Source organism: Biomphalaria glabrata, chromosome 12 (assembly GCF_947242115.1).
Source record: "Biomphalaria glabrata chromosome 12, xgBioGlab47.1, whole genome shotgun sequence".
NCBI classification, from domain to species: Eukaryota; Metazoa; Mollusca; class Gastropoda; family Planorbidae; genus Biomphalaria; species Biomphalaria glabrata.
In genome coordinates, this window is record NC_074722.1 from 38,988,565 (window position 1) to 39,060,653 (window position 72,089).

General features: G+C 33.6%; 1 protein-coding gene, 1 long non-coding RNA gene and 1 pseudogene across 2 annotated transcripts in view; all 3 read left to right on the forward strand.

The window, feature by feature from the left end:
- Positions 1-18,719: 18,719 nt before the first annotated feature.
- Positions 18,720-46,514, forward strand: LOC129922010 (Fanconi anemia group I protein homolog; annotated as a pseudogene).
- Positions 46,515-58,094: 11,580 nt separating this feature from the next.
- On the forward strand, positions 58,095-67,541 carry LOC129922020 (uncharacterized). The gene is made up of 7 exons (XR_008773991.1): positions 58,095-58,978; positions 60,371-60,454; positions 62,894-63,040; positions 65,535-65,693; positions 66,805-66,877; positions 67,118-67,258; positions 67,436-67,541. It is a non-coding gene; the product is annotated as an uncharacterized LOC129922020 (long non-coding RNA).
- A 336-nt stretch (positions 67,542-67,877) lies between these two features.
- The window catches only part of LOC129921958 (uncharacterized), a 4,815-nt gene continuing 603 nt past the window's right edge, over positions 67,878-72,089 (forward strand). Inside the window, exons 1-5 of the mRNA XM_056005339.1 lie at positions 67,878-67,889; positions 68,008-68,145; positions 68,337-68,469; positions 68,982-69,118; positions 69,446-72,089. The exon at positions 69,446-72,089 is cut by the window's right edge and continues 603 nt beyond it. Coding sequence (XP_055861314.1) covers positions 67,878-67,889; positions 68,008-68,145; positions 68,337-68,469; positions 68,982-69,118; positions 69,446-69,580 — 555 coding nt within the window. The 3' untranslated portion in view covers positions 69,581-72,089. The remainder of the gene's footprint in view (positions 67,890-68,007; positions 68,146-68,336; positions 68,470-68,981; positions 69,119-69,445) is intronic.

Here is a 72,089-nt window from a genome sequence, read left to right on the forward strand (position 1 = left end):
TTTTTTTACTTTTTCTTTTTTACTTTTATTTATTTTTTTTTTACTTTTTTTTTTAAATTATTTTTTACTTTTTTTTTTTTGAACTTTTTTTTTAATACTTTTTTTTATACCTTTTTTTTATACCTTTTTTTTTATTTTTTAATTTATTTTTTTTTTTTTTAACATTTTTTTTTACATTAGTAGTGATATACCATTTTCATGTAAGTCATCTTCTTTTTCCTTTCCAGAGAAGAGAAGGGTTTCTCCTGATTGCAGTCTTGTTTCACCGAATGTGAACCATTGAACTTCACTCATTCCCAGGATCTGTAGTTTGTAGTTGGCCATTTCCTTGGCAATTTGTGCACACCTACCTGGTTCTAGTAAAGTACAGACATTCCATGTTCTCAAGTTAAATGCTGCCTTCTGAATAAGGAATTGGTTCGACTTTCCCTGCATAGCTTCATAAGTCTCCTTTGTGGAGCTCTACTTTTGCCTCTGACAATGTTTAGTGTTTGTGTTTTTGTTCTGGTTTTTATAACACTATTTTTTCAATGGACAGGTTGTAAGCCTGGTTGCACAACCCCTGTGTCCCTGGGAGGAGGATGCACTTTTTGTCTGGCCTCTTTCCTAGCAGACCTGTTTCCTAGTACCTGCTAGGAATGATGAGCTCCCGCTGGTATAGCTCTGAGGGTCATTGAGGCACTCAAGCTGTCACACCATGGCAATGTATGTGCATCAGATGTGCATCTAGTGCGTCAGACATTTACACAGCTAAAACCAACCTGGAAATCTCCTCACATCTCAAACAAGACTAAACTAAGAAACTTTAAGTCTAATGTCAAGGTTGTCCTACTGTATGGTTCTGAAACATGGAGAACAACTGAAGCCACAACAAAAAAAAAATACTGACCTTCATCAACAGATGCCTGATAAATATCCTAAAAATACACTGGTATGACAAAGTAAAAAGCACCAAACTGTGGGAGATGAGTGGACAGAAAAATATAGAAGTGCAGATCTTAGAGAGGAAGTGGAGATGGATTGGTCGCAGAGGAAGACCAAAAAGAACATGGCGACGCAGTGTACTTGAAGAAGCAGAGAAGACCGGGAAGAGCTGGGAAACCATAAAAAAACTAGCAAGAGACTGTGGAGAGTGGCATGTTTTTGTCGAGGCCCTATGTTCTATGAGGAACTCAAAGGAGTGATGATGATGGAAACTGAGCATCACTAGTCTCTGGCAAACTCACAACAAACATTTTTCATAGACATGAAACAGCTGGGACTAAGGGTTAGATTATGTCAGGGTAGACAAAATCATAGGCAAATACAATAAGTTCTTAGCAACTTGAAATATGGTGTTTAAATGTAGCCTTCTTTATTTCATTGTTGTAATGACCAAATGATGACAGACAATTAATGCGTGTATATTCCGCTTTCCACATTTTTCATTCCAACAAGGACATCTGTACAATAAAGTCTCTATTTTCATATTTATATATAAATATTTTTAATATTTCTTTTCAGATTAAGAATTGACATCTCCTCATGACAATGTCATCAGGTTTTGGCAAAACAAACTTTCACATCAGGCTAGAACCAAGATCTTTGTGCTGCTTAGAATGGGGAAATTGGGAAAGGTAAAGTTAAATCTTAGTTGTTATTATGTAAAATTCAATTTTTCTTAGCACTCTCATAATATAACATACCCTTGGTGAAGCAAAATCAAACTTGCTGCCTTGCTGGAAGTGGAGGTATCTACAAAGGGTTAGAGCAGCTTACACAAAAATAAAAGGCAGCTATTGATAGAGGCAAAAGGCTCACTCCCCCAGACGGTTGTGCGCAGGGCTAACAACTCTGTCATATAAAATGAATACTCTGACGAAAGTTTCAATTTTTCTAAGCACACTTATAATATAACCTTATGTCTCTCATAACATACTTTATGGCCAAGATAATTAGGATATATTAGAATGCATACTCCAACAAACCTCAGTCTAATAAAGATAGAGAAATTCTGGATTTTGTAGGGCATAAGATAGTACAATAAGAATAGAGGTGCAAATAAATAATATGTCAAATAATAGTAGGTATAAAAAAATACTGTAAAATAACAAAAAATGTTTTTCCTGCTAACAATGTGTCATATACTGGTTCATTTATCTCTGTGATGTTTCCAAAAATATTTGTAAAAATTTGGATAACAATGTTGAATTTATGATTGAAAAAAAAAATTGAACTTATCAAAGGGCAGTAACTTTGGTCTACACTACATATAAAGTTCAGTTTCTGAACAACTTACACATCAATGTTATAATGTATTTTTGTTATCCAGTCATTGTGTTTCATTTATCTGTGGCATAGGCTACCAACCAGCTTCCCCTGGGAGTCTCAGTTCTGGGCGAGTCTCTCCAACTGCTCTCATGTCTTAAAAAAAAATAGATAAAGTTCCCATTTCAGACCTTGCGATCTATAGGGCATATGATGTTAAGGTCATCTGTTTCTTTGACCAACAATTAATCAGAAAGGTGTCATGTGGCTAGCACAATGACCAACCACCTTTACTTTCCCCAACTAAATTCAGGTACCCATTAGAGTTGGGTGGACTCCAGGGCGCCCTAAAAATCCTGAAATAGAAATCCTAGTCTTCTCTGAGTTTCAAACCCAGGATCCCCAGGTTTCGAAGCTAAGCACTTAACTATTCAGCCACTGCCTCCCCCTCCCATGTCTTGCCCATCTTAAACCTTCCAGCTGGAGGTCCATCTTCTTCCAGGTCTGTGACCTCTGTTGATTTGCCATTTGTTATTACTGAAGCTAAAGGTTTTTCCCTATGCCCAAGCTTCCTCCTTTCTCAGCTGGGCTTGGGATCCTCCTATGGCATAGTTTTCTGCACAAAATATAGTAGTTTTTTTTCGTGTCACATCTTTTCATTTTTAGTTGTTGATCTAGTATGGGTTTATAAAGAAATATCTTGAATTAGTATTGTCTATCAAAATTTTTTAGCATTTTTTAAATAAAATTATTTTAATAATAGCCTTTTGTTTTTTTAAATGTTTCAGGCCTGACGCTTTGTTTGTTCCTGGATACATTAGCTCATTTCCCATTGGTCTATTACATGACTGGAAGTATTTGGAGGTACAGTGTCTAAAGTATTATCAGTAACTGATCCTGTTTCTTGTTATTTATAGACATATTGGTAGTTACTATTAATGTGTTAATCTAGTTGTTTATTTGTTCTATTTATGCTTTAATCTAGTCATTATTTTTTCCCATCACTTCATTTCATTTGTCCCTTGACTTTTGGTCTAGGAGTACTGTGACAGTTCACATAACCAAATCTCTCCACTTTACCTCATCAGCAGGTGTTATTAGCAGGATATTAAGATCCATTATTTTATGTTATCCAGCCAGATTGACCCTTTCTTCATGTTCCCTCCACTGTACCTTGAAGAATGATTTTAGGCAATGAGTTATGTCTTACAATATGACCAAACCAGCTCATCAGCTTTCATCTCTTCACAGTATTGAGGAGCTCCTCCTTTTTGCCAGCCATTCTTTTCCTGGTATTTGATACCCTGCATTTTTCTGTTCTATTCTCTCAAAGACTTGGATTTTTCTTTCAGTCAATCTCAGCATTAAATGTCAACTTTAACAACCTTATAGAAGCACATAGACCACTAGCCAAGAATAAAGTTTTGTGTATTTAAATTTTAAAAAAAAGTAAAGAGCCCATGTTAGACCTTGCTAGTTTGAGGTATTGACATTTTTAAGAGTTTACACAAACATGTAGTCAGTATAATATGAGATGAAATGAAGACTAGCCCAAACCTTCTTGTGAAGGCAGCATTGGTGTGGGAAGCATTGAGATCACTCTGAAGTACATATCACACAACCAGGCAGACATCCTCACCATTTAATTGCATTTATATGTAAGGTCTAGTTACATGTGATTTACATTTTGTCAGTATGTCACAATGGAGTAGATCAATCTTAATGTTGTGTCTGTTCCAGTGTGGATGATCTCCTAGTGGCTAAAATCACTCAAGACAGTTACCCTGGTTGTCAAAAGAAATCCTGATTCTAATTACAAAGGGGAAGAGTTTCTAGAGGATTCCTCCACCATTGTTGCCATTCAGAAAATTGTTAGGTAATGCATTTCTTAATTGCATTACAGTAAAAAATTGAATTTGTTTACTATGCAAAATAAGAACATAACAATTGGTAGTAAGCCTGAATAATAGTTAATCATTTTGGTTTTTTATTCTACACAAATTTCATTATGAGTTTGTATTATCAAATAATGGCAATATCTTAGATTCTAAAGATTAAGAATAAGGGCAATAAAATTAGATTGTTCACACACATGCATGCATCCGTTACTTTATTAGTAAGGACAGGGGACAAGTTCAATTCTGCTATATGAATAATAAATAAACAAAATCTATATCAGAACTTTCAGAGTCATGGATAAAAACTAAATAGTTTCATTACTTTCTAATTAACAAATTATTTTTGTGCATTTCTTTTTTTTTTTATGTACATATTTAGGTAAAGAATTACCTTTTGACTGCAAAAAACTCATTTAGTTTTAGTTTTGTTCCTTAATTATTGAATTCATACATGCAGACACTATGCAAATAATGTATTGAATTTTGAACATTTATTGTAGATCATTATTTGGGACAAAAATGTTGAAAACATTTTGCTAGCTCCAGAGTTTAGACTTAGTTTAACTTCAAAATCTTTATCAATAGTTAATCAGTACGCTAGTCATCAACATTTAGTTTGTTCCATTCTGCTAGACATAGACCACTGTCTTTTAGGTCTTGTTGCTTAGTTTAGCTTGAATTTTCCATTGTCCTCTCTCTATGTCTGTCTTGTTTTTTCCCTCTGTCCCTCTTTCTTTCACTATTCTTGTCTAGGTCAGTGTATTGTTCTCATTCTAAGTATGCAAGTAACATAAAAAAAATTTAAAAAAAAAGACAATTCCTTCTTTATGAAGCTGACAACTCTTTGTAAGAGGGATTACTTTGCTCATAACTCTTAATAACTTATGAGTTATATATTTTTACCCCCCCCCCCCCCTGCACATCACCAAAACTTCTTCTTCCTTGTTCTCATTATTATGTTGGAGCATTCAGATGACTAGACCAATATGTAAGATGAACTGCGCAATGGTTTCAAAATCAGGGAGCTCTCTGTATAGTTTTCTTTCTATAGGGGTGTTTTGGGGCTAGTGTCTTAATTGGGCCTTTTGATAAAGTATGCAATTTTGAAGGACATGATCAGCATTCTCTGGTGATACTCCACATGGGCAGATTTTGCTTGTTCCATTTTTCAGCTTCCTCAACATATGTTGTCTCATTCTGTTGTGTCTGATTCTGAGGTGAAAGATTAGGCGTTGATATTTTTGGAATAGGCATTGTCTTTCTTGTGACTCACATGAGTCTATTTCTTGTTTAATCTATTCACTATTACTTAAACAAATCCTGGTTAAGCCCAAAACATCAAAAGACAGTAGTCTTGACTACAGTACTGTGATATATGTTATGCGCTTCCACGGTGATGAGTAATTGAACTATAAACAAACTCAAAGGAGGTAATGCCGAACTCAATGCTGGAACAGCAACTCAGACGAAAGGCCAACAATCGATAAAAGGAGTCGACTCAATGCGGGAACCGTCGGATGTCCTCTATTACTAGCTGTCTATAGAATTCTTCTTATTCCTACTGTAAATGAGAAAGTGTCTAGATTCTAGCGTCTCTTAGAGCATTCTTAATTTTCAAAGATCTATCACTTCATTTGTCACTAAATAAAACTTTCCCCTTATTCCGGAAACAATAACCTAATTCCTAATCATGTCTTAACAATAAATGCTCTGAGTTTGATTTAGTGATAAGTACAAATTATTTACTTACTTCTATTTATTAATAGTTTTACTTAATAATAATGTATTAATGAGCTGTCCCAATATGAAGAAAAATTTCTAACAAACTAAAAACTGACAGCTTTGAAATATTTTGTTTTTCTCAAATGAAGGCTGTTCCCAAGTGTGACTGTATTGACGGAGTTGACTCAGGTGTCTTACATAAAGTTCATGGACATCTCAGGGCTGACTTTGGCTTCTAAAAATCTGGTCATTTACAAATGTGTACTTGTTTTTTAAATAGAACTGTTATATAAAAGAGGACTTTTGTTGAGTATAAGCTTATATAATTTGCATTGAGAAAGTAGAATGAGAACTTTTATTGAGAGCTTAGATTGAAAACTTAGATTGAGAGCTTAGATTTACAACTTAGATTGAGATGAGAAAGAACTTATCAGCTGTATTTACTTTGGTATCCTCATCAAAATGATCCCAAGTTTAGCTCTGCTTTCTGCCATCCCTTGCAGGTCATCTGTTTCTGTTGCCCACAGTTAACAAGGTGGTCATGTGGCCAGCACATTGACCAATGTCCCTTATCCCCAATTAATGTAAGGTACCCATTTGAGCTGGGTGGACTAAGAGGTGCCCTAAAGATAATGAAAGTTAATATCCCAGTCTTCATTGGGATTTGAACCCAAACTCCCCACTTTGCCTCTGTTGTTGAATTGTAATAAGTTGATTGAGTTTCTCATTTTATAGATTGCAGTGAATAAGACAGACAGTGTTAAAAATGTTAATGCTCAATAAAAACAAATTTGTCACTTCAAGTTAATATTTGCCTACATTAAAGTGTATAGGATATACAGTGAACATTATATAGTTAGGTAAGAAGTGAGGAGAATGTTGTTGAATTTGAGTTATTTCAATGTATAAATTCTTTTTTTCAGAGGCACAAATCCACATCTGGGTCACATTTGGGTGAAATTTTCTGCTTACCATTTGCTGCAGGTCATTTCTTTTCATCCAGCATGTTGGACAACTCTGTTATATCAGACATTCACCAAAGGTTAACTCATTTCTTTTATTTGACTTTTGCTGGGCATTAATGGAGAACAAGGTTCTGGACATTTGTCAAGTGTAAGTTTTTTATTTTCAAAATCTAAATAGAACTTTGAAAAATTTAAAATCTACTTAGTTTTTAGAGACAGCCAAGAAAGTCAATGTTTCAGCTTGTTTGTTGTGTATGTTTTCAATGTTCCTGCAGAATTGAAGATTATTACATCATAGCCAAAACCTCTAACAGGATAGCAGGGAATGGCAGTGTTCAGGGTTTGAGCCTGAGAGGATCTAGGCAATGTCAAGTGCAAACCACACTACCAGGATTGTAATTGGTAATCCCTTACCACACTTGCAATATTGTCAATGCATGATGTCAATGTTTTCTTTCAGCTATTTAACTAAAATAGACAAAAAATGACTACAACTAGATGACTGATACATCTACCAATTTATGAAGATGAACAGTCTTGAGAAGAAAAATGATGTATATTTAGGCTGCATACATTTTGAAATAAAATTCAAGTTTGAATTCAACCAATGAAATATTTTCAAACCTACATTATATACAAATTAGCTTAACTAATATTCTTCATGACTATTCAAAGTCAAATTTACTATATATAGCATTAGTCATTTATTAATTGAAAGGGAAACTTATTTTTCCTTCTAAATTCCTTATTTTTGTAGTTTTAATATAATTAACTCTCTATGGATGTGGCATTAAGGATGTGCTACTGGAGATGGGATGACTGTTATTTATTGTTCCCCCCTTTTAGACCTTGTGATCTATAGGGCAGATGATGGTTAAAGAGCAGGATGTCATGTGGCCAGCACAATGACCAACCGCCTTTACTTTTCCTAACTGAAGTCAGGTACCCATCAGAGTTGTGTGGACTCGGGGTTGCCCGAAATTCTAAATCCCAGTCTTCACTGGGATTCAAACCCAGGACCCTAGGTTCGGAAGCCAAGTGCTTATCCACTCAACCACTGTGCGTCATCAATTCTTCTGTGCTTGTGGTTATGCAAATCATTTATATCGATGTTTCATTAATTTGACTAACTATGCTTACAGTTTCCCTAGCTAGCTATTTAACCTGTTACTGATGAAGGTGACATTTGATCAACATAATGATCCGTCTTTAATTTCTTCAACAAAAAATACTCAAAGGGTAGATTAGTAAATTTTCAGATTCAAATTTAAAAAACAACAACTCTAGGTCCATGGCTGCTATCTGTCATGCCTGAATAGATTTTATAAAATCCCTGAACTTTTTTTCCCCATATTCTAGTGAAGAAAGCTACTGTCAGGAAGTACCAGATGTATGGTCACCTGTACGAAGACTTTTTTCGACAGGTAGGCAAGTACCATTTGCTATCTACAGAACCCAGTCAGTGGACAACCTTAAGGTACATGCTTCAAGTTCTTCTGGACATAAAGCTGACCACAACACTTAAACACCGGTAAATATCAAATTAATAATTATAAATTATTGTCATCAGATTTAAAGATTGCTAAAAGAATCAACACATAGAAGAAAATAAAAAAGAACTGGATCAATTTCAAAGCTTGTTTTCTTAGAAGAGTCTGAAATAATTGATCTAAAAGTATGTCAAGTTGATTAAGTTAGGATAAATCCAGAGACTGTCTCTTGGGCTCATAAAATGTCCTAAGTTAATTAACCTTCTTATTTAGTAATACTCTTAATCTCTGCTTGACATTTACAGACTGTAGTCATTGTTTGTAAAAAATGTTTGTTTGTAAAATGTTTTACATAATTCGGATGTTCCTTCAGAGTTGAAGATAGTTTACTTCCTAGTCCAAACCTCCTGCAGGACGACGGGGGATGGGAGCAGGCAGGGTTTGAACCCTCGACCGTCAATAAATCTGAACGACAGTCCAGCACGCAAACCGCATGACCAGGCAGCCATCCTTATCTTCTTCTTATAAACATTAACAACCATCAGGGTTGGCCTAAGGCAAAGGCAAACTAGACAACCACCTAGGGTCTCCAATTAGTGGGGTTCTCACACAGGACTCTGAAAAATTGTTTTTTAATGAAGATATGGCGATAATTGTCCTCACTATTATTAATGAGGACATCATTAACATTTACATCATATTCTATAGATTACAGAGATATTACCTCAAAAAAGAAGATAATTACATTCATCACATTTCTAGTCATTTATGTTAATCTGTGACTTAAACTCTGCTAAGTGGTTGGGTTTCCTGTACTGGCTGATTCAAGCCATTCCATTCTCTACTGGCACTAGGGAAGAAGAAGCACTTGTAGGACCTAGCCTATGGAGTAAGAAATGGGCCTCTATCATTGTGGATCTAAGTATTTGAGTAGGTTTGGCTGATCTAGTGGAAGGCATGAATTTTTTTAGAACAAAAAAATAATGAAGACCAAATTATTTAATAACAAAAACAAAAATATGTCCAGAATTATTTAGCATCATACCCATAAATTAACATTTATTATTGCTTTTATTTAAAGTCTTTAAATTTGGTCCTGTTCTTTCACTACCTTCTTTTCATGTAAAAAACTGTTTTATCTTGTGTTATGTCCTCCACAAGTAGTGGACTTCAACAAAATGACTCTGAAACGAGATTAGTCTCTTTCCTGGCATTTCACAATAAACAGTAAGTGGGTTCTGGATCTTAAAGTAGAGTTCCTTTTATTTCTGGATCTGAGAGTAGAGTGCCTTTTATTTCTGGATCTGAGTGTAGTGTAACTTTTATTTTTATTTCTGGATCTGAATGTGGTGTACCTTTTATTTGTGGAGCTGAGTGTGGTGTACCTTTTAATTTTCTTCTTTGATAGTATCTTGGTGTTCTATTTGGCTAATAGTCAAGTTTCTGTATCAGATGGTAGAAGCTACCAATGCTCAATTTTGCCCACCAGCATTACCCATTATATTTATCCCGGTTAACTGTTTACATTAACTCCCATTATCTCTTCCACCTCAGTTAATAAAGAATTGTGTTAAAGTCTTTTTTCATCTTCTTATATTTCTTGAAATGTAAAAGCTGTATTGATATATTTTTTTGTTATTGTATCTATGCCTCATAAATATAAAGTCTGCAAAATTAACCTGTTTGCACATCTTATGGAGTCATACAAAAAGTTTAAAAATAAGCCAAGTTTTTGCTTCTTTCTTTTTTAATGAAAACTAGTCATTTATAATAGCAAGCATGAGACAATTGGAGACCTTAGGCATAGGGATATGTTGGCCCAAATAAAACAAAAAAATAATAAGTGAAAAAAAAATTATGCAGTTTATTAAAACATTAATAACATTCAGGACAATTATCGACATATCTTCATTAAAAAAAATAATTTTTTCAGAGTCCTATGTGAGAACCCCACCAATTGGAGACCCTAGGCGGTTGTCTAGTTTGCCTTTGCCTTAGGCCAACCCTGATGGTTGTTAATGTTAAGATAAGAAGATAAGATGTTAAATCTCTTTTGTAAAAATAAAATATCCCCTAAGCTCATGAACTAGACATGGTTCAAATTTGTTTCATTTTTCTTTTTTTTTAATGTATTATTCTAATTAAAATGTGTTTTTGCTGAGAACTACAATGATGGATAACAAAATCAGAAACAATGAGTTAAAGACCAAAATACTTCTGTTAATAATTTTGATCAAATCAGAGCTTAAAATATAATATTGGTTAAAAATTCATTTTTTCTTCGTTGGCTGCCTTCAGTCATAAATTGATTTTGGCTCATTTTTAGGAGCAGTTCTTGCGGTGGTTATTAAGCCCTATTCTTGAGAGGCATTCTTGCCACATACATCACACATGAAAGTAGAATCTGACTATGTGTCAAAGCAATCATTATCAACTGTCTTTTTTTTTCAACAAAAAGAGAATTATTAAGTCAGAGGACTTTTAGATATTGTTTGTAAGTTCAGTTTATATATATTTCAGGTCTGAAGGCTACTCCATGATGGGCAGCCTATGTCATCACCAAGCCAGCATCTAACTGTTAACTCCTTGTTGGGGACATTGTGTGAGTAATTGTTTAGCATTCATGTCACCAAGGTTACATTTGTTTATTGGGACATAAATTAAAAGTTGTTTTTTTTAGATATATAAAACCTAAACATAGAATGAAAAGAATAAAGAAAAATGAAGTATTTCTGAGAATTTTAAGCCAAACAAATTTAAAATAAAAACATTGAAAATCCTTTTTTTTAAAGACAATACCTCCTTTATACAACTTATAGAGTGATTGTTTTTCTCTTATTTAGCTATGAATGCTAGATTAAAAAAAACCAATGGAACTTATTTTTTTTTTTACTCCTTTTGAAAACATGTAAAACAAATCAAAGAAGACAGGTCTTCTAAAATAAGTTTTGTTTTCTTATTATGAACATTCCTTTTTGATTGAAAGTAATTATTACTTATTGATTTAATGAAAACATTCCCAATTTACTTAATGCTAACAATCTCTATTTACTGACTGAAAGAGTTAACTATAATAAACTTATTTGAATTACAAACTCATACAATTCTATTGATGATGAATAGAAAATGTTTAACAAACAATTCATTATTGGTTGACTATTTCAGCTCTGTCCTTCAACCAGCATCAATGTGTGTGACTCCCAAGTGGTCTCTCCAGTGTGTACAAGCATTGGAGCAGAAAACAAGGTGACAAGATGGAGAAGGGTCAGTCCACTCCTAAAAGAAGCACACTATAATGAATACACAGGTGTTTGTGTACAACTTGTTGAATTTTTCACTCACATCTACTTTAGTCTCTTGATGGGTAGCAAAGACATAAGCCTTTAACTGACTGAGCCAAGGCTTAGGCCCTGAATAGTTACATGTAGTCTGGGCGTCATCATCAAGTTCAAGGTTAAAATATGGACAGCTTTCAGTAAACTCTCACCAGAGGTCATTTCTGGCTGGAGAGATTTTTTATAGAGTGTAAGTACTTAGGAACTGGCAATATCCTAATGAAAAATATTAATATTTATAATTTGATTGCTAAAGCACAGTTCTATTAACTGATGCCAATGTAATGTTGATTGTTTGGTAATGCTCTTGTGGTTAAAGCTTTAGCAAATATGAGTTTATCTTTTTGACATTTTTTAAATTGCATTTACAAGTGTTGTATTTTAAAAGTTCTACAGTGTTATTATAGTTGTTTTTTTTTAACATTTGACTTTTTTAATATTGTGTATTATCACTTACATTGTAACACCATATTGTGTTCAAAACATAAATTTGATGCCACATTCATTGAAAGGCATTTTTTGTTATACACTAAACATTGAAAGGCATTTTTTGTTATACAAGTCCTACAAAAAAAAATATTTTTTTTATTCAAACATTGTAGTATTCAGTACTGTGGAAATCATTCTGTATGTTGAAGTACTTTCACATAGACTTTGACTGTTTTTTATCAAAATTATTAATGTTTTGTTATTTGTATGCATATCTACTTCCTCTTATATGTTTTGGCAATAACCCATTTATGCCAAGTGATCCATTATTGGAACACTGATCCCCTTGGTACTTATTTATATCCTACTGTTCTAGTCCACCACGGGAATGTGCTTTTTTTATTCAAATAAGCTTTCATGGAATACCCCTTACACACAGTGGTAGTCACAGCATTGCAGAGATAGGTATTCTGCAGCCTTGTAAAAAAGTAATGAACATTTTCTGAACATTTTTGAAACCTATGAAGGTTAATGAAAATAACTTTCATGAACTTATGTCAAGTACTAACAATTTTTTTGATCTATTATTTCTGTAATACTGATGCTGTGAAATGTTATGATTGTTGGATTAGTTATAGGCTTCTAATTTTGTATGTTCCAGTATCCAGGCAAATCCAGTATCACTAATAATAGCTATTCCTTTTAAACCTGTAGAATCTCTCTGGGGATGAAAAACAGAAGCACATAATGTTTAAGTGTTGCAATGAGACCTGATCGCTTTGTAACCATAGTTTCAAACTTGTATGACACTGAAAATGCAAATTTTCTAATCTGTGACCTCCCATAAAAGAACTTAATGAACTCAATACAGAAAATTTAATTCAAGTAAAATATAGATCTATTATATTTCAGCCTTGATTAAATTATCCATGGTACATTAACATGATTGTCATGGGTGCAAACAATTTATTTGTATAAGACCATTCATTTTAGCTTCAAGTTGGTCTGGTTTAACCAGTCTAGGAGTCTATTTTTCTTTTTTTGGTCTCAGCAATATTTGTAAAAATGCCCAGATAATAATTATGAAGATTACAATGTCAGTGCGATTCTTGTTCTGCAGTTTATTGGATAATACTATTTTGTGTTTAATACCTTTTTCACTAGCATTTCACTTTTGGTTTTGCCCAATTCAATGAAGCAACAGGTATAGTTAGAAGTATCGCATTGACAAATTGCCATATGTTGTGCTCAAGAAAGTAGAAAGAGCCACATTATTTGATCTTATAAAATACAGATGTTACTTCAAAAAGAAAATGATTATGTCCTATGCGTGTCCCTAGTCAATCTAGTCATGCATATTAACCAATGACCTAAATTCTGCCAAGTCACTGGTTTTCCTGGCTAGCTCAGGCAACCCATTCCATGCTCTAATAGCATTAGGGAAGAAGGCGTATTTGTATAAATTTGTCATAGCATATGGAACAAGGAATGTGTCTTTATCTTTGTGCCTCTGAGTATTTTATTAGGGTTTGTTTTTGTATTTGAAGATTATGATTCATTGTTTTATGTATAATTACTTCTTTACAATTAATTATAAAATCTAATTGATGGCAAGGGCAACATTGTTTGCAGATGCTATAAGTGTTGTCCATGAAGGTGTTGTTTATCCCCAGTGTTCTATCAATGATTTAAAAAAAAAACAAACTAAAAAAGAAAATCCAAGTACAGCAGCTAAACATTATTAGAGTCTAAAAGCATTTCATTGGAGATGTAGACAGAGCTGATAAAAACATTGATGAAAATATTAGGCATCATTCCTTGGAAATGATAATCAAGTTCTTCATTGTTATGTTTTGAACTTGTTTCTCAAAATAAATGGCATTTACATAAAACACATTATAAAAAGCTTATGGATCTTCTGGAGTTGGTGACTTATTGCATGTTATTGTTTAAAGAACCATGGCCAGCCTTCTGACCTAGGCGGAAAAGAAAGACATTCTCAACAGCACAACAATGAATCATGTTATGATAACCTGAATGTCAAACAGGAAAAGCACAGTGTGCGCAATGTTATAAAAACAAAACATTTTGTTATGAATAATATGTTACCTTATTTGTGAAATCACACTCAGCAGCAGGTAATACTTTTATTTATTGTTGTAGTGAATTGCTTAGAATTCTAATTTTGGAGCAACTCATAACTCAAAAATGGAAGAGGATACAGCTTTTTTGTTCTCTTCCAATTCATGTTTCTTAAATTTTTTTCTACAAAACATATGTGAATTTCATGCAGAAAAATACTCAACACATTGCAACCTTTGGCATAAATGGGTTAATATTTAGTCCTAGAACAGTTCAGTAACACTTACCTATATACTTAAGTCTTTTATTTTTACTTTGAGTTTTAAAATTTAAAAAATCGACAAGTCTGGTTTATGTCTTCTTCTGTTTATGTTGTTATTTTAACTGTGTGCATGCATTTTGTGTTCCATTTCCTTGCACTATGTGTCTTTAAGTCTAGAGAGTTTCTAGTGTAGACTTAGTCAAAATGATTAACAACAAAACTGGACGAACAATTTAGTAGTATACAGATCTCATCTCAACATCTACTGTGGTCGTCTAAATGTGATCACGGTTCTCGCAAAACATTAATGAACATTGAAGCTTTGAGTGCTAAAACAAATTATAAATAAACATAACCTGTAACACTGTAACATATAATGATAGCAGCACTAAGGTAGCTCATTTGTGTCATTAATCTAATTACTAGCACTTCAAAAAAGTTATCTGTATGCAAATGCTTTTTTTTTTTGGAGTGCGGGACAGAGAGTGTTAGAATGATACCTGGTCACGGCGAGACGATGGTGCCGTGTCAGTTTAGTGGTTTGAGTTCTACAAGGGACATGTCTATATTTCTTCATATTTTCTTCTCTGTGATTTTTTATTTCAGTATCTTTGGGCACCTCTTGAGTCCACCCAACTCTAATGGATACCTGACATTAGTTGGTGAAAGTAAAGGCGATTAGTCATAGTGCTGGCCACATGACACCCTTGTTAACCGTGGGCCACATGACACCCTTGTTAACCGTGGGCCACATACATAGACCACATATATGATATAAAGGTCATCTGTCCTATAGATTGCAAGGTCTGAAAGGAGAACTTTTTTACTCTTCTCTCAATAACCTTGGTAGCTTAGTGCTGCTTTTATCATAGGTTATGTGTCGTGATTCTTTAAATAAGTCATTCTACATTCATATAAATAATAGTATAACCAAATACAGTTGGTACAGGTGCAGGTAAATGGTAAAAACTTATGAAGCAATAATACACAGAGCACAAATTTTAAACTAAATATGTAAGGAATATTTTTTGTAACTGAAGAACTACTGGTCTTTAAATACTTAACAATTTTCTATTTACAGCTATTATTGAATATATAAACATACAAGCAGACAATTTAATGTTGTAGTTAATTCTGTTCATGTTTAGTTACATATTCTACTAATATATGCATGACTAAATGCATGACGCGTAGGACGTAATCATCTTCTTTTTTGAAGTAACGTCTGTATTATATAAGATAAGATATATAAAAGGTGCACAGTAGATTAAATAGTTATAAAATATTGACTATAAATATTGAATTAAAAATCCCTCCTCTGTTTCTCCAATTGAAATTGACCATTCTTTCTGAAGCTATGTGTATGCTGCCAAAGACATAATATAAAGTATTCAAGCACTTGCTATTATAAAGTGGAAATATTTTACCGCTATAATAAAGTTTGAATGCTTTACTACTATTTAGCCTGATTCCGCCTAATTCTTATAGAAGTACCTGACAATAGTTGGGGAAAAGTCGTTTCAGTTGGTTGTTGTGCTGCCCACATGACACCCTTATTGTTAACCATGGGCCAGAGAAACAGATTACCTTTACATCATCTGCTCAATAGATTGCAAGATCTAAAAGGGAACTTTATTTTTATTTTTTTTTTACTTTAGACCACCATATTAAGCTACAATAGTTAAGTCCCACCTACTACTAATCAAGTAAATTTCTAATTGTTCTAGAATTGTAGACCAAGAAATAGAATATAGACCTGCTAAAATGTAACATTCGCATCTCGCATTGGCCTCTTTTAATTATATTAAGTTTTGAAAGCGAAATATCAACTCTTGAAACATATTACTCTGCTCTTTGGAAGAGGGGAGGGGAGGATGTGACGGCCAAACGGTCATGGGCTTGACTTTCGAATCGAGGTCCCAGGTTCAAATACCAGAAAAGAATGAAAGACTATTTGAATTTTTTTTATTTTTAGGACGCCCCTGAGTCCAGCCATCTCAAAATGGGTACCTGACTTAAGTAGGAAAACGTAAAGGCAGTTTGCCCATTGATTTTGTTCACCTGCAATAGCTATGTATGTATGTAGACATCCTCGTTGTGAAATAACACTTGCACTGTTACGGATTTGTCTTCTCTTTACACATCTCGAACCGTTTGTAGCGTGTAACATGGCAGAACTATTCTAGAGTTGTCCCCTCGAGGGCATTACATGAAGCGTGTAATATGGCAGAATATTCTAGAGTTGTCCCCTCGAGGGTATTACATGTAGCGTGTAACATGGCAGAACTATTCTAGAGGTGTCCCCTCGAGGGCATTACATGTAGCGTGTAACATGGCAGAACTATTCTGGAGTTGTCCCCTCGAGTGCATTACATGAAGCGTGTAACATGGCAGAACATTCTAGAGTTGTCCCCTCGAGGGCATTACATGTAGCGTGTAACATCGCAGAACTATTCTAGAGGTGTCCCCTCGAGGGCATTACATGTAGCGTGTAACATGGCAGAACTATTCTGGAGGTGTCCCCTCGATGGCATTACATGTAGCGTGTAACATGGCAGAACTATTCTGGAGGTGTCCCCTCGATGGCATTACATGTAGCGTGTAACATGGCAGAACTATTCTAGAGGTGTCCCCTCGAGGGCATTACATGTAGCGTGTAACATGGCAGAACTATTCTGGAGTTGTCCCCTCAAGGGCATTACATGTAGCGTGTAACATGGCAGAACTATTCTGGAGTTGTCCCCTCGAGGGCATTACATGTAGCGTGTAACATGGCAGAACTATTCTAGAGGTGTCCCCTCGAGGCCATGACATGTAGCGTGTAACATGGCAGAACTATTCTAGAGTTGTCCCCTCGAGGGCATTACATGTAGCGTGTAACATGGCAGAACTTGATCGTTGTGCTGGCCACATGACATGCTAGTTAACCGTCGGCCATAGAAACATATAACCTTTTCAACATTAGCCCAAAATAGACCACAAGGTCTGATAGGATTACTTAACTACTCTGCTCATTTCAATATTTCTCAAAATTTCTTTCATAATGTTATGTTGACGGAACATGATAAATTGATAAAAAAAATATAAAAAGACGAGTTTTTTTTAAGGCCTATAGCTTAATTCAAATTTAATCAAGAAACAATCTATGATTTTACAATGTAGAATTTTAATTGTGACATCATTGACAGATCTTGATAGATCTACAAAGAGCGGCGAAAACTTTATTCAATTTGACTTGCGTGTCCAAATGGTGTGGGTATAGAAAATAAAATCTAGATCCTTGTGAAGCCTGCTTGAACAAACCGTTCTGTCTGAAAGAGGTCCAAGTCAATGCTTATGTAAGACATTGCTGTTTCCGATCGCATGGACTAGAATACATGGCCGAAGGCCGAGCAAACCGGAAACACCCCGCCATTTCCCTATGTTTTACCAAGCTAACCGTGCAGGACTCGCCATTATTGTAACGGTCCCTTGAGGAACGGCACATTGATTATCGACAGGGACGTGGAAACTTTCAACTCCGCACCGTGCAATGGGAAAGCTCTCGCATTCCCTTGGACACTCCCACAGGAGTTTTGTTTTGCTATTCATTTAGCCTAATTACTTCCTTCCACCCATTGTGCCACTTTGAGGCAGAATAGCGTAACCGGGGAAATCTAGATCTACTTGTTTTATAGCGCTCGTCATTCTTTATATTGACCTAGGTCAGATAGTAGTCTAGATTATGCTGACAATAAATGCGTATTATAGCCACGGGAAATATGCATTCCTCGTTAATCTTCGGACTCGAAGAGAAGCCTTATTATTGTAGAAGAAACAATTAATTGACTAGATCTAGGTTTGTCATTTATTTTTATGCTACAGGTTTAGTGAGTTTAAGTTATCAGAAGTAGATATAGTCTATATTCTCACTCTAGATCAGCGGTTCTTAACCTTTTTAGCTCCACGACCCCCTAACACAACTTTTCACTAGGAGGCGACCCCCAACCATAACAAAAAAATTTGTCATGGATGCAAGATCGCCAGCTATCCGGCATGCCGGCAAAATCGAAGTAAAAAAAAAAAGCTTGCCGGCAAATGCCAGTACGACTGATTGCCGGCTTGGTAAAGGACTTTTTTTTTTTTTTCACATTCACGTTTTGATCTTTTAAACTAAAACTTAATAAGTCGAATTCAAAGAAAGACAGGAAGTTACAATTCTTAAGTTACGGCGCATGCGCTTTTTTTCCGAACTTTCGCTTTTTATCAAAAACGTAAACAAAATTTAGAAACAAATCAGTAAGGCCCCGGCTTGAGACGCCTAATTTAGTAAGATCTAATTCTAATAAGTTTGATCTGCCGGCATAAAAATTGAAACCAGGAAACCAGACCTAGAGGCTAAATCTAGATCTATTTCCACATTTTAAAATGATTTTAGAAGTTGAACGTATTTATCCGAAAATGAAAATGCGAAATTACCGTAATAACCGTATCATCGTCGTATGAATAATCATGATGATGATAGTTAGATCTATATTTAGTATATATTATTATATAGTCTAAGTCTAGTCTAGATCATCTCAGTAGATGATAATGATAGATCGATGTCAATGATTATTAACTATAAGATCTAGATAATTTGAATATTTAGTTAGAATCTTACAGTAGTTACAATCAACCACTAGCCGACTAGGTAGATCTAGTCACTACTAACTAGTAGAGTTACTAGAGTCTAGTCACTCTAGTGACTAGTCCCTGGGCAGAAGCAGCGTAGATCAAAAGTAGATTATCTATTATAATCTTTTATCAGATATAGATCTAAAAAAAATAAATAATATTCTACTTTTAAAGTCTAGATCTAATTAAATCTAGATTTTAGATCTAATTATAAAAAACGTATTTTAAAAAATGCAAGACTCTACTCTAGATTAAGTAGATGATTCTAGCTAGGGCCTAGGGCTAGTCTTCTATCATTACTAAATTAGTGTCTAGATCAAATTTCAAGATCTAGATCTAGAACTAAATCTAGAGTAATTTGGATTTAGGTTTAGGCTAGACTGCCGCTAGACCTAACTAAATCTAGAGAAAATATAATATCTAGTTAACTAGTAGCTCTAGCTGTACTCTAGTGACACTCTATTTGACTCTATAAACTCTATTCCTAGACAAGTTAAAGTCTAGACTTAGACTCAGAGACTATTGTGAGTATGTCTAGATCTCTAATACTTAATACTTACTAGATTCTAGATCTAGTTTGTTTATTAGACCTAGATATAGATAGGTGTAAATTGAAGGATCTACTCTTTTACTATTATAGAATTAAAATGACATCTTGATTAGATCTAGACATTCTTGATTATCTAGTTCTAGTATAAAAATCAGTCTAAGTACTCAAAGAGTTAGAAGATCCAGTTAATTAGCTCTATATTTGATAAGATCTACTGACTACTCTGTCAGCCAATAAATATTTATAGATCTATTAGATCTTTTATTTAAAATAGAGTTAACTTTTAACATAGGTGCTACAAAGTTTGATTTATACTAATATAGTAATATAGACTATAGTAGTAGTAGGTAGGCCTATCTATGTGAATATTATATATAAAAAAATGAAATGTTCAAACATACATGTTTTAGTAATTAAAGTAAAAGCTTAGAATTTATAGTTTGTATTTAAAGATATATATATATGTGTGTGTGTATATATGTTATTTATGTTGTGAAGATATGACTGCAAACAATTGATCCAGAATTTTGTAATTGACATTGAAGAGAAATATTTAGATGCATTGCTAGATGCATTGCTATTGACATTGCTAATATATGTCGATAAATCATACAATGAATTAGGATGAATTCTTATGAGGACTCATTCTATATCAAAGATAGAACCTCTAGACCGACATCCAAGCATACTTAGAGCACCATCTGTTCAGATGCCACAATTATTTTTCCAAGAAGTCTTTTGCTTTTTCAAATTTAACCAACTTTGTCAATTACATCAGGCGCTGTAGTGGTCGTTTATATATAGAGTTTTGCATTGAAACTAATCTTTTAAAATCTCCTTTGTGTATACTGGTATATCTTACCGGAACTAGTAATTGTGAACAATTTACAACGCCAGTGGATTCATCAAGCTGGATGCTAAATATTGTAAAAGAAGCAGATATCATTTCCTTAATATCAGAAGACATGTCAACTAATCTCCTGTAAATAGTGTCATTATTTATGCAAATTACACTAAATTTATTAATAAATTTGGCTCCAATCATATCTTTAGCCACTGACAATAACTGCTTGGTAGTGGTGTGAGGTTTCAGAACTCTGGCGATTCTGACAGCTACCAAACAAGAAGATTCATAGGCTGATATGTTTCAATTATGGTACTTGCCATATGAGTCTAAACCATCTAAACTAAACCACTGTATGTCATAATCGGCAAATTTCGGATGTTTGTTCGACCTCAATACATATGGCAGAGAGAACTTCATTACAAATGTTGCATCGGGTTTCTGCTAAAACTATACCGCAAAAAAAATATTTAAAAATTGTCATTCTCTTTTCTTTTATTAACCTTCTTTTGTTACAAGACCGTAGATATGAGTTATTAAATCACAAAAGTAATTGCTTTTTTTTTTATCAAGACTAGATTTTTTTCTAAATGTTTGATTAAAATGTATTGTACTTTATTAACAGTACAGTCACTGAACTGTAGTACAGTACAATACCGAAAATAATAGGCCTACTATGCCCTGCACCTTGCCGTAGGATGCACTACAGTCCTTATATGCAACTAATATTTTGAATTTAGGCCATATATTATATCATATAATCCATTCTATCATTATCAAAAATGTGTATAAGGCTAGTATACACTGTACATTTTATAAAAAGATCTTTAAAAAGGTAAAAGGACACCTTTTACAAAAAATATTAAAAACTTAAACAGGCCTTAATATCATTCAAAGGGCCTATTCAGTGGTCCACTGGTCCAGTTGTAGTGTCTACCCATCAGGCATTTAAACATTTGCCAGAATGCCCATTAAGCCAGTCCATCTTTGCTTTGATAGTACTAATGACCTCTCTTGTAGAAATAGCTATATGAAGAGTGTTGTTAAGAATAGTATAGTTTAAATGAGCGTGTAGTTCGTTTCATGAATCAGCTGGGAAAAACAATTACTGAGCAGAGTTTAAGTCACTGATTAACATGCATGACTAGACTGACACATGAAATTCATAATTAGAAAGACATAATTATCTATTTTTTGAATAAATGTAACCTATATAATTAAATAAGAGGGACACTTGGTTTACTGTGTTCTATTATACAGGAATTGAGGTACCATTTTTAAGAGCCTTGCTGTTTTCTGTATCTAATCTTTTGTATAGTTTAGACTTTATTACTGTCACTTCAATGTATTTTGTGTATGACTAGATATAAATTGTATTTATTTAATCTGCCTTTATACAGTTTGATTGGGAAGCTTCATTTCAGAATGTTAATATTCTACAATCTATCATTAATATAATACTGGAATTGCTTTATAAAGTGTGATCTTCACCGTTTAGAAGTTAATAGAACTAAGCACCTTAACACACTGCAGCTAGTTCTAATTAACCCATTCATAAGTTTTCAATTAACCAGTAATTGTAAGTTGCTTGCTTGACATAGAGCTCTAAAAAGGAAGTAAACATTAAGTAATTTTTTAATTGTATACTTCAAATTAGTTTTTAAAATAGCCCAAGAAAGCTAACTTTAGGTCAAAAAATATTTATTGTCCTCAACTTGTATAATTTTTTTTTCCTGTGGTTGCAAAGCATTGGCAAATATTTCTATTTTCTATTCTATATTTCTAGCCTGTAATGGTTTGATCAGCTAGCCCATAAACATTATAGAAAACTTATGGCTTGAAACTTTGATTTCATCTTAAGAAATTTATGCTACATGAGATCTTACAACTTTGTGTTTTAGGAATTCCTTTGTTAGTTGAAAGGAAAGATGAACAATTAGAATTAATATATCATTAAATTAACTAAAAAATTACAATTATTAAAACGTGTGTGCACACTAGAACAACTCTAAGTACTTTTAGGCTATACATTATTAACATTATTAGGATTTGCTACTTTACAATATGGAATTAGGCCTGTAAAAAAAATGTTAAGATTCATTTTGTTTTGCATATTAGGTTTTTTATAGTGACAATAACATCATCATAAAAACAAAGACTAGAGTTAGACATGAAATAAAGACAGTTCATTTGTTAGCTTCTTTGGATTCTTTTAACAGAATTTAGGACTTTTTTTAAAGCTTAGCTCACTTCGTCTGTGTCTGTCTCCCATTTCCTTTTCACGGATCAAGTTGAAATTTTAAACATATATTCCTTGTCAATGACAATACATGAATTAATGAATCCAAATATAAAATATAGAAATGATGATTACATCCTATGCATCATGCATCTAGTCATGCATGTTAACCAATGACTTAAATTCTGACAAGTCATTGGTTTTCTTGGTTGGCTCAGGCAACCCATTCCATGCTCAGTCACCACCATCTTTGTGAATGGTACTATTAGTCACCACCATCTATATGAATGGTGATTTAAGTCACCACCATCTGTTTGAATGGTACTATTAGTCACCACCATCTGTGTGAATGGTACTATTAGTCACCACCATCTATATGAATGGTGATTTAAGTCACCACCATCTGTATGAATGATACTATCAGTCAACAACATCTGTATGAATGGTACTATCAGTCACCACCATCTGTATGGTTCAGTGTTTAATGTATAATTGCTAAGAATGGTACTGTCAGTCACCACCATATGCATGAATGGTGCTATAAGTCACCACCATCTGTTTGAATGGAGTTGTCAGTCACAGCCATCTGCATTATGATACTATTAGTCACCACCATCTGCATGTCACTATCAGTCACCACATTGTCAATGAATGGTACTATCAGTCACCACCATATGCATGAATGGTGCTATAAGTCACCACCATCTGTTTGAATGGAGTTGTCAGTCACCACCATCTGCATTAATGGTACTATCAGTCACCACCATCTATATGAATGGTACTATCAGTCACCACCATATGCATGAATGGTGCTATAGGTCACCACCATCTGTTTGAATGGAGTTGTCAGTCACCACCATCTGCATTAATGGTACTATCAGTCACCACCATCTGCATGTCACTATCAGTCACCACATTCTGAATGAATGGTACTATCAGTCACCACCATTTGAATGAATGGTAATATCAGTCACCACCATCTGTATGAATGATACTATCAGTCACCACCATCTGTTTGAATAGTACTATCAGTCACCACCATCTATATGAATGGTACTATCAGTCACCACCATATGCATGAATGGTGCTATAGGTCACCACCATCTGTTTGAATGGAGTTGTCAGTCACCACCATCTGCATTAATGGTACTATCAGTCACCACCATTTAAATGAATGGTAATATCAGTCACCACCATGTGCATGAATAATACTATATGAATGGTACTATCAGTCACCACCATATGCATGAATGGTGCTATAAGTCACCACCATCTGTTTGAATGGAGTTGTCAGTCACCACCATCTGCATTAATGGTACTATCAGTCACCACCATCTATATGAATGGTACTATCAGTCACCACCATATGCATGAATGGTGCTATAGGTCACCACCATCTGTTTGAATGGAGTTGTCAGTCACCACCATCTGCATTAATGGTACTATCAGTCACCACCATTTGAATGAATTTTAATATCAGTCACCAACATGTCCATAAATAATACTATATGAATGGTACTATCAGTTACCACCATATGCATGAATGGTGCTATAAGTCACCACCATCTGTTTGAATGGAGTTGTCAGTCACCACCATCTGCATTAATGGTACTATCAGTCACCACCATCTGAATGTCACTATCAGTCACCACATTCTGAATGAATGGTACTATCAGTCACCACCATTTGAATGAATGGTAATATCAGTCACCACCATCTATATGAATGGTACTATCAGTCACCACCATATGCATGAATGGTGCTATAGGTCACCACCATCTGTTTGAATGGAGTTGTCAGTCACCACCATCTGCATTAATGGTACTATCAGTCACCACCATTTGAATGAATGTTAATATCAGTCACCACCATCTGCATGAATAATACTATATGAATGGTACTTTCAGTCACCACCATATGCATGAATAGTGCTATAAGTCACCACCATCTGTTTGAATGGAATTGTCAGTCACCACCATCTGCATTAATGGTACTGTCAGTCACGACCATCTATATGAATGGTACTATCAGTCACCACCATATCCATGAATGGTGCTATAGGTCACCACCATCTGTTTGAATGGAGTTGTCAGTCACCACCATCTGCATTAATGGTACTATCAGTCACCACCATTTGAATGAATGGTAATATCAGTCACCACCATGTCCATGAATAATACTATATGAATGGTACTATCAGTCACCACCATATGCATGAATGGTGCTATAAGTCACCACCATCTGTTTGAATGGAGTTGTCAGTCCCCACCATCAGCATTAATGGTACTATCAGTCACCACCATCTGCATGTCACTATCAGTCACCACATTCTGAATGAATGGTACTATCAGTCACCACCATTTGAATGAATGGTAATATAAGTCACCACCATCTGTATGAATGATACTATCAGTCACCACCATCAGTTTGAATGGTACTATCAGTCACCACCATCTATATGAATGGTACTATCAGTCACCACCATATGCATGAATGGTGCTATAGTTCACCACCATCTGTTTGAATGGAGTTGTCAGTCACCACCATCTGCATTAATGGTACTATCAGTCACCACCATTTAAATGAATGGTAATATCAGTCACCACCATCTGCATGAATAATACTATATGAATGGTACTATCAGTCACCACCATATGCATGAATGGTGTTATAAGTCACCACCATCTGTTTGAATGGAGTTGTCAGTCACCACCATCTGCATTAATGGTACTATCAGTCACCACCATCTGCATGTCACTATCAGTCACCACCATTTGAATGAATGGTAATATCAGTCACCACCATCTGTATGAATGATACTATCAGTCACCACCATCTGTTTGAATGGTACTATCAGTCACCACCATCTATATGAATGGTACTATCAGTCACCACCATATGCATGAATGGTGCTATAGGTCACCACCATCTGTTTGAATGGAGTTGTCAGTCACCACCATCTGCATTAATGGTACTATCAGTCACCACCATTTGAATGAATGGTAATATCAGTCACCACCATGTGCATGAATAATACTATATGAATGGTACTATCAGTCACCACCATATGCATGAATGGTGCTATAAGTCACCACCATCTGTTTGAATGGAGTTGTCAGTCACCACCATCTGCATTAATGGTACTATCAGTCACCACCATCTGCATGTCACTATCAGTCACCACATTCTGAATGAATGGTACTATCAGTCACCACCATCTGCATGTCACTATCAGTCACCACATTCTGAATGAATGGTACTATCAGTCACCACCATTTGAATGAATGGTAATATCAGTCACCACCATCTGTATGAATGATACTATCAGTCACCACCATCTGTTTGAATGGTACTATCAGTCACCACCATCTATATGAATGGTACTATCAGTCACCACCATATGCATGAATGGTGTTATAAGTCACCACCATCTGTTTGAATGGAGTTGTCAGTCACCACCATCTGCATTAATGGTACTATCAGTCACCACCATCTGCATGTCACTATCAGTCACCACCATTTGAATGAATGGTAATATCAGTCACCACCATCTGTATGAATGATACTATCAGTCACCACCATCTGTTTGAATGGTACTATCAGTCACCACCATCTATGTGAATGGTACTATCAGTCACCACCATATGCATGAATGGTGCTATAGGTCACCACCATCTGTTTGAATGGAGTTGTCAGTCACCACCATCTGCATTAATGGTACTATCAGTCACCACCATTTGAATGAATGGTAATATCAGTCACCACCATGTGCATGAATAATACTATATGAATGGTACTATCAGTCACCACCATGTGCATGAATGGTGCTATAAGTCACCACCATCTGTTTGAATGGAGTTGTCAGTCACCACCATCTGCATTAATGGTACTATCAGTCACCACCATCTGCATGTCACTATCAGTCACCACATTCTGAATGAATGGTACTATCAGTCACCACCATCTGCATGTCACTATCAGTCACCACATTCTGAATGAATGGTACTATCAGTCACCACCATTTGAATGAATGGTAATATCAGTCACCACCATCTGTATGAATGATACTATCAGTCACCACCATCTGTTTGAATGGTACTATCAGTCACCACCATCTATATGAATGGTACTATCAGTCACCACCATATGCATGAATGGTGCTATAAGTCACCACCATCTGTTTGAATGGAGTTGTCAGTCACCACCATCTGCATTAATGGTACTATCAGTCACCACCATCTGCATGTCACTATCAGTCACCACATTCTGAAAAATCTAAAGTGGAACCCATTCAGGTCTATAATTCAAGTTGTCATTGAACGCTCTTGCATCTAAACAAAAATTATTATCAAAGAATAAAAGTTACACTGACATAAAAATAGAATGCCGACCAATGAGTGGTTCTATTTTATTCTCGTTAAGATTGATTTCGATCAATTCATATTTTTTTCGCCTTATAACTATTTTGAAAATGTCTTGACCTTAGGCAAGCTTTGGATTTCTTTCATAGAGCAAGGGACAACACTCTCAATACCTTTTGATATCATTCCAACACCTATAGCTGTGGTGAGACTATTTCGAGGTCTCAGGAATGTATTTCTTATCAATCGGTAAGTTTGTTTATTACTGTTACTAAAATAGCTCTGTTGGTAAATAAAATTTTAATTGAACATGGACACTATGTCAAATAAACATTAAGTGGTTAAAGCATCCACTCACTACATAGAAACTTAACTTTATTTGAATATTTTTTGTATTTTGTCTAAATATTGTTTATAGAAATTAACACCATAATATTTTTTAAGATGAATGTTTGCTGTTGTATTTAGAAATGGTAAATATTCACAGACATTGCAATGTTATCTTTTGAATTTATTCTCTAATCAGGTAATCATGCATCACGTGCCCTCAGATATGTACGAAAAATGAAGTTTGAGAAGAAAGAGAAAGGATCAAGATGGTATACTTGGAATTCTACAAATTAAATCCTACTTTACTCAGTTAAAAAATCGAGTTTATGTGTAACTACTATGATTCTACAAATATGTTTTGTTTGTTTGCTATGCACAGATTTACAAGACACTAAAGAAGTTATCTATCAACTATACTCAATGTATGGACGACTTGCAGCCAGACTAGAATTATAGAGTAAGATGTTTTTCTGCTGGCTAAACATGTATGGGTATGTTTGTCTGTCTTTCATTATGTCCATCTAAAAACTAATTGTTTTATAAATGCAAAATGTTTGCCTAAGAAATAGGAATGTATGTATAGAAACCAAAATAATTTGTATCTTTTTAAAACAATAATGATAGTAAGATGGGTAAACAAAAGCTACTTAGTTATGTGAGTAAATGTGTGTGAATCAGTGATTATATTACAAAAAAGCATCATTTCAATTTTGGAGAAAATTTGAAGAGATCAATGGCTTGATGCTCAAAGTATTGAGTTGTGTGTTCTCTTCATCACCTATCCCTTAGTCTGTTCAACCATTTTGACACCTAACAAGATCTCTCAAATGTCTTTCTCCATTCCTCTCTGTCCTTTGCTTTGGATAGAATTTCATTCAATGACAGGCCTGTCCATTCTTTGATGTCTTCCCATCGCTTCCTCTGTCTTCCGTTTTCTTCTTTTTCTGGTATTTTTTTCCTGAAGGAAAGTCTTTGCGGGCCTGAAAGACCTGGCCATAGAGTTTGAGTATACTTTTTTTTTGACAGTGGTTAGCTGGTCATCAGAGAGTCCAACTGCTGTATTAATCCTGTTTCTAATCTCTTCATTCATGATGCAATCTTTGTAAAAACAAGTTAATTAATTAATTCCACTTATCTTATTCATAGTAAACCAGTAACACTGACTAAAAATGCAAAATACCTAGGCGTTATAATAAATGAAAAACTGTCATGGAATCCCCATATTGATGAAACTGTCATAAAATCAAATAAAGCATTAGGGTTTATTAAAAGAAATTTCTATAAATCAAATAAGAACATAAAACTAAAATGTTATTTAACCCTTGTTAGGCTAATATTAGAATATGCATCCTCTGTTTGGGACCCCTCAACTCAAGAAAACATTAAGAAACTGGAGCGGACACAAAATAGAGCAGTGAGATTCATAACAAACGAATATTCACATTTGACTAGAGTAACACCTTTAGTAAAATCACTAAATTTAGAAAGCCTTCGAATAGAAGATTTAGCAATTATACATAAAACACTGAACCATAATCTTCAAATACAAAAACAAAATGTAATAAAATACTCAGAAAGACCCAAAGATAAAGGCACATTCATCATTCCATATGCTAGGACAAATTTGTACAAATGCTTTTTCTTCCCTAGCACTATTAGAGCATGGAATGGGTTGCCTGATCTAGCTAAGAAAACCATTGACTTGGCAGAATTTAGGTCATTGGTTAATATGTAAATATGCATGACCCGTAGGACGTAATCATCTTCTTTTTTGAAGTAACATCTGTATCATATAAGATAAGATACTGAAGATCTTTCTGTAGCATCTTAGCTCCATTGCTAGGATCCCTTTCTCTAGATCTGCAGTCAGCATCCAATATTCGCATTCATATAATAATAATGTGGCCGTAACAAGGGAGTGCATCAGTCTGATTTTAGTGTCAAGGGCTATGCCTTTGTCTGTCAAGATTGTTTTGAGTTTTGCAAGTGCTGCTGTTGTCTAGGCAATTCTGGCCAGTAGTTCAGGTTTGGTTCCTTCATCTGAGACAAAAACTCCAAGGTAAATACCTTGTTGTTCTCTGTAAAGAAGTTAAAATCATTAAGGCAGTGCCAGAGATGAAGTTATGCAGTTATTCTAGAACTTTGTTACAAAAAAAAAATAAGTTCATTAGGCTTTCTTATTGATCACTTAAAATCTTATGACTTTAAGTTATATGCTACTAATCACTATTACAAATGTTAGAGGACATGTTGTCTAATTATGTCTTTCAATTCCGTAGTCAATTATGGTGATGTTAATTAAGCAGCACTTACTTTTTCCTATTAAAATCTCTCTCTTTCATTTAAATTTTTTATACTTCTATGTCTAAAAAATTGCAAAGTTTTAATTAGGAAAAGTTTGATTGTTTATAATGTTAGCACCATGGTAACATGACATTATGTTTCAGTGTTCTTTATTGCTAGTTCTTGTGATTGGGATCAAGTCACACAAGGTCTGGTCAAACTGGGATTTAAATTGATTGATTCTTTTGGCCCTAAACCTGTGTTTGGAGTACTACCAGACAATGATTTAAAGCAAGACTTTATCTCCATCACAACAGGCCTGCCAGCTGGGTCAAAGACTTTTATTGAAAACATTTAAGGCAAGCATTTTTATTCAACTTAAGTTCTCAGAAGATAGACCCCTAAAAAAAAAGAATTATAATTTGGGTATTAAAGTTTAAAAAATGTAACATTTATATTTTTAAAATTTGAAATTAAAATCTATTGTTGTTAGTTTTGTAACTTGTTGTTTTGTTATTTATTCATAAGGTTCATCATGTCTTTAGAGATGATATTCTCAACACTCTTTTTGGTGAACTTATGAAACCAACATCACCAGTCACACAATATCTTGGTAAAACAATTATTGCTGTACTCATTAATTATGTTACAATTCATTGATTACTTACTATTGATAGTCATTAAGTGGTTAATGTTAAGCAGTGCTATAACCTTGTCTTGCTAGAAGTAACAAAAGATTCCATTTTAAGACATAGCAGGCTATGGTCTGATGATGTGACTATCTTTTACAAACATCCCAAACAAAAACAGAGCTTGGTCCCTAGTACTCATCAAAGCTCAGTTACAGGGAATCCTAACAATTTCATAACAAAAAAATCTCAATATTCAACAGAATTTGTTGGTTAGCAAAGTGCTATAGCTATCCAATATGATAAGTTTCCATAAAAAAAAATAAAGTGAACTTTTGCCTTTTTCTTAGAGTTAAAAATGTTAATCTTTGAAATTAATAGATTTCATGTCCTAACACATACATTTTTTCCCTTGTGCACCTTGTTATGCTTAGTCAAACTTGTCATGGTTGTATTTTTTTAAACCTTCGCTCATTTGGCAGGGCCCCGACAGTAATTAGTTAAAATAAACAGGTAACTAAAACAAAGTAATTTAGAGCTGTCAACAAGTGATATTTCTGATGAGATGATATGAGCAATCTTTAATGAATAGCAATTAACGAAGGAAAATTATATTATATCTTAAGTATTCATTCAAAGATACACACATTAATAAAACTAATAGCGTAACTCTGCGTAACATGAAGGCGCTACAATGGTATAGATAAAATATTGGGCACACTGTCCACAACTAGTAAGGCCTATGCAAAGCCTTCAGAGCATCTCTACACAGTTGTCTACACCCAGATCAAGCCTGACAAAGTCCAAAGCCTGAGCCCATACAAAAGACAAATATGAACTCCTTATAATCACCACTTCACAGAAACTCTAATGGCAAACCAATAATGAGCAACTACATAAAGATAAAGTATAAATATCATTAGACATAGGTATAGACATTAGACTCTATAATGGGGAACAACAAAAAGAAACAGTAAGGCAAAAGCATCATAAACAATGACTGAAGTGTCCTTTGGTAACAGATACTTCCTTTGCCCAATGTGTCAATAAAATACCCAATGAAACTTTCTTCATCTGCACACGACATCTTAATATATTTTTTTTGTCTTGGCTTTCTACTCTTCTAGTTAGTTAGTGACATATTCTTTTTTCGTTAGTTCACAGGGTAATTTTTATACACAGAATCTAATCCCCTACTACAGCAATTAACAAATATAAAAACCTTTTAAGAATCTTCAAATGTCAATATTCATGTTTTCTTACAGAGTCAGACATAGTCACATCATCACCACAACTTCTTCTTGAATCTACCAACAAAGTTTGCATTTTGTTTGAGAAGCTAGATAAAATGAATCCCAAATCTGCAGAAAGACTACTCTCTGCCTTACAACCGCTGCTAAAGCTTAGCCCATTCTTAAAAGATACGCTTATTTTAAACCTGAGAAAAGCCATGTTTTCAAGGTAAACATTTTATGACTTTATTTATAAGCTATTCATTTTAGCCTCCTACTCCACCATAACCCCAACCCATGGATATTGTATTTCTGTTCTTTTCCATCTATGTTAATCTCTAAAAAAAAAAACTAACTAAAATACTATTAATAAGATGATACACAAACTGATAGGCAGCCTCAGTCATACTCTCACATTATATCATGAAGAAGCTCATTCACAACAGAGACTTGAACTAATGTGAGACCATTAAAAACATTAACAGATTTTATTGAGTCAAAATGGCGATCTTTGTCAACTTTTTTGAAATCTTTCTTTAGAATAAGCTCCTTAAAATGTAGATGAATCCATACATAGCAATCTTTTAGAGGTATGTTGTGTACAGATTACAGAAGAAGTGATAAACATAACATTTTTAAAACCAAATAAAACATTTTCACTTTTTTAGCTCTGTAGAGTCCAATCAAAATGTTATCAAAGAGCAGAATAACCTTTTAGTGTGAGATCTTCCCCAAAGCTTCAGAAAGCTTTTTTATTATTCTTTATATGTGCATGTGAAATAAACTTGTTTGATGTGTCCATTTAGTTTTATAAGAAATATTTTCCATCTATTTTTTTTTTTAGATTAGTATACATGGCTCTTTATTTAGTTTTAGATCATCATTAAAGCTTATCTTAATTTATTTAGTATGTTCTTATCTTTGATTCAAAGACCTTTAGATTCACGCAAGATAGGTGCATTAGGATTTCTCATGATTTTGAAACATTTTCGTGTCGTTGGAGCACTTCCATCTAGTCAGATAAGTCAGCCAATCTCATTGAGTCAAGTAATTCATTCTTAATGCATTTATTTTATAGTTTAAGTTTTATTTTATAAATAAAGGTTTCTTTTTTGTATTATTATCTAATTGGTTCTCAACAAAAAAATATTTTGTTTATTCATTAGCTGACTCTAATTTATTGTCAATTATGTTGAAATTGTTAGATACAGGCAGATGTCCATTCAAGTTATAGCCCTTCCAGCAATGAAGCCTTGTGTTTGGAGATCATTGGTAACCTCTCCAGATGTTTGACTCAACATGTGGATGTCCGCTTAAATATATATCATGTTAGTAGTGTCTTTAAATAAACAAATAGGCACTCTCTCTTTGCTTAGGAATTATACACAAATTTTTAAAATGGGAAATAGGAGATATCATTCTCATTATTGGTTGAGTTGTAAGCATTTCATTTTAGCTTTTCAATTAGCTGTTTATGCTTAATGGTATTGTTTTAATTTGTACAATTTTGTGTGTACTACAGCTTACAATTGTTTGCAATAATGGGCAATGGAAAATACTTTCTTATGTTTTTTTTTAACATTTTGTGAATTGTTGTTGCTCTGTCAGAGGAATTAAGATTTACCAATCTAGCTTTCTTCTTCTCTCTTTTAAAAAAAAGCAATCTTTATTGACCAAATAATTAAATAATGTTTCTCTTTTAAAATAAATTTTTCAAATTAATACTTTTTTTAACAAGTAAACAACAAAAAAATGTCCTTACTAATTTTGTTGATCAACTATTTTTTTTTACTTCAAACTTGAAATATTCACTTTTAGATTTATATCATAATTGACAATTTAGGGTCTGTGTGAAGTTCTGCTTAGGAATTCTGAGTTGATGAATCCAGTACTGGACTTGTTGTTTTTTCAGGTAAAATTAATGTCAGTGCATTTGTATAATATTTCTATCCTATGAAGCAATGAGAGACTTAACTGTTCCTCACAGAATGCTATGTAGGTTTGAAAGACAAAAAGAGAAGCTCTGCCAATAAAACTTGATATTTAACTAGCATGAACACAGAAAGTAAAATAAGAATATTTTTTGACTCAACTGAATCTCTTTATATTAATTAGCTTTTTTTTATAAACAATAATTATAAACAATATACATAAAAATCAACTAAAAACATTCTTGAGTGCATTTTAAAATGTATTATTCAGCTGAAGAAATATTATGAATTCAATGAAGATGTAAAGCCACCACTACGATTAGAACCCTGCATTATTACCCATGGAGACAAAGTTTATTTAGCAGAGCCTTTGGTGAGTTAAAGTATCACAAATCTTAGTATATAACAGCACTTATGTCTAAAGCCTTTATACATAATAATAAAAATATGCATTGCTATTGCGTATTAGTGAATATTCTTGTTAACCTTAGCTAAAAAGAACCTTTTGGAACATTTTTAATTATACTTTTATTTAGTGAGTCTTAGGCAGTGCCCACTACTCCAATGGTATTTGTGATAAGTGTAACTGTCGCTTGCTGCTCTTAAAAACACAGCTTTGATCCAGTTAAAGCCATAATATAACATTCCTAGCATCCATCAGGATATTTAGACATTCCAGTAAGCAGACCATGTCCTACAAAGTAATTAGGTTTCTTTCATTGATGCAAAATTTCTTGTTTTGATGTTTTTGCAGTCATCATAAGGAAATTATTTTGAACAAAATGAAATTAAATTATTGCATTCTGTTGATTACAGGCCCATTTGGTTGGCTGTGCTCAACAATGCCTTAGAAAATCTCAGGACATCCAGAGCCAAAAGAAGTCAACTGAAACTGAAGATGATGACCAAGATGGCTGTGAGGAGACATTCCAGAAACTTCAAAACTTGTTAGTTACTTTGACTAAGAGAGTTATTGAAGCAGAAATGGAAGATTTTGAATTGGTAAGTTGTGGTGGAATAGGCCTCTTCACTTAACAAAAATCAATGTTTATAAAGCAGGCTTCTTTACAGAATGTTTTCAGTAAAGGTGCCTTTGCTCCATAATGGGCATATAACCTTACAAATAACCATGTTCTGCTGGAGATCAATGTGGGCAGTAGGGAAGAAATACTTACCATTTGACTGCTGCACTTGGTCAGATATTTATCCCGCATGGGGGATGACCACATGCCAAAGGTGATCTTTCTTATGCGAGCTTAAAGGAGGACAGCTGTGCCCCCCCACACACACACACAAATTTGAGGCCTAAAGAAAAAGCCTTATTATAGAAGACTGGTGCAGAAGATGTCCAAAAAAAAAAAAAGACTTAAATAGACTCCTTACAGTTTTGTCTGCATCAGATGTGGGAAAATATGCAGGTTACAACTGGATTTGCATACTCATGTGAAACACTGCACTCATTTTTAATCTTTGGAATCAAAGGCATTGCCATTATAATAATGACTTGTTTATTGCTATCTGTAAGTTGGACAATTATCATTGCTGGAAAACTTGTTTCTTTTCTCCATCTCTGATGTTAAAATTCTGTTCTAGTCATTTACCATCCTGGACTATAATCAGGCCTGGATTATTTGGGCATATCATTTTGAAGACTCTTAAAGAGCATATGCTAATAGCAGATGAGCATTCCATGCATATTTTTTGTGAAATAGAGGTATTGAAATATCTAATCAAGGGGTAAAGGGTACAAAAAAAATGAGATGACAATCTATCTACACAAAGTATGAAGAATGATCTTTGCTTTGAAACTTGTATTTTGATTGGGTACATCAAAAAAGTATAAGATGTAAAATAAAAATTGCCACATTATTTTCTTTCAATAAAACAATTTTTTTTTCTTTAGGATTGGATTGGATGATAAAAATGTTTAATTAAATTACATTGCAAACTATAGAAATATTTTAGCACAGTTTGAAGATCTGCAAAAATATTATAACCTACTCAAGAGTTTCATATTCAATATTAATGCTTTTTTTTCCCCTATAAACAGAATGTTACTTGTATAGATAACATTGTTGAACTGTAATAGAGATCACTTTTAGATCTACATTTACTATGAACAAATAATCTAGAAATGTAATCGTGACTTGCATTATTATAAGCAATAGTAATAATTAAATAGCATTCAATTATGTAGAGTAAGAAGATTTTCATTGGTTTTCTGAAAATAAATGGTCTAGAAATATGATATCCAATCACACATTTTCCGTTATCTACTAAAGGATATTGAACTTTAAAAAAAATATAATTTATGTCTGTTTTTTTAGGACAAGAGTGCTGATTTTTCACTAGCCACAGGTGTAGGTGTTAAAAATAATATCAATGCGATATTGCTTTTAGGACTTTATGAAGTTTTAATGGAATTTATCTTTGAAATGGGAAAATACAGGTGAAAGACTGTTCAGAAATAAGAAATGAAAATGATATTTCTACTTTTCTATTTTTATTTAAAAAAAAATAGTATTCTAGTTTTGCAATCTTGTATTTAATGAGCTTGTCTGTGTAACAGCATTGAAAGTTGCAAGGAAGTGCTTCAGCTTTTCACCAAGCATGCTCAACTTAGTACAGTAGTGAAAGAAAAGTCTGCAGCATCTTCTGGCAAGAAAAACAAAACTTCCACAACCAAAACACCAAACAGTCTTATAGCTTTAAAAGCAGTGGAGAAGTTTCTCACTGTCATTATATGGTAAACTTTTACATTAGTTCTTATTTTATTTTTAGAATCTGATAATGATCAAGTACTATTAATCTGATAATGATCAACATTTCATGAAAAATAATTTTTAGAAGTCTCATTGAACTAGATCAAATATTGCTCCATTTCATAAGGGCACATTTTGATGTTTGCCAGTTGACATGAAAACTTCAGAAAAACATTTTGTTCATGCTTCTTGTGTTTACACTCTATATTGTCAATGACCTTATAATAGAACATTAATTAAATCTTCCTCCCAGTAGGCTTTGTTGTACACATGTACTTGAAACAATGAAATGCAAATTTTTTTTTAATGAACAACTTTCCTTAAATATTTGAAATTCTACATCTGTAACATCATTGTAAATCACACTTATTCTAAATACATTATGTTATTACAGTGATGAGAGACCAGAACTGGAAGAAAATGGAATAGATCAGCTGATACAGAACAAAGATTTCCTGACCTATATATTAAGTATTGCTGTTCAAAAGCTAGGCCAAGTGGCAAGTAAGGGAACATGTGAGGGAGAAACTCAAAGCAAAGAAAAACTTTTAAAAAGTGTGTTTTAATATTGGAAGGTGCGTTACTTTAACATTTGTTTTTTTAGAAACAGTGGTCCTTTTTTTAAAAAATTATATGTAGATGTTAATATTAATTTGACTAATGTCATTAAATAGTAAGACTTTTGCATTGCACAAATATGTTTGGATTTTTCAGACTACTTTACATCAGTTATATTGATAACCAACAAAAAGGAGATAGCACAGATCAAAAAGACAGAAAATTAAACAGCCAAATATTAGAAGGATTGAACTTGGTTATTGAAATGGCTTGTAAAAATGGGCAGAATGCAGTTCTTCAGTGTTTGTCCAGTTTAGGTGATTTAGTGTTGTTTTTTTACTTATTGATAAATAAAATAGAAATTACACTTGATTATGAATATTAAAAACAATGAAGCATTTTGTAATAATTTATGATCTATGCTTTTGTTCAGTTCAGTTCATTGTGACATTTGTTTCCCTTTGTGTAGAGAAGGAAACAGAAATGAAAGAACGTTTAAGGACATCACAAAAAAATGAAAAGATTCACAATCACATTAAGAAGTTTCAGGTATTTAACATTAATGGTACAAATGTTATTCTTATGGTTTTAAGATAGATAAAATACTTGCTAATATTAGAGATAAGTCCATGGATGCTAAAAAACATGCAAATTTATTAAAATTAAATTTTGAATATATATATATGAAAGTAATTTTTTTCACAATGCCTATATCAACTCACTCCGTCTGGTAAAATGTTTGTACTCATTATTTCTCCCACACCCAATCTCAGATCAAGTTGAAATTTCGCACAATTATTTCTAGTACCTGACAAACCAAGAATCAATAAAAAAAGAACCAATTAGTTAAATAACTATTGGTAATTATTTTGTTAGGTATTGAACAAGCGAAAGAAATCATACTTGACATGTGGTGGTATAAGTTGAATTAGTCCCCTTTGAGGAGGCTTGAACCCTGAGTGAACAAGTTGTTTCTTTTTAAATGCATTTAAAGAAGCGATCACAAAAAATTTCGCCCAGATACTCCTTTTTCTCCTCCTTTTTTTACTGGTCCAGACAAGTGATGGGATCATAGTGCATTGAGAGAAATAAAGCATGAAATTATGCTAAGCAAAAACAATTAGTACAAAGATTTCTAGATCTATTATAAATGTAATCACATGACTGATCGAAACTAATTGATACAATTGCTCTTAATATAAGCTTTGTTGGTTGTTTTTTTAAAGTATTTTTTATGTATTCTTGTTTCATTGTGATATTGTAAAATGTATCAAAATTGAGTTCAGAGTTCAGGCTTAGGGTCTAGAAAGAATGAAAGTTACTGAAAATATAAAAGCAATTTTTTATCACAGAAAAAAACAGAGTAAGCGTGTAAGCAGTAAGAGTACTAAACATAATAAACAGAATTAACTTAGAAGTGAAAGATTTAGGAGGAGATATAACCGATACCACAAATCTTCATACAGTAATATGGCATGTATTGTTAAAACAACTTTTAACTGCTTTAATTTCATTTAATATTTTCAGTTATTTTACCATTACATTTCTTTTCAACATTTAGAGATTGGTGGTCACTATTTTAAATGAAAATAAAGACTCACAGAATCTGAAGGAGGTTTTCACATTATTCTCTATCATTGCTTATTTAGTTCATCATCTGCCAAGTCATGGGGAGGAATACCAACAGACATTTAACTGGCTTCAAAAAGTTGCTATTGAGCACCCCATAGGTTAGTATATGATTATATTGTGTCAGTTACTGAATATCTGACTGGTTAATACTTGACTGTATATTATCCTTCCTATTATATAGCTGGTAATTACCAGCTTGTAGATTAAAATCAAAGTCTTAATGTAACTTTTTTGTGTGTGTTCCTATTTAGATGATGCAGCTACCTGTCGTCATTTAATTTCTTTAATGTTGCAACTCTCCAAACAGACTAAGTCTTTACCACAAATATTGTTAAGTCTTTTTCAAGATATTCACAGTCAATTAGGGGATATTGATCAGGTGAGTTACTGTTATTTCACACAATCCTTAAATAATCTCCTATAGATATATCTACAAATAATTTTTATTTACTTTATTGCTTATTAGGTATGTCAAGAAACCCAATACTTTTCAATTTCTTTTTTTCTTTGCTAATAGAATCCTTAGCCAAAATCTTTTTTGTTTTAGTCCTTTTTTTTCCAGTTAGTTCTTTTTTTTAGTCCAAGTTGTTTTAATATTTGAATAATTTAACTTTTTAGAATTGAGCTCCTGTGGTAATTTATACAAGGACTTTGTTTTTAAGGATTGTGAAGTTGAACAGAATACTCATTTCGCAGTAACTAAAGCCAACATTTGTCCCATCTCTGGCATACTGACTTTGACCTTGACATATCTGGAAGCTGATTTAGATGACATTGACAGTGTTATTAAATGTCACAAGGCAAATATGTTGGCTGCTAACACCTGTGTAGAGGAAGGTAAAATAAACTGATTTTTAAAACATTAGCCTGTAGATATATTTTTTTTTTTAATTATAATCTTGATTGTTAATTAATATTATCTTTTTAATCGTTCAAATGCTAAGGCCTATAGGCTTGTGAAACACAGGTTGGAATTCACAAATCGAAGTCAATGACTTACTAGAATGCAACAAAAAAAAAAAACGATTTAACACTTTTTACTGACCAAAAAAAATTTCATAAAGGTATATTATTAAATTGATTGTTAATAAATAGATAAAAGACATACATATATGTCAAGTTCATGTTTTCATAGCCCGCATCATGTATCTAAGTAAATGTGTTCATAATATCCTGTCATTATTTCTGTGGGCTTATTACTTCCATACCAAATGAGTCTCTAAATAAATTTTTTTTTAAATGCAGAAACAGCAACCCAAGTTGAAACATTGGACAGATCTATCTGCATTAGACTTGGGCTGTTAATCAACAGTTTCATTGAGCTGACACACTCTGCAGTGACTACCAGCCCATGTATACATGCCATGTTAAAGACTGTGACAAAACTCTTCAATGTTCTCACTTCACTTACCAAACATGTAAGTCATTGAGGCGAGCATGAATTTTTTCTGCATGTTTTCAGAACTTACTGTCATACACACACACACATTTAAGATCTTATAACATACAGCATGTTCATTTATGGAATTTTATTTTATTTTTAAAAAATTGTTCTTTTATTTGAATAAACAAGATTAGCCTCACACCATGTTTTGTGATCTCATTATAAGCAACTATGCACAAGTTTGATTGGTAAAATGTATGAAATATCGACATATCAAAGATACTTTTGTTTTTTTAAGTTATGATGATATATCTCTTAAATATATCAGTGCATAAAGACTCATTATTTATTTCTTGCCAGTATATTAGCTTGTATACCAACAAAGCCGGCCATCTTGGTAGTAGGTTTGAAAAATTAGTTCGACTTGTGAGTCAGCAACTTACACCCCAGACTTACAACATGATCATCTATGTCCAGGTGAGTCACTTAAATACTGACCATATGGCCACAAGATAGAACACTTGGCACATGCACTTCAGTCAAACTTAACATTAATAGTAAGACTTCAATTTGTAGTTTAATTTTTGTGTCTATAATTCAATGTGGTGAATGACATAGAACTTTTTTGAGCTTGACAAAAATCCAAAGACAAACAGTTGTATACAAATTTTACAGTAAAAAGTTATTGATGTTCAATATGTTATGTTCAAAATCTCAGTGGAAATAGACAGCTTTTTTGCCTAGAAGAAAATTAGTGCAAAAATTTTTGTTTATTTTGGGAAATATTTTTTAGCATTTCACTTTTATCAAGAGCCATAAACAAGTCCTTCTTTATCAGAAATATCCAAATTAAAATAGATTTCTTAGTAGTAGATATTCATGTAATATTTTTTAGATATAATAAATTAATTCATTTATGGTATATGAGGACCAGTTTTGTTATTCATGTGGGCCGTTTGGCACTGACACTGACTGTACTAGCAGTGCATGTGGCTTACAATGCCTCTTAATCAGGCTGCATTCTAAGTAAGGGAAAGATAGGGGATAAATAAGATAAGTGCTTCAGCAGCTCCTTTTCTGTTTCATCTCTGCTACAGGGGATCAGTTGTTTTTTTTTAACTGAGTCATGGGCCAGATAGCTGCAGTATTTTTAATTAAGGGCTACATGTCAGAAACTGTATAAACTTGTGTAATATTGCAGATTATTAGACTCACTTCACTAATTCTCCTATCAGGAAGGTGATTTTAAAAAATACTAAATTTGAACCTGTTATAACTTATAATGCACTTCATGTCAAAACAACCTGCAATCAATTTTCTCAAATGTTTGTTTTAATGTAAAAAATGCAAAATAATACTTTTTTTTAAATCACTGCCTTGCAATTACAAAAAATATGTGTGAATACTGAGCTAGCTGAATATCTTCTTTTAATGGAGGTTGAAAAAATTAACTTTTGATAGAAACAAATTGATTTTTTTCCAAGTATAAAATGGCTGTATGTTAATGTCCAGACAAAAAAGCTCTGGTCAAAATAAATAAAAATTTTCAGTGAAGTGTAGCACATGTATTTTCTACAACTAATGGATACAATTACAAATATTTTTTTTTAAATGCTTACATAAGGGGTGTCCCTGCCTGTTTAATGGTTGAACAAAAAAACAACAAAGGGCTATAGAAATCCATTCCTGAAAGTGTGTGAATTATAATGTGAATTTTGAAGGTTGAAATAAAAACCTTGATATTATCTAGTTTTAAATCATGTTGAAAACTGCTTTGGAAAATGTTCACTTTTGCCAACTTATATATTGTTTTTTGGACATTACATTATTATACTCTATGTTATTATCCTAATTTAACTGTTGTTTGAAGTCATAGATATTTTCTAATATCATGTGAAATAATTTTTAATTACGTACTTGCTTTCTTTTCTAAAACACTTTTTTTGTGTGTTTTATTTGTATGGAACATAAGCTTTCATTTATTTGTACATTGCTACAAAAAATATAATTAATTTGTATGTTACAGCTTTTAGAATCAGATGTCTCTGAAGAGAGTGAGAAAAAAGGAAAGAAAAAAAATACAACACATCAGAAAGGAATAGTTAAGTGACTTGTTACTCATTTAAAATTGTTGCATTAGTGAAATCCCCTATGAAAACATTTCTAAATTAACGTTGGTTTGTAGTTGTAAGATGATAGTGTTCTTGTTCTCAAATCTTGAGTTTGTAATTCTTTGAACACAAATTTTGTTTTATCTATTAGATAAAAGCCATGAAACAAGGGAAAATGGTACCCAGTCTCATTTGCACTATAGAGCTACTGGAAAAATTCTTAATTCAACTGAGCAAAAAGTCCAAGGTATAGTTCTTAAAGAAATATCTTAATAATCTACATCTTGTATTGTCTCCAACTTTTGAGTTTAATCAAATCATTAGATCTACCTATACACTTAGATTACCACAGTAATTCATTGTTTATAAAGAATAAGCTTATAGCTAATACATCAAAACATAAACATTCATATTGCACCTATGTTTGTACCTTGTTTTTTACTACTATGCTTTTGCAAAAGAATCAGAGAATTACATTTCTTATATTGTCAGGTCAATTTTGCAGAGAATTTTAAAAGATCAACATCTCGAGATTTTCGCATCAATACAGAAACTGTGCATACAGCAGTTGAGCAGGGAATTTCTGATGACAGTGAAACTGAGGAAAATAATTATAAAGAGCCAGAAGAAAATGAGGTTCAGGTCAGTTCTTGTTTGAAGTAGTTTGGAAATAGCCCTGTAAAATAATTTTTTTACTCCCTTGAATATTTTATTGTGGTTTACTTCATATTTGGTTGGGGAAAAGTAAAGGCAGTTGGTGCTTACGCTGGCCATGACACCCTCGTTAACCACAGGCTGAAGAAACAGATGACCATTACATCATCTGCCCTATAGACCACAGGGTCTGAAAGGGGAACTTTACTTTTTTTTTGTACTTCCTATTTGCAATGTATTTCTTTGCACTATTCACTTCTCTTTGAGAAAGACAAGTCTGAATCAAAATGATCTAAATTATTTAGCCTTAGTGTATTAAATGTTTAAACTAAAAACATAAACATTCATATTACTTTTGTTGTTTGGACTTGCACCTAAGTTTTAGACTGAGCAAGTACCTTAAAACAGTGCCTTTATAAACTAATCCTGTGACATTAAATGTTGACAGGAGTCAAATGAGGATGATGATGATGATGAAGAAAACAAGAGACCAGTTGAAGAAGAGAAAAGTGAACATCAACCACCACAGAAAAAGAAAAAGACAACCAGAAACATTTAGCTATAGCTCATTTTTTTTTTTACTCTCTTCTGACTTTATTGTTGGTAAATAAATCAAATATCAAAATATATAAAAATATCAAAATTTGTGTTCAGTAAACATTATTTAATATTACATAGAGACACCTTCCAGAGATGTAATCAATGTTTCCCTACATTTGTATTTCCTTTGCTAACTTTAAAAGTGATGTATGGAGACATAACATGATTTTGTCAGCTTTGTTTATTCCATCATTTTAGTTGAACATTTGGAGTAATGGAAGTGTTGGTTTAAATACTCTCAGTTTGGATCCTGTACATGACATTGACTTCACAGCAATTGGTGGTAAAGGTTTTTTTACTAGACAACAAACTCACAGCAGTTCTATCTGAAAAGTCAGATAGAACCTTGACCTACTTACTTGAGATATTTTCTTTGTTGTACAACAACTTTAGCTTTGCTTTTATCCAGTTCTTGTTGTTTCTTATTGCATTCAATGTCTTTTTGTTCTAAATCATAAATATTCATGTTGATCTCAGCTGTAAGTGCCTAGCATAAAAAGTTTTGCTTAATTAAATTTTACTGATTTAATCAAAAACTTTAAAAAAAGCTTTAAAAGCTTTATTATAAATAACTGACAGTTAAATGAAATGACAAAACTAATGCACAAGTATGATTTTGTAAAGATTTGAAATTCTTATTGTATTTGATTATATCAGAATTTTTGAGTTAGAAAAATATATTCTTTATCGTGGCTAAATAAAAAAAAATACTATAAGCATCATTGAAATCTACTATAATTTTTCACAAATTTTTTTTCTAATTTCGGCCCTGTTCATAAAAATCTTATTAAATTTATAAAACTTTTATGAAATGCAGCTTTCTTCACAAACAGAAATTAAGGATTTTTTTTTGTAAAACTAAGCATTTTCTCTGCACTTTATGAACCTTTGAATTTCCTCTAACTAATAACTCTTTAAAAACAAATGATTACTTGGAAGTTTGATTTTGAATTTGGGATAAAATAACCAATTATCAATACAGAATTGACCTGCTAATAACAGAATCTCTAGAGCGAAGTGAGGCTAATTAGTAGTATTTTCCTAAATAAATGTATATTATGATTATTTATAAGTCTAAGCCAACCATTTTGCTGGGAATGTGTCTTCCCAATTCTGAAAAAAAAAAGTCTGATTTTGTAAGTTTTCTAGTCCTTCCACTTTGAAGCTAATCCAATCAATGGTATTTTATAGATCCATAGCTCTTTGCAACATCATGTATGTATTTTTTTTTATGGCCTCACTATATTTAAAGTATAGAAATCTAGGAATGACTTACTTGCATTTGCTTACGTTGTTTTCTAATTATGGCTTTAGCCAGGGACATTTCAGCAGTCAGATTAGGATCTAAACGGCGCTCTAAAAGGGCTCGAAGCTCAAAAAAGCAAAGATCTTTTTTATGGATCATTTGTTCCTTCTCAACAACTTCAGTAGTTTTGTTAATGAGCCTTTAAGTGAGTCTGTTGATTTTGACATGAAGTTCATACTTGGATGGATCTGCAGCCTGGTCATAAAAAGTGGAAAGAAACTTTACATTTGACTATGATTTAAATGTCTTACTTGAATGTCATTTCTGGCGAGCTTTTTTTTTTTACACTTTATAAAGATTTTTTTTTCTCTAACTGAATGAAAGTTAAGGATACATTTTATTGTCTTTGCTCTATTAAATGACTAATCTGCTCACCAGCAGTGCTCTCCATCTGTGAACTCTTGGAAAGCTCTTGTCTGTTGACAAGTTGAGAAAATAAAAAGTCTTAAGTCATCTGAGTTTTTGTAAGGAAATAAAATAAAATTCAACCTTTTAGCTACAGTGCATATTAATTTTTTTTTTGTTTAAAAAAAACAAAAACAGTATAGTTCTTAAAGTCAAGATTTAGAGTATGTTTTTGTGAAAAAAAAAATTTATTTAAAATTATTTACCTCAATGTAGTGATTGTGAATTCACAGTTGTGATTGATTTCAGCCCACAAGGGACATACTTTTAGACTTAGATCCTCCCCCTCTGGCACATTGGGTAGCAAGCTGCTATCCAAAAAACTGCCAAACCAAATGTTAGGCACTATCATCTTTGTCTTGTAGATGGCATTCAAAGAGGATGCAGTTTAAAGTTTCATAAGGGTAGCTGACAAGACATTAATGGGGAAGTGGGGACTCAAAATATGGATACCATCATTTATATTTATTTAACTTCTGCATTATACTTTTTATATTTTGCATTTTAAAATGTAATTTTTATTTTTATTTTATCATTATTTTTTTTTAGATCAAAGGAATGTACATGCTGCTGATATAGAACAAGTATCTGACTGCTTCCAGATCAGTGTTCTTAGTTGATCAACAGTTAGCAGTAAAGACATCTTTCAATGAAGCAGCCCTATTTACGCCAAGATAACAATGTCTTTTTTAGTACTGTATTGTATATTATTTTACACCTTAATTGGTCAGTGTAAAAAAAAAACTAAGTGAAATATTTTTAGTGCTATAGCGAGTATAATTTATTTTTTTAGAATCCAATGTAGATAATTTGTTTTTTTTAATGGGATTGTTCATGTAAATATTTTTCACAGAGTTAAAGTAAAGGCATTTTCTGCATGGATAATAAAGGTGTTATTATTAATAGTAGTAATAGTATTATGAAATAAAAACTAAAGAATTATGTTAAGACATATTTTATATGGAAGCTCTTTAATAGCATTCAACAAATTACATAATTTACTAGTAGGAATACTTTAAGTATGCAGTCTATTTGCTACACTGTAGCAAATAAAGGCCTACCATTAAATATTAAAAACAAAAATAAAAAAAAATGCCTTATAATATTAATAGCATTGTAACTAACTAAAAGCAATTAAACTATTATTTAATACACAACAACAGTATTGACCATCACTGTATTAGTTCACATTGTCACATTTTTAAGCTTAATTGAATGCTATATCATGTTGTAATCCTATTGGCGGCGCGAAAGGGTTAACTGTAGGTTCACTTGACACAAGTGAACTCAGGCAATGGACAAGGGACAGTACTACGATGACACGCAAATATGACCAATGTTATGGTCATGTGATCGAAAGCCTGCGTGGACGAGAGACACAGTGTGTAAGAAAGCGACAGTTCAAGACCGGAGAGCGTTGAGACCGGCACTGTTAGTCAGCCATGAAGTCGGTCCTGGTGCAGTCCTCCAGTGAAACGTACGAGTCCAGGAAGAGACAGTAGAGTTATGAGTTTAGTACAATGATATACAGTCTAACGTTGTAGCAGTTGATTGTGTTGCCAATTGTGTCGTATTGGCTGTTTGATTTGACCATTATTAAAGTACCAGATTATTGTGGAGCTCTTGTAGTCAAGTTCTTGTTGTGTTGTGTTTAGCAGTGTTTACAGAAGGCCTGATTAGGAGAGAGAATCGTAACAATATTAATTTTTACATCCATAATAAAGCAAAGCAATTACACAAAATAGTTTCCAAGACACACACAACAAATAAGATTGTCAAAAAAATTTATGGTTCTTATTTTTCTTAAAGGCTTCTCTTTAAAGTTACAAATAGCTACATTGGAACCATTGGTTACTTTTAATAAACAATTACAAGCCACTTAGGTTAACACCATTTTTAAAGATAATTCTATCAATTACAAAATGATTAATCATTACCGACATCTCAAGATAAAATAAAACATCTGACTTCATAAATAGGTTTATTTTTGTTAAAGCTTATATCAACTCACTGTGAGAAAAAGTTTGCACACTTATTTGTTGCACACCCTATCTTGGATCAAGTTGAAACTTTGCACAATTATTTATTGTAGCCTACCTGAAAACAAGAATCAATTTTGTAAACTTTTGGAAATTAAATATTTTGTTTTGTATCAAACTAGGGAAAGAAATTGTACTTGATACATTTTTATTTTAAATTAAAAGCATTTTAAAAGCAACCATGGTAACATTCATAAGATACCCCCTATCTAACTGGTTCAGACAAATGATAGGATCATAACCTTGAGAAAGCATGAAATTACACTACATAAAAACAATTGTTAATATTTCTAATAGCAGATGTATTGATGTTAGTCTAGAAAAGTGATGCTCAACTTAATTCAACCTGCAGGTCATTTTAATTTCCAACATTTGTTTCACGGGACATATGACCAAAAGGGTAATAAAATAAAATTGGACTGAAAATTTTTATTAGATACCAGTGGATCTAGTACTTACATTAATCAATATTTTTACACATCAGAAAATGGCTTCATTTATCTACTTAAAATATGAGCAACATCTCTGCTAAATGAGGAAATGAAATGATTCATTGGCATTTGGAGTTACCATTTTTAGCAATTTTAATGATAGGAAATACTGGTAACTTTGCTTTCCTATGTAATGGTCTGGTTGTGCTTTTTGTTATGGCTGCTTTAGTGCCATGATATTTTGAAGTGATACCCAGATGTAGTGCCATCAGGACACAATCTGTGATTGTTATCCTGGTCAGAGCTCATCATTGAATATTAGGAGCATTTTTGGCACAGAGAGCTTAAAAATATTTTTTTTTCAATTTTGACCTTTACAATGTGTGATGCACACAGGTTCTTGTTGAAACAATGTGGACATGGAGATTATTGGACTCAACTGCATTGAGTTTACCATAGTGTGCATCTTCAAAATCGACACTAGCAGCTGGGAAAAGGTGGCACTGGATAGATCCACATGGAGAGACGAGCATAAAGGAAGGGTCTCGGATTGCAGATGCCATACACAACAGCAGCAGGAAGAAAGGTGACAATGCAATGGTGCCTGGTGATTACATGTGCTCAACCTGTGACTACAGCTGTGTATCAAGGATTGGCCTCTCTAGCCACACCAGAAGTTGCAAAGGGAAAAGATCTTTTCTCGAGAGGTAAAATGCCACAGACATGAAATCTTCAGGCAGCATCTAGATCTAAATGATGTTGTCAGCATTAGAATATATGTAGTAAATTTAAAGGCTGTTAGGGTTATTTTTCTTTCAGCAGCACTTGCATGTAGTATTATTGGAGTTTCAGAAGTTGTTGATCTAGTTGTATTCAAAAAAGGGCTACAATCAAGAAAAAGAAATACAAAATGTTAATAAAAGAAATAATTCATTTGTCTGAAAGTAGACATCTAAATATAATGTTCTTTAAAAATCTATTGTTTATGCGTGAAGATTGTTGAACTTTTTACAAGTCTATAGATTGCATTTTAAGAATCATGTTTTATAATAATAATCAAATTAGAAAAGTCTAGATTTAGAATTAATAGATAGAGATATAGAATTTAGATCTAGCAAGTAAAAATGTAGGATACTAAACAAAAAAAGTTCAAGTCAGTTTTAGTCAGTGCAACATGAGTCATACTCTAGAAAATAGATTTAAAAGAAGCCTAGATTCGACTAAACGCCTAATATGGGCAAAAGTCAGAGAGGAATGGAGAAAGACGGTCGACGAATCTTGCAACGGTCAATTAGACTAAGTGATAGGTAAAGGTATAAAGATCTTATATTATGTTGCTTGATAACATTGACGTCAACAACATCACAGTTTCATAACTTATGATAATCTATGGATTCGTCTCTGTAATAGGTAGGTCTACTATAGAAACTGTCTACGAACATAAATCATGATAGCAGCATACAAGGACTGTCGTTAACTTCCAACCAACAATACAGACAATTAAAGATGCTGACAACAATGTTCAGGGTAGTATCAGAATCCACAGTATTGAACCAACGATGAAATAAAAATAAAACAGTGAAACCCTATTGAAATAAATAACAGATTCTAACGTACAAAGACGAAAGAATCCGTTCAAAGAGTATCGTACAATATAAAATACAACTCACCCTAAACAGGGGTCAAATAGTCCTAACAAGAATTAATAGGCTAAAATCCAAGGCAATTGGCACAGGCTGGCCAGTAGTAAAAAAGACATGAATCATTCAGGACCACAAAAAAGTACAACTTGTCTATCAATTACAATATGACGAAAATGCTCTCAAAATAAGAGCTGATAAATTACGTCACAACAAGACTATGCGACAAGGAAAAAAAAAACATAAAATATTAATACAACGAATGACATCATCGCCTATTTGATTGTGTTCATTTTTACAAAAATACTCAACAACATTACTAACTGCGACAAGCTTAATTGGACAGTCTTAACTACATTGAATCACATATGTGTATGAGCTACTGTACGTAAGCGCTTATAGTGTATATTGTCTTCTCAAGTAGATCTGTAATGAAACTTGTAGAAGGTAGATATCTCCACAAAAGTCCTGCGTAGGACCTCCTGGCTCCACTAACAGAAATCATATCTGTAGGTTCTGCGCTAGCGTTTTAGTCAAGCATTCATACAAGAAGTTTTCGTCGAGCTGACTTTGGAAGCGACTCTGACCTTGTTATAATGACCTTCAACTTACACACACACACAAAAGGTAACAAAAACAAGGATCTACGAGGATACAATTTACATTAAACTAATACATTGAAAGACCCCTGAATAGCCTGAATAAAATTGAGGCACAAATATAGGACGCTTTGCAGACCTCAATATGACGGACTCCAATGACCAGGGTGTCGACACACAAATCGATAAGCTTAAATATAGCTGGACGCCGTAAACGAATTCTGCTATCTGGGATCCACAATTAAAGATGACCTGTCTCTAGAAGAGGAGATAAAAAAAAACGCATAGGAAAGGCTGCCTCGACCTTCGCTAGACTCAGACCAAGACTTTGGGAAAACAATAAGCTAACTACCTTGACCAAAATGGAAGTCTACAAGGCATGCGTTATGAGTACACTGCTGTATGGCAGTGAATCATTGACCACCTACGCAAAGTAAGAGAGAAAACTGAACTCCTTCCATTTGAGATGTCTCCGTAGGATCTTGAATGTTACATGGAAAGAAAAAGTGTGCAATACTGAGATCCTTGCGTGATCAGGTATTCGCAGCATCTTTACAGCCCTCAGACAACGCAGTTTGCGCTGGCTTGGACATGTTCGCCGGATGGAGGACAAGCGCATCTCGAAAGTCATCCTGTATGGTCAACTCGCGACTGGCACAAGAAAAACTGGTCGCCCCCACCTCCGTTACATAGATGTAATAAAACGTGACCTCAAATCAGTGAACATCAATACTGACAATTGGGAAGACATAGCTCTGGACCGCAACAGATGGAGAGAGAGACAGTGACCAAGAAAGCTATGGACAGTGAAAGTACATGGGTCTCAGCTCAGGGAGAAAAACGTACAATCCGAAAAACGGCCAGCTCCTCTACCACCGAAGCAAAAGGCACCTTAACCTGCGCTATCTGTGGACGGAAGTGTCTCTCCAAAATAGGGCTCCACAGCCACATGAGGAAGTGTGCTCTGAGATGAATCATAGTCGTTCTACGACTGAAGGAGGCCAATGAATGAAAATATAGAAAAATAGAATAATAAACACAGATAGGCTACAGCTCTGAGGCTATTAGGGAAGTTCCACCAGTCCAAAAACAAAACAAAAAAAAAAACAACTGGGGTAACAAAAGATACTCCAACAAGCGATAACAGCTTGAAAAATTGTATGCCTACAACTCAAAATATGCCCTCGAATACAAAAGTGTCCTTTTGATAAAGAACGAAATTTAAAAAAAAAAAAGCGAAGCAGCGAATAGAAAAACAAAATGTCACGAAATTTAGGAGGGACTGAACAAAAACAACAGTTAAAAAAAAAAAAAAAAAAAAAAAAAGCTTAGCGTACCAGCTGTAAAGGACCTCACACCCTCGAATAATTGTAAAACTAAAATAATACAGGCATATCGGCCAAAATTAAAACTGGCCAGTTCAGGTGTGTGGTCATTACTCGATCACTTGTAACTAAAATTGTTTATTCTACTTTGGCCGGCCACTTCGCAAAATGCCGGGTATTCCCTGGCCAATGCCCAATATGTGGATTCAAGTCTGTTAAGTAAGCATAAGGTTGCTGTAACGATAATTTTCAGCTTGCTGCTTTTTCAAGAAAATGCCCTGCCTTCGTCACATCTGTGTGTGTGTGTGTTGTTGTTTTTTTTTACTGCAGTTTTATTGTTAGTATTATTCCTCGGCTCGTGCGAAGCAGAACGTTTTGACACCGGCATTTTGGTGCTCAATGTATTAGAATCATTATACATTTTCATGTATTATGTCTTTTAAAAAATGATCCTTTTCAATGTTTTGTATGTTTTCGGACGCCTCCAAGTGAGAGTATGGCGGAAATGGAATAAATCGCCCTGGCTGTCTACATGTCAGTGTCTATCAAGAAGTGGTTCTCCCTACCCTTCTATAAAGATCGGAGAAATGGGTACTATACAGAAAGCAGATACTTCTTGAACGCTTTTCCCAATGACGTCTGCGCTCCTCCAGGAACATACGCTGGCAAGAGCCGCAAGACCGCATCACAAGCAGCGATGTTCTTGTGAATGCGATATGGACATGATAGAGGGATTGCTTATAATAGTTTGACAGCGACGTTGGGCAGGGCATGTATATCGTACGGGGGACGACCGTATGCCAAAGGCAATCTTTTGGTAAGACGAAAGATGGTTGGAGTCTTTGGAGCAAGTATACAGCCATGCTTCACGCCATTCTTTACAGAGAAATAAGCTGATATGTCACCATTGTATCTGATTTGTTTCTTTTGATACTCATGCTGTTGGTTCAAAATAGTAACTTGGAAGGCATCCGATCCAAGATAGTATCCTACACACGCCATCGCGTACTCACTGTGTGTCAGATGTTTTGGTAGTAGATTCTAGTAGTAGTTTTTTGGTAGTAGATTCTATATTTATAGTAAATTTACAATAAAGGTCATTCATGCGAGAGATACCAAACATTGTATTGGCCGGGTTTCTTAATGTGTTAGTTTGATTTTTACATGAATTGTTTCAGACACGGGAAAAAAAGTTTGACCTATTTTTAGTGAAAGCAGACGTGTTATTGCAGTTCATGCGCGCACATATTTCTTTTCGATCATTTACTTTTTTTTATAGAAATGTGCTTCAGTGAAGTTCAGATATTGGAATAATTAGATTCTTCAACAGATTGGATTATTATAATCATACGGGTATTACAGGCAAAGTTTGGATTATATATTACGCAAAGGTAAGATTCTTTTTCTTAGAAGCTAAAAAAGAAATGACATGAACATCCAACTTCATGAAAAGATCTATTAAAAAATGTAGGCCTAAGTCAATATAAAAAAGACAACTTACAAATAATGAAAAAATAATAATACTGTATAAATGTCCCTGTCTCTCTTTCTATGTATAGGCCTATATAAAGCAATACAGATCTATATACGCAGGGCTTTTTTGTGACGGAAGGCATCGATACGGCGTACCGGCACCTTTTTGAATGTGGGGGAAAAAATATTACTTTTCTTGTATTTTAACGTATATTATTAATTTATTAGTAGTTAAAAGTTAGGCAATCAATCACTCAGTGAAATGCTTATTGTTCTATTATAGTACATTATTGACACGAGACATATATACGAAAATTATTTGCATTACAAAGAGAGCAAAAGATTCTGACGATGGCATTGATTCTCATCTTATAAATTACTGACGTCACTTAAAAAGAAAGATGATGATTACATCTTACGCGTGTCAATCTAGTCATGCATGTTATCCAATGACTTGAATTCTGCCAAGTCATTGGTTTTCCTGGCTGACTCAAATAACCCATTCAATGCTCTAATAGCACAAGGCAGGGGTGGACTGGGTATCAAAATCGGCCAGGGCATTACCATATAAACCGGCCCACAAATAGCATGTTGTAGTCAAGTTTTTTTCCATGTGTGTGTGGGCAGGATCTAGAATCGGTAACCGTTACAACAGAAGTCGCAATGGTTTCCTTTTTTACGGAGTTTTCCCCCTATATGGCGTAATGCTGTGATAACCGCCGTACTTCAGCGAGGCCGCATGCGCCTGACAGCTTGCCTGGGTCGAGGTCCGGGTAACATATAAAGGCCCCATACCCGGCTCTCGACCAGACCGGCCCAATTGGTGCCGGCCCACCGGGCATTTGCCCGTTTGCCCTTAAAGCCAGTCCGCCCCTGGCACAAGGAAAGCACTTACTTTTAAGTCTTCTATCCTAAAGGTTTCTAAATTTAGCGATTTTACAAAAGGTGTCTAATCAAACAAGAATATTCGTTTGTTATGAATCCCGCTGCTCTATTTTGTGTCTGTTACAGTTTATTCACTTTCTTTGAGTTGAGGGGTTCCAAACAGATGCATATATTCCACTATTCGCATACTATGAATAACAGCACAATAAACCACTTTTTTTTAAGGCAAAACAAATCAAAGTCGATTAAAACTATTTTGTCATCTCAAAAAATTGAGAAACTATTTTAAGCTTACTTTATTTATGTATCATCATTTGTAACTGTAAGTGTTCTTACATAGCTTATATCAATTCACCCTATCTTAATGTTTTCTTGAGTTGATTGCTGAAACCTAACCCTTCCTGCCATAAATAGGCCTACTGCCAGTGGAAGTGTATTTTCAATGTACATTGACAATCAGTGAGCGAAGGCTTAATCTAAGCCTGAAACATAAAAATAGTGATATTTCTCAAATACAACATAAGCCCTGATTGATAAACTGACATTAGACTAATTAGCTACTTTATTTCAATAGTCAACCCTTTTACTGCTTCGATCCTATGTGTAATTTGACTGCAGCAATTTGAATATTTCGGGTTTGATAAAGCTAGTGTGTTGTTTTTTTTTTTTTTGTTTTGTTTTATCATTGTATGTGTGAAGTTTCAAGTTTTTTAACAAATAAATTGCATTGAACCCAATTACTTAGTTTTGCTATAGCTTAATTTCATAAAATCCAACTAAACTTGAAACCGAACTTTAGATCCGACCGAACCGAACATTAAATCGAATATCAGCATGTCAAAAAAATTGGGGCATCTCGATTCTTTCTTCGTGGTTTTCATTCTGTGGTAATTATACGTTTCCAAAAGATTCAAAAGGGACTAATCAGCTTTTTAAATTTCGGAAATTTTCTCTCCCGCCTTGTGTCCTTGACATCAAATGTGACACAGTCAACTTCTATCTGCATTGTGAGCAGTCTTCTTAGCCACTCGGGTGGAACCATGCTCTTAATTTAAGCATGTGTGGGTTGACCCGACGTTTTTGATTCGCAGAGAAATTGTGTCTATTTTAAGGAACTATACAAAAACATTAAACGATAATATGAAACACAACAAAGTGCGTTTATATAAGTGCTTGTAGCAGTAGTGGAGGAAATGTTGCTTGAAAGAAGAATGCAGTTAAAACAATTACAAGGCGAGTGTAAAAAAAAATAATTAAAAGTGGGGTTGGTGAATCTTGTAAAGCAACTCCGCTAAATTCTTGGTATTTGTTCGCGGTCTTTGTCAGGATTCTTTATTAATAAATCGGCTCGCAATCCCTCCCACAAAATATTTAGAGGTTTTAAGTAATTAATTAGCACCAAACTATACTTTGTTACTAACAGGAGAATCTTTGTTTTTATAGTTTCAACTTAAACAGATATATTATAGATAGGCCTAAACATTTGACAGACGGTTCGAAAGCGTTAGCCTATAGATCCTATAGTTTGCCGTATTGATATCTAGATTTATTGATCTACACAGACAGTTATATGCTCAGAGCATTCGGGTAATCAGCCCTAGGGAAAAAATGTAACACTTTCATCCACATCCCTCCCTCTCTGCTCTAAACTGAACACTAAAAGTTGGACAGTAGACCATTAGTGTGTTGGATTGGTCAGATAGGCCTAGCGTGTATAGTCGATGTCTCGATACGTTGACTAGTTGCTATAAATGATGAAAAGACTGCCTTGTATTGAGTAGCGAACAAATAACATTTGTCAAGGAAAAATCTAGATCTGGATGTAATAAAACGGTTGCCTGAGCTAGCCAGGAAAACCAGTGACTTGGCAGAATTTAGGTCACTGGTTAATATGCATGACTTAATGCATGATGTGTATGACGTAATCATCTTCTTTTTTTTTTGAAGTAACGTCTGTATTGTATAAAATAAGATAAAACGGGACCTCAAAACAGTGAAAATTGATACTGGGAAGACATAGCCCTAGAACGCACTACGTGGAGAGAGATGGTGACCAAGAAATGTATGGACAGTGAAAAATCATGAACATCAGCTCTGGAAAAATAAATCGTGTTATACGAAAATGTCCGGCTCATCTAGATAGACCAACAAAGCGAAATATGCCACCTTAACTTGCGTAAAATGTGGACTGGAATGTCTCTCCACAATAGGGCCCCACAGGTATATACATGAAAAAGTGTTCTGCGAGAATAACCTTAGTCGTTGTACGACTGAAGGAGGCCAACACTTTTACACAGGTCAAGTGTGTCTTACCCCGCCCTATTTTTGAAAAAATGGATCTAGCGTGCAGCAGTTACGTGTGTGTAGGATTTTTGTAAATTTAAGATCTACTAGTGACTATTCTAATATAAGCTATCAGTAATACCGCGCTAAGATAATTATTTATTCTTAAACTGTATAATTATTACTGATTTTAAAAATAAAATTCGAATAAAAAAAACTGTGTGTCCTTGAAAAAAAAAAGACCACGCATTTCCCCTTTGTTAGCACCTCCTACCAGCACAGCTCTCTCTCTCAATATATATATATTGCCACAAAGCGCAATGTGTTGCAAAGACACTCCTTTGAAACAGATAATAATGTCATTGCAAATGGATAAAATAATACACTCAAACACAAACTCTATTATTCTGTTTACACCCCCTTTCTCCTTACACAATTCCACTTTCCAACATTTTCAGTGTAAAGTAACAAATCTCAAGACTCAATCCAGGCACAGCCATCAGACCAAGTCAAGACACACTAGAAAAAGTTCAGTGAAAGCGCAACACACAGGTATAAACCAGGCCATCTACACAGCCCCAAAACATTGCTCTAGTTTTTTTTGACAACAATGATGCTAGTGGGAGGAGCCAATTATTGATCGACCAAGTAGCTAAGGTCAAGCCGTTAATGAGGTCACAAACACTAAGCATGCTGGTACGTTGATGCTTTTTGTATGTGTGTGCGACAGACACTGAGCGTGCTCGAAGATACGTTTTTTTTTTTTGGTCATCCAGGTGGCTTTGAGAAGGCGGAATTTATCTAGATTTAGATGTATAGGTAACACAGTTCACAAGCTATCATAGCTTTTTAGCCCCCCCCCCTCCGGAAAAATATTCAGTACTGACTTTGGGGCCTTATTCTTTTGTCAGACACTGACTGTGTTTAATATATATAGACTATATAGATTATAGATACTTAGAGTAAGATAGAGCAGCCCATGTTTTGTTTTTAGGTCAACCAGGTAAACTGATATGTCCTCGAATGCCTAGGCCTAGGGGATGGTGGGATTATCTAGATCTAAATACTTAATATAGACTATAATCTATACGTAGATCTAGATTAGATATATAGTCTATTTATAGTAGTCTAGATACTATAATACTAGATTTAGATATGTTCTTAGAATCTAGATCCAGAGCCAAATGCTACATTTAATGATTTTTAATCTAGATCTAGATGTATTGTATGTCTAAATCTAGAGCTAAATCATTCCCTTTGGGTGTCGAATGACTATTTGCGAGGGGTCGCCTAAGATAATTTTTTTTTTGGGTGGGGGGCTATTTTCATCGGAAGTTGTTTTTTTTTAAAATATATTTCTGTGTGTCTCTAACGCAGCGGTTCTCAACCTTTTAAGTTCGGCGACCCCTTTTTACAATCCCCCACTCTGCCGCGACCCCCCCCCCACACACACATACAGCAATAGTAGAGTAGACAATAACAATCCATATTTTCGATGGTCTTAGGCGACCCCTGGCAAATGGTCAATCGACCCCCAAGGGGGTGGCGACCCACAGGTTGAGAACCCCTGCTCTAACGTGTTGTAACAAGCATATGTGTTCTATAGTCGAAATACATTTATACTTTTAGATGACGTTGGTTTGGAAAATCATTCAGATTATATTATTACTGGACAAATTATGAAACGATCGTCAAGTATCAATAACATAACAAGTGGGAGTAATAGAGATAGATCTAAGAACACTGACAAAAAGCCAGGAGATACGAATGACACTTAAGTGAATGTATCATCAATGAAAGTAGACGTGATTTTTATTGGTAGTTACTTCTTTCTTTTCTCTTTTATAATTGTTATTTGAAAATGTTTGTTGCGGACCACATCTTCGTTGTTGCAGTATACTTTTTCAACAACCGAAATTACTGTCGATTAATTGCATCGTAACGCCATTGCGGAATGAAATATTTCTATGGAGATGATCTAATCAGGTAAATCACATTTACCTCAGCCAATGAACGAAAAAGATTGTATGGTTGGGGTCGCCGTCTAGTTTAAAATTGGATTAGGGGGTCGAGGAGCTAAAAAGGTTGAGAACCGCTGGTCTAGTCTATATAGAATTATAGATCTAGATCTAGCTCTTTATCTCCCAAGCGACGATAATAGCGTCGGTCATTTTTGTAAAAGCCGATTAAGCGTCAACATTGTCGTCGGTGCAGTTAAACATCTTTGTTTCGTTCCTATTCTTGGTTAATGATTTTAAATGCTTATATTCTAAATCTACGTGATTTCCGCTTGCAGAAGAGTTCACGGTTTACTTCCTTCAACGTGGTTTTAATATTACAGAAAGTCGTCTTTTTCTTTGTTGTTGTTTATGTTTGGAAATGGGTCGATCCTCTAAAACTTGTAGATCTAAATTATATTCAGATCAACATGTAAAAGACCTTATTGATTCAAATAACAGTGATTTGTTTTAACTGTTCATTGTGATAGTTTTACTAGTTTTAGTGTCAGTGTTACTAACTAATGACTAATCATGACTAATGACTAATGAGTAGTAGATCTAATACTTTAATTAATAGTCTGTCTAACTCTAATAACTGGTGACTGGTCTAATACTTATACTACTAACTTAGTCTTAGTAACTAGTAGTACTGTTAGATCTAGATTATTCTAGATCTAGATTTTTGATCTGAATCTGATAGTTCATAAGGCTTATGATAAGCTGATGAACCTGCCACGACCCTCCTAAAAACTAGACATATTAGCGCAAAGAATACATCTAGATTTCTAGATTAATCTAGCTAGATTCTGGCCTGTTTCAACAAATTTGAAAAATGCAGAGATACGTACTAAAACAGAAAGCAATTTTACATACAGTAACATATATTCCTTCCAATAAGATTATAAGTCTAGATCTACTAATTAAGAACATTTTGCAAACTAGAACCTTGTTGATCATAGATCTAGATCCATTACTCTACTCTGGGCTACTCTTTTTTAATTTAGCCATGTCTGTGTCTGTATCACCAAACTAGAATTTAATATATTCTGGCTAGATTTATGCATGCCATATGCTTATCTGTATGTGTAAACAAAAAATATATTATTTTAAAATATTTACACTGTCTTCTTTCTTTTAAAATTTGATTATACTTGTGATAATGACATAACAGTGCATGCTATATCAAACATGATTATAGACTTTCTATATGGATTTTGCTCAGCAGATAGACTTACAATATATCAGGCTTTAAGCACTTAGCTGGATAAAAGAAGTAACAGAAATGGGCCTATCTTTCTAAAATGAGTTTAGAGAGAAAAGTATTTTATCAGCAACTATATACCAGCTAGACCAAACTTTTTTTGTCATTAGACCAAAGATGGCCCACATTTAATTATTTATAAGAAGTAAGAATGATTATCACATTTTCTTAAACGCAACAAAAAAAAATAATTTTAAAATAAAATACCACTACAATTTTAAAACTATACACATCCAGGGGCGGACTGGCTATATAGGCATTCAGGCAAATGCCCGGTGGGCCGGAACCCAATTGGGCCAGTAGGGGCAGTGGAAGGGAAGCATGAATGCCACCAAGACTAGTAGTAAATTGTAAAAAGATTATATAATACTCTTTTATAAAAAAAAAACAAAACAATCAGAGCGTCATGATTGTCTAAGCGTATTAAAGGGCTACTTGTGTAATGCATTTTCCGAAATAATGTAATAGCCTACATCTGTATACACAGTGGCGTAGCATCCATGACGTGAAACGGTTTAATGAACCTGGGCCCACGACCAATAGGGGCCCATAGCCGCAAGTCATTCATTGCGCTTGTGTCAATGACTAACAACCAAAGCCCACTAAAAGGGAAAAAAAAATTAAAAGATGATTTTTGAAAAAAGCTATCCAAATATCCTCAATTTTGTATGTATGCCTAAGGAGCTGCTTTCATCCCGCTTATCTAAATGGTGACTAGCCTAATCACAATGTGCGTTAACAACAACTTAAGCTTGATCTTGAATGATTCCGTCAGCTGTGTTCAAGAAGTTGCTGCTGTCTATTCTTGGTAAAAAATGCGTATGTGTTTTATGCTCACAACATAGCAAGATGGGGTGTCTTAAATCTAATATGGAGAGTAAAGTCTCTATTACACTTTGAAAAGTTTTGTCCTACAATGTGGTCATCAAGAAAGGATGCTCTAACAAAAATGAGATTCAGTTATTTTGATGTGCTCAAGATACTATACTCCCAAAAGGAAAAAGAAGGTCATGAAGCTACAACTCTTAGAGTGTAATTAGAAACATTCAACACCGTTGAAATGAAATGATAACGACCAGAATACCAATAACATGGCTTTATTCCACAAAATTAGACCACAGTAAACAGTGAATGAAACCAGCACGTCTCGCATAACACTGATGCAGTCTATACACACACATACACACTGGACATGAAACACACACACTGGGCATGACCTTTTGACATGCTGGACGCACGCAGAAAATCAACTCAGTTACACTACAACCTTATTTGTCAGCTTATCAAACTTAGCATAATGATTTTGAGGAGATGTATAATTCGATCTCCCTCATATGGCATGTTGGGGGCCGGATTGCATAGAAATGCCTGGGCCGGTTTTGACTTCCAGTCCGCCCCTGTATGCATCCATCAAAGACTTAACAGTTTATTAATATTCAATAATTTCCAAATTTATCAATATTGCTGATATTTATGTGTTGTTGTTTTTTTCAGTATAAAACACAATTAATGGAATTTTTAAAAACTTCTTTTACAGATGCTCAAGATGAAAGATGTCTTAAGGACAATTTACTTTTCAAACCTGAAACCTAAAAACCAAAATATAAATACTCGGAATCAGGTAATTGTAATGTATAATCAAAATAAAGTATGTTTTGAAGTTATGTCCTATTCAATTTATATGATGCATATGTCAATGTGTATTAGCAGATTGCAAACTAGAACTAAATTATGGACCGGTTTCCTTTTCACCAGTAGTGACTTTCCTTTTATACACCATATCTGTGATCCAACCTTCAAAAGTAGCATCTTAGTCTTCGTACAAGTATTACTTCAGTCAGTACAAACACATTGTCCTTAACACAGATCAACATATTTTAATGTAAAATACAAATATTCCAAATTGCTTTCTCATCAGTAAGTTAGAAAAATATTCTACTAACATTTTGTAAAGGGATTCGATTAGGATAAGGTACTGTTATAGTCAATAGTTTTTGGCACATCAACATTTTATATAGATTGTAGAAATGATGCAGGGCTTAGAAAGGCTAAAACTGATCAAGTTTATATTCCTGTGTAAGATGCGTGTCATAGAGAGGGATGTAATCTAATAGAATTGAAGTTGTTATAACAAATTAGAATAAATCCATTCTAATCTGACTTCAGAATCCTATGCAACTTGAGCAAAGATTTAACATAGTAAAAGTAGATCTGAATAAGACTGATTTGGTTGTGTTTGTCAGGGTGAGAAAGTTTTTAGTTCATAATTATCAGCTTGCAAATTCTTCATAGGGTAAAAAAACAAATACTTGGGTGGACACAGATCTTGAAAACTGCTTTAACAATTTTCGTACAAATTTGACCATTTAAGTATAACTTGGGGAAAAGAATAATCAGCTAATTGGCGCACTTGAAAACTCTGGTTTGACCTTTATATTTTTCAAAATATAAATATCTTACAATTAAATTTGGTCTGGAGGTCTAGATAATCTATATCCTGAATACACATACATCAGCAAAGTATTCCTGCATATATTCATGTTTGTTTGTAAAATGTATTACATGTTTCGGATGTTCCTTCAGAGTTGAAGATAATTACTTCCTAGTCCAAACCTCCAGCAGGATGACGGCAGATGGGAGTGGGCAGGGTTTGAACCTGAGACCATCGATAAGTCTGAACGACAGTCCAGCGTGCAAACCACATGACCAGGCAGCCATCCATCAAAGAGTTCAATTAATAGAATATTTTGCAAACTAGAACCTTGTAGATCATAGATCTAGATCTATTAAATGCTAGTCTAGGTTACTCTTTTTTAATTTTGCCATGTCTGTCTGTATCACCAAACTTGAGTTTTATATATTCTGACTAGATTTCCTGTGACATTTTACGTCTAGAGAGACGATCTTTTCCCTTTGCAACTTCCTGTGTGACTAAAGAGGCCAATCCTTGATACACACCTGCGATTGCAGGTTGGGCATATGTAATCACCATGCGCTGTTGCATTTTCACCCTTCTTTCTGCTTCTGTTGTGTATGACATCTGCAATCTGTGACCCTTCCTTTATGCTCTCTCCGTGTGGATCTATCCAGTGCCACCTCTTCCCAGCTGCTAGTGTCAATTTTGAAGAGCTTCATGTCGCGTTTGCATACATCCGTATAATGTAAAACTGGGTGACCAGCGGCTCTCCTGCCTTCTATTAGATCGCCATACAGAATGTCCTGTGGAAGTCGACCTACTGGCATTCTACGAACATAGCCAAGCCAGCCAAGGCGTCTGCTGCTGATAACAGAGCGGATGTCCTGGCACCCTGCTCTTCGTAGCACTTTTTCATTGGTTATCTTATCTTGCCACCTTATTTTAAAGATGTGCCTTAGACCATGAGTAGGCTGACCATGTTTCACTTCCATACAGCAAGGTGCTCAACACACAGGTCCGGTAGATTAGGGCTTTTTAGTACTGTTAGTCAGCAATATGTTGTCCCAGACTCTTTTCTGCAACCGTGACATGGTGGCCATTGCCTTGGCTATCCTGTTATTAATGTCTTTATCCAGTAGAGTGTTGCTGGATATGATGAAGCCAAGGTAACAAAAGTGATCAACTATTTCTAGTGGTTGGCCATTAATGCTTACTTGGTGCAGTGTTTGTGTTTTGGACAAGTATCTTAGTTTTGCTTTGACTGATGTTTAAGCCGAACTTCTGGCAAGCAGCAGATAGTTTGTCAACAAGAGACTGTAGCTGAATATCAGAATCAGTCACAATAGCTGCATCATCAGCATACAAGAGTTCCCTGATGAGTAACTTCTTAACCTTGACTAGATTTATGCATGTGCTTAACAAGGATTTTTCAGGTATGGGGGGGGGGGTGCGCCTTGGGGCGGGTAAAAATTGTTCCTTTTTAAAAGATTTATTATCAGTAATTAAGAGCAAAGTAATTGCTCTTACAAGAAGTCATCAGCCCCATAAGAAAGAAAGTCTTTTTAAAAAAAAAATTGTTGTTTATTATTAAATCTCCTGTATGTGCCATGGAAGGTAATTTTTTAATTTTAACTATTTTTAAAGGTATTAACTATCCACCTCTTGTGAAAATATTGGCTACTGTCAAGGCTTACACTGAATCTCTACCACTTTTAGATGAGCCAGAAATGTTTGGGCTCCATGAGAATGCAAACATAGCCTTTCAGTTGAATGAAACCAATGCTATACTTGGTAAGTCTTTGTTTTGCTAATGCTAGTATAGAAACATAAACAGGCGCAATTTACTGCTATATTATAATATACACACACTTACACTGGTTTTGTTCTGAAATACTTTAGTTTAGAAAATAATTCATTGTCATATAATCTTTTTTATACTGCTTTATTATGGCTTACAACATTGTAGCCATTGTTACATTTATATGTGTATTTATGTTTATGTATGTTGTGTGTGTGTTTGTTTGTTTTCTTGTAGTCTACCTTGTTCTATTGTTCAGTATGTTCACGGTTTACTCTTAAGTGTGTCAGTTGTGTGTATTCACTGTGTATTAGTCTCTGCTGGTTGTTCTCTCCTTGTTTCATGTTAATAAAAATGGAGTGTAAATTTTAAACATCAGTATTGTTAGTGTAGTTAACATGGAGGCAGCTTTCTAAAAGTTCTAAACTGGAAGCTGTAAGTAAAACTAACTTTAAACCAAGAATTAACCCTCCACCTCCTTTAAGTGTGAAGAAAGGGTGTGAGGAATGGAAGCTTTTCAAGCAAATGTGGCTGAACTATTGCACTATAGAGAGAATAAACGATATAGATGAAGAGTATGCCAAAGCACTGTTCTTGCACACTATTGGCCCAGAGGCATTGGCAGTATACAACAGCATCACCTTTAAACTAAAGCACAATGTTCAAGACATAATATGTGCATTTGAGCAATTTGCAATTTTTGCAACCATATGGAAGAGTCATTAATAAGAGACTGAATGGTAGTTGTTGGCATCAGAGACACAAGGACAAAGAAAGAACTCTTACAAGAACATAAACTAACACCCAAGACTTGTATAGAAATCTGCAAGGCAAATGAAGCTGCTGACTTGCAACTAAAGGTACTAGAAACAGGTACATCTGATGCCTCACCTCCTCAGGATGAGGCGTTCGCTGTTTTGTCTCGCAAAAATATTCTACAACAGAATGCTGCTCATAAACAGCGCAAATGTAAATTTTGTGGACAAAATCACCCATTTAAAAAGGAACTGTGTCCTGCATGGGGTAAAATATGTAATATCTGTAAACAAAAAAATTGTTTTGGCATTCAATGCAACCAAAAGAAACTGCAATGTGTACAGGAGGACAGTGATGATTGTTATTCATTATCTTCTAGTGATGAGGCTGTGCTTGCTGTACAAGGTGGACCAAACAATAAGATCATAAAAGCTGAAATGATCATAGCTGGTGAGAAGATTGTGTGTCAGATTGACTCAAGTGGGAAGGTACAACTCGTAGTACAAAATCCAAAGACCAACAAGAGATATCGTGTTGATTTCGTGGTTGTGAAAGATGACTTAACTCCCCTGTTAGGGAAGAAAACGTCAGAAAAAATGGGACTAATTACAATAAACTATCATACTTTTGAAAGTGTTGATAAGCCTCTACCAAGGTTATCGACAAAAATAGTTGAACAGTTCTCTGATGTATTAGATGATCAGCAGGGTGAATTACCTGGTGTTGTACACTTAGAAGTGAATCCTGTCATAACACCAGTTACATGTCCATCTGGTCGTGTACCTTTAGCTATGCAGGCTAAAGTAAAGTCTGAGTTAGAACTGCTAACAGAAAAAGGAATCATTGTGCCTGTTGATAAACTTACTGACTGGGTCAGTTGAATGTGATTGCAACTAAAAAATCTGGGAAACTCTGTATCTGTTTAGATCCTTGTCCTCTCAGCAAGGCACTTAAAAGAGAATGTTTTTCCCTTCCAGTAATGGAAGACTTGCTTCCTAGAATATCTGAAATCCTTTTCATATGTTATACTTTTATGCAAACAAGGTTTACTATATAGTAACTAAAGAATTTTATATTTACTGATTTTTAAATTCATATTAGTTAAAAGATTATTGGATATTTGTACATCAAATCCATGTCTAATTTATAGATCATCTTTTTATGAACAATTATCAATACAAAAACAGAATAGTTTCACCAACTTACACTAGAATCCAACTAAAATTCTAATCAATTTACACTAGCATCCAACTCATATTCTTATCAATTTACACTAACATCAAACATATTTTGCTTTTGATCTTACTAGAAAAGTTTTTATGAATATTTACATCTTACAAATATCCATATGTTAAGCTTTACATGTTCATTAAAGACTTACTTTGCTAAGTTATTGGTTTTCCTTGTTGATTAGGCAACTCGTTCTTTGCTGTAATGGCACTAGAGAAGAAGAGCACTTTTTTAAAAATTCATATGGGGAAATGTGACTTTCTGTGTATTTTATTAGATTGTGTTTTTTTTTTGATCTGACAAAGCTCACAAATATAATTGCTCTATAATTTAAAAAAACAACAACAAAGACTCACATATTTTAACTAAGTGCAGTGATAAAGAAATGGTTTTAAGCCATTAACCTTAGTCACTGTCTCATATCAAGAAACTTGTCATAAGTTTTTTTCAAAGAATCTTGTAAGAATTTACTTAAGTGTCATATTACTCTTTAAATTACAGGTCTTATGGTGTTGTCTTATGGGAACTGTTGACAGAAGAAGTACCCTACAAAGATGTGGATTCTTCTGCTATCATCTGGGGAGTGGGAAGCAATATCCTTCACCTTCCTGTTCCAGGCACTTGCCCAGAGGGCTTTAAATTGCTGATGAGGCAGTGCTGGTAAAGTATTTTTATCTGCTTATGATTTAAAGAACAGTTTCTTTTAAGATAACAAGCTAGAGATTAGAATGTTATGCAGTCTTAGGGGAGATCCTTTTTCCAGAAGCATGCTTTTTTTTTGGGGTGGGGGGCTATATATGCTTGCAATCTAGCAATTCACAATAGCAAATACATTTTTAACAGCTATCCTATCAACAATTTATCCTGCCATTATAATTTTATAATTGAGACTTTAACATGTCTAGTTTTCCCTTTTTTTTGTTTCATTTTGTCAGATTAAATAAAAACAAACAAACATTGTCTTTCACATTAGAAAAATTTCAATACATAAAGATTAGAGGCTTAGGAAGCTCTAGAAATCACATTTTAGGATCAAGTTCTAGGATCATATTTCAGATCAAGCAGGTGCTTTGTAAACAAAATTCAGATTGAGTCAATTCTCAGATTTAAAATTCTAATCAAGCCCCTTTAGTTAGCTATCCAAGGGGTTTATGCCATAGAGCCACACATCCCACAATTTAGTATTAAGACATGTACATTAAAGGATGCAGCTTAGGATGAAACTCATTCATTAGTCACAAACATTATCCAAATATAAATCCCTAGTGCACCATGTCCTTCTTTCTTTTTGAAATTAATATAGATCATTGAGAAGGGATATAATGAGTAGATAGCATTGTATAAAAAAATGTACAAGATTTAAATTCATTTATTGATTAAAATGAAAGGATATGTGAAGTGTAATCACTTTTTTTTCAATAAAATAATTTGCACACCAAACCAATGAGTAATACCAGAGAATGTAATTGTATTATCTTCCATAAAAAACATTAGCTTACAAAGATGGCAGGCTGATTCCTAATATTGTTTCATAAACTTTGCTATGAAAGTTATCAAAAAGATTTCCAAGGTTTACCTGTTTATTAATATCCTTGATTAAGAGAGAGTTAAAACAAATAATTAATAAGGGGAATATGTTATAATATGTATGAGACTAATCAGATATTAAAGAAACATCACAGATTTGAAAATTTGCCTTTTTTTTTAAATATTGTAAACTTTGTTTCAATAACCTGAATGATGACTGCAACCCAACTTGTATTATTTTCAGGTATTTTATGCCTCATGGTATTACAGCGGACCATCAAGGAAATATTTGGTTAACAGATGTAGCAATGCATCAGGTAAAACATTTCTTTGTTGTTCTTCTCAACATGTGTTAAACAAATTGAATTGATCTTATTGACAACATAAAAGCTTTAAAAAAAACACAAGAATTCTAACACTGAATATTATAGCACTTGATATCAGATGAAAAAAAATGTAACAAAATAATTAATTTGTTTTAGTTATGTAAGATTGATTTCCTTCACTACTGTACTTTCTTTTGGTCTACAAATTAATACAATTTTGTTTCTCTTTAGGTTTTTAAAATACCACCAGGTCAGACTGTACCAAAAATGACACTAGGACAGAAGTTCCAACATGGTGAAGATACAAATCTTTTTTTGTAAACCTACTGATGTAGCTGTTCTTATGTCTGGAGAGTTTTTTGTATCTGATGGGTAATACTAGGCTTTGCAATTAATTGTAATTATATATTGTGTCAGCAAATATTGCTTTAAATAAATGAGTCCATTGATACTGATTAGGCATTAAAAAATATATTTTAAATTTGAATTTTGAATTATGTAAAAATAAATCTTGATTGTTTTATTACAAGCCTACTTTTTGTAAAACAGGTACTGTAATAGCAGAGTTCTGAAATTTTCCAAAGATGGAACTTTTTTGATGTCCTTTGGGAAAAGGAATGTTCAGTTTGGTGCAGGTAACTTCCTAAATATATATCTGATTATTAGTTTGATGTGCATGATTTTCAAGTCATGTTTCATGATAACAATTTAAAACTAAAACCAGATACCATATGAATTGTATTCAATAGCCACATTTTGTGGTATGCCCTTCGAACTCATCAGGATTGTTTTGAGTTTGAACACTGCCATCCCCTGTCATCCTGCAGGAGGTTTGGGTTAGAACATAGTTATGTTTAGTTCTGAAGGAACATCCAGAACTTAAAAAAAATATTAAACAAAATAAAGATTTTAAGCTAAATAAATTAGGTTACATAAATGTGCTTAGCTTGGTTGGTTTTTCCCCTTATCAGCATTTTATAAAGTTCAAACTATGTTTCTACTGGTACATAGCTAATAGAAGATGAGACTTCATTATTTTGTAAACAAAGAAAAATGTGACAATATCACCATTAATATTTTATTGTAGATTTTGGTCAGTAGTTTGCTGCATTATCAAACAGCTCATTTTTTGTTCTATAAGAGGTTTACTGTATGCTGTGAATGGTCCTGCTTTTGATGGCCCCACTGATACAACTGTCCAGGGTTTCACATCAGACATAAATACTGGAGATTTGTTGGAAATGTGGAATGTACCAGATGTAAAGTTCTATTTCATGTGACAACAAAACTCAGCTTAGTTTAACTACAAATAGCTAATCTCTCTCATTGTAACATAATTTATCAAAGTTATGTTTTATTTATTTATTCTTATTCAACTTTTACAAAGTAAAAATGTTTTGAATGTATTGACCTCGTGGGAAACTACATTAAAATCTCCACAATCTTTCAGAACATGCGAAACTCACATTATGTAGCAGCAGATCCAGTAACACATAGCATCTATGTAGGGGAATTGGACCCTGAAAGTGTTTGGAAGTTTAGCAGACCTGTTACAGTACAGTCAAGTTCACAGCATAACAAAGGTAAATAAGGAAGATTGCTTTCACATTCACCTGGTAATGAATGTTGATGTGAATGTTCATTTGTAAAGTCTGTTATTAGTTTATAATTGGCTGTTAAAAAGTTTGCATCAGTATTAATCTAAATATGTACTTGTGATCTGTACTACTCTCTGAATGAAACGTCCTGGACTCTTTTATTGTCTATAATTTTATCACTTTCCTTAGAGACATGTAAAAGCAAATTGAATCCGATTAGAAGTGCAAGCGATGATTGTAATACAGAAAGAAAATCTTTTCAATAATTGAATTTATTGTGTTGAGTGGTCATTGTGAACTACTAGCTTACTCTTTATTAGAGCAAAGAAAATGGTAGAAGTAAAATAACTTAGACTTTGCTTCGGCTCAACTGAAGTTTACAAATAGCTGTGTAGATTTTTCAAGAAATTTCCTAGTTTCATAAGGTGAAAAGTAATTTGTGTAGACATCTTAGGAAAAGCTACAATGCCTTAACTTTATTCAATTTTATGCCACAGTTGAGGAAAGTACTCAGAGCCAGTTACTGTCAGCAATCCATTGGACCAGAGTGAAACCAATACCACAGAGTTGTCTGAGGCTATCAAAGATAGCAGTGATGTCTCTCCCTCTGTCATCAATTGGCATCTTACTTGTGGTACCAGTCATCTTGTTGCTACTTCTAGTCAGGGCACATCAGTCTGGTGTTATAAATTTTTTTTTAGTTTTAGTTTTTAGCTAGATTGAATGAAATTTAAAACATTTTTTATATTATTAAATTACAGAATTTTTAATCCTTTCCTCTAGTTTAATGATCAATACTATAAAATGAAATAAAAATTATTGGGCGGTTTATAATATATTCAGGTCATTTAAAAACCTTTACAACATAACAGGCATTTAATTTTTTAAATTCTTTTTGTTAAAATTTGGATGTTTTCTACAATTTAATATTTGTTCTTTCTTTTTTTTTTTTTTTCATTAGGAAAATTTAAATGTTATGGACATGGAAAGAAGGGAAAGGTTTTTAACCTTAAAGGCTTTACTTGGAATTCTCATAAAGGCTTTGATAGACTTAGTACTGAGGAAAGTGATCATGAGGTTGACCCAGATGATTTAGATGATAAAGACTATTTGACACCTCCCAAGACGAATAAAGCATAGCCTCAAGTTCAAGGCTGACTAAATTGTGTAAATTAATCTTTTTTTTTTCTTTGTTATTAGTTGTTCATATCATAATATTCTGCCATTACAGTCAGGGTTTAAACTTGTTTACAAGTTGAATCTGATACCAACTAAATCTCATAAACACATAATTAACCATAGACCCACCTCATGTAAAAAAAAATGTTTTACATATTTCGGATGTTCTTTCAGAGTTGAAGATAGTTTACTTCCTAGTCCAAATCTCCCGCAGGACGACGGGGGATGGGAGCGGGCAGGGTTTGAACCCGGGACCATTGATAAATCCAAATGACAGTCCGCACGACCAGGCAGCCATATTACATGTTATTAGTTGTAAGTTGTATTACAATAACTAAGTGATTTTGAGCTCATAAAATTTCAAAATAAAATTATAAAATGCTTTTGTCATTCTAAAAAAGAAAAAAAGATTATTATGTTGGATTTTTTTTGGATAGCAAAGGCTATTTGACCTTTTTATTTCAATATGTGATATCAAAATTTTTAATTCATTAATTTGTTCAATATTTGTCGAAAGTTTGCTTTTGAATAAAATATTTATCAGCATTATTATCATTTAATAAGTATATTTTGTTTTTTAATTTTATGAATGATTTGATGTTATAATGCCAGGTCATTTACAAAGCACACGCCTGCCAACTTTCTTTTTGCAATGATTCTCAAAACTTAATTAGCTACCAAATGATTGTTTGCTCACTTGGTTGTGATGATTCAACATTCCTGTTATGTTCCACCATTTCCTTCTTCAATTCTAAAGCTGGCTTTATTTCATCTAGTGAACGTACCATTAGTGTTAGTGACCCTGGCAAACTAGCCATTTTATGCACAATTTTAAAATGTTCATATGGATAATATGGTTAGTTTTTTTATAGCATTTTTGACTACATGGAGTTCCAGACAACTTTCCATGTTGCTGGTCCCTTTCTCTTGTCATTATTAAATCTTATTTAAAAAACAAAAAAAAACTTGTTAGATGGTAACATTGTCCAAATTGTTACTAGTTTTATGTAATGTGTTTGAAAACTATGACTTCCTTAGATTGACTACTAGACTCTCATTCATGTATTGCATTTCTTTATTTTAAAATCTTGTTAAGGCTTGTTTAAAATCTCTCGACACTCAACTTTTTATGCCATATTACAATGTTTATTTGTTAATTCAATTGTTTAGTCAAATGTTTGTTTTCCAAAGTGTTACTATTTGGTGCAATCAAAATATTTAGTGGCATTTTACATACAAACACTGGTAGTTGAAATCAGTAGCACATTTTAGCTAATTTCTGATGAATTAAAATAAAAATGTCATGATATAAAAATAATTTTAAATTTAAAAACCTATATGAAAAAAATTGTATTTTTTGTAAATATAGTTACAGTTATATTGAATAGAATTATTTATGTTAGCAACTTTTGAATGCATCACATAATTTTAATTTGACACAGAAACTGAAAATCATTTCAATTAAAGATTGTTGACTGTTGTTTCACCTCAGATGAATTGATTACATTTTAAGAGGTTATCAGATATTTATATTTATGACATACAATCTTTTTGTTATGTTATGAGTTGTTTTTGTTTTTATTTTCTACATGTTCAGGGTATAAAGTTCTAGTGCATACATACGTAGATTTCAACCCACATTTTTTTAGTTCTTACTTATGTATTTACATACATGTACTAAGAACTAATATGAAATTACAACTTAATCATTTTTTGTGTGATTTTTATGTATTCGAACCAATTTTTATTTTAAATTAGCACAAGTTAAATCTGTTGATCAGAATTTTTTTCCTTGGTAATAGTTATATTTATACTCAAACCCATTTGATGTTACTTCTGCAAAGATTTATAGACACTCAGAGGAAATGATATTAGCATGGTAGACACAATTAAACTTTTAAGGCAGAGTTTTGGAATTAAAGCTAAAATTTTAAAATAAATCAAAAACATTGATAAACAAGCTGTTTACTGCTAGTTTAGTGCATCAATCCATTGTCTGCTTTTGATTTAGTCTTTGGTTCTTGATTTCTATGCTGCACTGTGTCAATAACTTTACTTTTTTAGAGCAGTTCTATTAATCTCTTTCAAATACTATTTGCTTATATTAATCAGAATGTAAGATTTAATGGGTTTGATATTTGTTTCAACTGGTGATGGTCCCCCTAAAGTATTGTATTAGTACTTCAAAACTTACTTATGTACAGTTTCATTAATTAATTATATTTTTTAGGCTGTTGAAGGTTTATCAATTGATTTTTTTTTTATCTGGTGGAGACATTTAACCATTTTGTTTTTGCCACAAAAAAAAATTGAACTTGTCTGTTTTGAAAAATGAAATCAAAAGTGAATGAGCACCTAGTCTTTGAAAGTTCAAAATATTTGTACTACTTTATTGATGTCATGTACTCACATAATATTTGTGTGTT